The following is a 72,089-nucleotide window of genomic DNA, read 5'->3' on the forward strand; positions in this document are numbered from 1 at the left end:
AGCCTTCTTTCCTGCAAGGATTAACATTTTCTAAACACCAGGCCAGACCAAGGACAAAGATCTTAGTATGCTAAGCGCTCTGACACAGAGGAGAAAACAATGTCACACAGATGAAAAAAAAATATGACATGTCCAAGAGAGTCCCTAAGTAGAGCGGAGTTATAGGACAGCCAGTATCGTTCACTATTAGTGGGTAAATAAAACAAATTGAAATCAAATGCAGGGTTAAATCTACCCTCTGAAAATCAGTGCAAAATAACAGTAATAAAAGTATTTGAGACAGATGACAGTGAAATGCCAAGCTAGATTGATGAAAATAATGATCCATTTTATAGATGATATAAAGGGTTTGTCCTTCAGTTGGTATTAATAAAAGTATCAGTGTGACTTTCATAATGAATAGGTATGGAATAGCAGATTTTATTCAGATGGAGAATTTCTGTACAATAGGTTGCTCCATGCAGAATTTGCCCTTTTCTTCGCTGTATCCACTTTTTAATCCTTATCATGGGAAGGAGAGGACTTGGATCTTTCATCTATTATTTTAAAGCAAATTCTTTTCACTGATTGTGTGTGAATACACACAAAAATATTAAAATATGCAAATATTCAACCTAAGGTAGTTAGTAGTAAAGGAGTCAGTTATGTCGTGGATTATGGTGGTATCCATTACAACATCATAATTAAGGTTACATTCTGGTTTGCATTTAAAGTGGGACTTCAACCTCTTTGCTTTATATGAAAAAAAAATCAGCGTGTCTGGCCAAAATTTTCAGCACATAATCTCTAGATTATGCTTGAATTGTCTGATGAGTTCCAATAACATTGTTCAATTAGTTTTTGTGCACTAATCAGTTAAAAATTTCCCCCAAAAAGTTCACATTCTGAATTTCATGTTTTTTGGGGAGGGCGGGTGGGGGTTCAGACTCAAACTCAAAAATAGCAAATTGTAGACAGGCCAAAAAATGGTATATAGTGGAGGCGGGGGAGCTCTCAAGTTATGTAATATTTTGGGAATTGACAAAAAAAAGAGAAAAAAGAGGTTTCTTCGTCATAACTTTGCATCCTTACTCACCATAGTCAGCTGATGGAGAACCATATTTATGTCAACTTTTATTGTTTTTTGAGGTTGTATGAAGAAGGGTTTTTGAACAGTTTTGTAGATCAGGATCTTCATTGCGGCATGTCATCCTTCAGCTAGGTCCAGGACCTGCATGAAACTGTTCAGGCATTTCACGACTGACTCCTGAAGTTTCAAGGTGTCCAGGAACATTGGCACAATAGCTGTTGCTTTCCACTTCGAGATCAAGTGCCTCTCTTCAAGCATTGCCCATCCCCATTCAGTTTCCTCTGATTGTTTCCACCCCCATTGTATCTTTCATCTAGCCCTTGTACTGCTCAACCTGAACCTGAATGTACTTCCAGAACTGTCCCAACCTATACAGCTGCTGCTAGATCTAGCTTAAAGTTCACATTCTGCTTACTCTTCCCATCAGTCAAGTTCAGGTATTCATAATTATAATATTATTTATTTATACTACAGTAATACCCATAGACCTCAGTCAGGATTGGGGCCCCACTGTATTAGCTGCTGTACAAATGCGTTTGAAGGCCCTGCCCCAGAAAGCTTGCAATCTAAGGAAAGAAGTTATATGACAAAGATTCACAAGTGAGTAAGCAGGTTTACCATTCTTGAAATGATTACGTCTGCTTCTTACTATTTATGACATTTCAATATTTTAATACCAGTTATAATATGTAAATGAGTTGGACAAGTGCACCAAACACTACTTTTTCTAAAATTAACTTCTCATTCTGTGCATTTATTTTAAACTAGTTTCACTGAATTCAGTGCCAGCAGTTGGAAAGAAATGTGCAGCTGCATGATTTTAGTCCTGACATAAACTTGCTTCTCTAATAAGACTCAGGAACCATGAAAACGGCAAAGATTATTTTTTTGCACTATTTGCCAAATTCCAGCAGCTTTCCGTCTGTATGCAGAAAAGCTAGAGTGTTCAACATGTGTCCATGCTTCAATTTTATCCACCAAAAATTCCAGCTACCAATAATAGTTCTGATTCTGATCTCACACCAGGTTTTTCATTTTCCAACTCCACGTGTCTCCTTATTTACATTTGTGTAATTGAGATCACAATCAAATACAATATTTTTAACATTGCCTGCATACATAATGAATAATGCATAGTTAATTCTGATTTTTTTTATTTTAAAAATGTCTAAAGAACATCATTCACATTTTTATTATGCTGATAAATGGGACAATTATAAAATAGTTTTATGCATTTTAATTTTTCCTCTCATCTTGGCACCTCTTATCTGACCTGTAATGTTTTGTTTAATACAGAATAAAATCATGTAAGTCACTGTTTTGCAGTTCATTGAAAATATATCCAAAATTAAGGGTTAACATTTGTGGTCCCTTGTGGTTGATGTGTATTAATGTTGTTGATGTTAGACAGACAGCATTTTGCTAATAACTTGTAGATGACAGATTGTAGATGACATGGGTTGTATAACTTGGATTTTAAAGGACTTTGATAAGCTCTGTAGTTCTTTCATGCAGCTTTCTAAAAAGTAGAATTTTATCTTTAAAAAAAACCCTGTAAATTTAAAAGAGTTTTGCAGAAGGGAGAGGGAACCACGTGGGCATGGTTCAGACACTAAGAAGCACCTAACGAGGGGAAGGGACTAAAATTGACAATTTCATTAGAGGTTCTATAAGTGCATTGTCACATGGATGTGGGGAAGCTCTAACCCTCTTCTTTCCAGAGGAATGGCAAACTTGACATTGGCAGGACTCCTGAAACATACAACTTTTAGACACTGCTGTTACAAAACTGTCCTCTCCCTGCCAAATGACCGGAACAAAACTGATTGGGATACAATTTAGAATAAACACAGCAGTCCTTGGAATGTCTTTCCCATGATGACAAGGACAAGGAGGAACGAGCAGCATGGTGGGGGAACTTGTTTTAGTCACAAAGCAAACTTATTTTGTACTTTATTATCAGTGCAGAATGGTGACAACAAACTTCAGGTTAGTTTATTTTGAGGGCAGCTTGAATATCAAAGGGATTTTTTGACCAGTTGGATTTTAAAAATGTAGTACTCTCTCTCTCTGGAGTACTTTTCAAAAATCTAAAAAAAAATTTTTTCTGGATTAACTTGAATCATAAGCTTCATACTAAAGATATTGAAGCCATCTGTGCTGTTTTGGCTACTTGATTTTTTTTCCAGATATCTTTAAACATATTTTAATTTGACTTCAGTGGGACCGCACCAGCATAACTGAGGATAGAATTTAGCCCTCTCTTTTCTTAGTGTGGTTTGGCCGAGCATTGTGACATTCAGCTAAGACATTAGTGATCATTATTAAACAAAATAGGTTTCAGTTCCAAAACAGAACTCTGAATATGTTTTTGAGAATATCTAATCAAACCTATTTCTTAGGAAACGCTAAAAGAAAACAAAGGGTGACATCAAAAAGGAGCACAGTGCATAAGATTACACATCAAATGAGAAGTAGAAAAATAAAATAAAAAATGTACTTCTGCCATCACTGAAGTTGAAAGTTGAAAGGCTAGTTGAATTGCGCATAAATGTTCATTATACTTTTAAAGTTATTCCGGACACTCTTTTCTACTAAAAAGTAATACGAACTCAGCAACAATAGAACTTAACATAAAGTGAAACCTATTATGGAATGTGCTCCCAGATGCCCACAGATTGTGCCTGATATTTTGCTTTCTTTGCCAATGAAATCAACTAGAATTACAGGTGTGCGAGTAATGTCTTGTCTGGAATTATTCCATATGAAATCTGAAAAAGAAATTAGTCTGTTACATGAACTGTAAGACTGGGAACCAAAAGTTCAGACGCAATGTTTTCCAAATTCTGATAAGCACAGTATGATGCACCAATTGGATATAAAGTCCTATGACTGCTTCTAAGATTACAAGCTTAACCATAGTTTGATGTTCAAACTGATTTTCAATGTAATCTTTCAATGTTACGCTTTTTCAACTCATTGTTATTTCTTCAATCTTTTATGAATGTTGCCTAGACATACAGTAACTCCTCACTTAAAGTCGTCCCGTTAACGTTGTTACGTTGCTGATCAATTAGGGAACGTTTAAAGTTGCGCAATGCTCTCTTATAACGTCGTTTGGCAATCGCCTGCTTTGTCCACGGCTTGCAGGAAGCGCAACCCGTTGCAGTGAGCTGGTGGGGGCTTGGAACCAGAGTGGACCAGCAGCCCCCCTATTAGCTCCCCGCTCCCCTAAGTTCCCAGTGTGGCAGCCGCCCATCAGGCTATCAATTGCCAGCAGTTCAGCTGTCCCTCCCCACACTGCCCTGTGCTGCTCCTGCCCTCTGCCTTGGAGCTGCTCCTTCTTGTGCGGGAGAGCGGGGAAGAGGCAGGCTAATGTCAGGGTGTCTCCCTCCCCCCTACTCCTGCCCCCTGCTTACCCCTTCTCCATATAGAGCAGTGTGGGGACAGGACAGGGCTCAGGATGGAGAGAGCTTGCTGGCTGCAGCTGCTGTCTCAACTTCCTGATCTTTTTAAAGGCAACAGACTTAGAATGGTGTCAGCGTACTTAAAGGAGCAATGTGCATCTCTCTCTCTCTCTCTCTCACACACACACACACACACACAGGGTGTGTGCCATGCTGTCTCCCCTCCCTCCATTCGTGCTGCCTTGTAGAGTGTGAGGCTACATTAACAACGTGTTAATCCTTGAGGGCTCAGCCAAGTGCTAATTCATCATTTAGCAGTAAGGCATTCCCTGGGAAATATCCCACCCTCTGACTTCACCACCTCAACCAAGCTTCACAATCATCATTGCTGTGTGCAGTATTAAATTGTTAGTTTAAAACTTATACTCTGTGTGTGTGTAGACAAAAATATATAGTTTTTTGTCTGGTGAAAAAAATTCCCTGGAACCTAACCCCCCCCACACACACACACACACACACACACACTTTACATTAATTCTTATGGGGAAATTGGATTCGCTTAACATCGTTTCGCTTAAAGTCACATTTTTCAGGAACATAACTATAACGTTAAGCTAGGAGTTACTGTACCTTTTCTGTCTTGTTTCAATGAACCACTTTACAATCCTTGCTTTTAGCTCTCACCTTCTTTGGCATTATAGTAAAACTTTTTAGCTAAATTTGCTACATTTAGCTAATATTTGTTACTAATTTGGTAATTTCAACTATGAACTATTTATTATATTTCTAATTGTAAATATAAACTTGTTTTTTGCTAAGTATAATGGCACCACAAGTATTTCTGGCATTATCCACAGATGAAAACTGTTTCGGAGAGAAATTAAACAACCTAGTTGCTCTCCAAAACAACCAGTTTTCTCAAACAAAAAAGCATTGTTAGTAAGTAGAACTTCCTAGCTTGGTCACTAGCTTGAAATGATAATTTGCAGTGTCATAAGAAATGCACAGGGAAATGAAGGTTATTCACCTGTAACTGGAGTTCTTCAAGATGGACTGGGCACATTCCCACTCTTGAGGTGGATCAGTGGTGCAGCTTGACCACATCCTCATTTACTGGTGAAATGCAAAGTATTTCATCATCAATCAATCATCATCATCATATGACTACCTCAACTAGCTTTTTCCCTAATATAGCAAACAACTATTTTTGAACACGTCTGGCTTTTCTGCAATATTATTGACAATTCTTCCAATTCCACCTCGTAATGGAAAAATGCCATTGTTACAATTCCTAACAAGTTGTGCAAGACTCAATATCGCACAACTGAACTTATATTCTGCCCTTCAGTGTACATCAAATGTATGGCATGTCCCAATTTATTTTATGTAATAGGTGCCATCTTTGATGTATCTTCCCTTATGTATTAAAATGGTATAATTTACATTGATTTAGTTGATAATAGTCACAATACAAGAAAGATGGAGGTAATACTAACTTTGTACTCATGCAGAGCAAACATTACAGATGGCCAGTTTATGGAGTTAAGCGTGATGTAAATGCATACCAGAAAACTATAATGCTGTCACATTTCATTAGGTGTGCACATAAATCCCCACCACCCATACAGGAAGTGAAAGGCAGACACAGAGCAAAAGAAAAAGCTAATAAACTGGGAAGACGATGAAAACAAGGTGAAAAGAGAGGTCTTGTCAGTAAAAAAATGCACAAAAAAGTAGCATGCTGGCTAAAGCCCAGTGGGTTGGATTTTGATACTTTTACTCACCTTGAGTAGTGCTTTACACCTCCTGGAGTGCCTGAGTGGTGCATTACTACTCCAAGACTAAGACACTACTCAGTTTCGGTAAGAGCATCTGAATCTGGTCCCGCGTGGTAACTGGTATACATTTGAAGAGAAACTGTTGTTTTATTGGCTTATGGCTCATTATCACATTTATACAACTTTAAAACTGAAGGTCAGATTCCCATGTTGGTTACCCCTGGATGGAGTAAATCCAGATTTACACCAAAGTCAATGAGTGCTGAAGATTTCCCAGAGCACTTATTGCAAAAGCCCCTCAGAAATGTCAGGAGTGGGTTAAAATCATCTAGCCTTGCTCTGAGATGTGTTAACCACACCTTCGCCTCTAGAAAGTTCAAGTGCTTCTTGAATGTATTTACACACTTTGCTTCAATTTTCTTTTTCATTTCTTATGCTATTACTCTGTAAAATAGCACTGCTGAGTTACCTGTTTACTCCCGGCTTTGTATATTTTGCGTTTGTTGGTTGGCTGAGTTTTGGGCGGGGGGTGGGGGGTAGGGAGTGTTTTGTTTTTTCCCTTTCTGAACCCCATGCCAACTCAGACCATGTATCTTGATCATATTTATCTATTCCATTAAAAACTGTGAACAGGTCACCTTGAGGACTCCTCTTAAGTTAAAAAAAACAAACTGCCTTAACTTTTCTTCACAACTTATATTATTAGACTGGGTATCACCTTTGTTGCCCTGTGCTGAACTCCCGCTGAGGCAATAATCTGCTTCTAGCACTAAGCAAGACAGGACACAGTATTCCCATTTTAACAAGTCCCTTATGTAGCAATTGCACAGCCTCATGTGTTTAGTATTTTGTCTTTCCCCTATGCCCTAATATGTTTGTTTGCCCTGTTACTGCTGTGAATTGAGCTGATCCCTGCAATTATTGTTTGCAAAATAAACCTAAGTGCCTATTCCTGATCAGAATGCTTGTTGAGTCTTTCTTTAAGTAGACATTCCCTACTTTGGCCTCCTTCTCCCAGACTTATTATTTTATATTTGCTAACATGGAACTGCATTTACAATCTACTGGCTAAATCACCAGGGCTTCATATCTCTCAAAACCTGCTTGGCTTGCATCTCATTATTTACTGTGCTTTGAGGCAAGATTGAAGGATGAGGCTAGCTGCCTGCATGTACAAAATGGCTGGCAAAGCAGCAGGGTCATTAAAGCAAAGAAGGACAGGAAATCCTGCCATCTGGCCAAAAGGGAACTCTCCTAGTTTGTCTCTATCAGCCAGTCCCCAGTTTTCTACAGAGAAACCAGCAGTCTGGAAAATCTGGCTGGTCTCTCTGCACTCTCCAAATAATGCATGTGCACAAACCTGAACCGAGGCCCTACTTATTTACACCAGCTTGCACTCTCAGCAGATCACATGTTCTCACCAGGGAAAATGGAGGTCCTAGAGGCCTGCTCCAGTGTGGCTGTCCGAACTGTCTTTCCTTCAAGCTGCGTGTTCATCAGAAATGCAGTATAATGCTTGACTCAGATTTTTCCTTCATTTCTGGTGTTGATAGGCCTCCAAGTATCAGATCATGGGCCCTGCCTCAGCCTGCCCTACTCTAGCCAGAGCACAAAGAAGAAGTTTCCTTTCCCATAGGAAGTGACTGAGGAGCTTTTAATACATTAGTCTCATAGGACTTTCATCCAGTGCTTATTGGGCCAGTGCTTCCCTTTAAGAGCGCTTGCACATTTTGCAGGGCATCTTGGTATATGACTCTGTGACCATTAGGATTGACAGATCAATAACACTACTGTAAACTGGTGACTGGGGCTTGTGGCTGAGGATGTTTTTCCAGTGATATATAACAAACAGGAGTACATGGATCACCATGGAATTGAGCAGTGAGGACTGGGATGATGGGAGGCCAGACAGTTCCTTTGGGGGTCTCTCTCTCTCTTATGAAGTGATCTGCAGAATGAAAAAGATGGAGAAGCGTTGCACTATCACATTGTCCCCGAGCCATGGTTTCACTGAGTAACCATGCTGTGCATTTCTTCTACTGCTCAGGTGTGTGATAAAATGTAGCAGGGTCTGGGGAAGAAATCACCAGCAACTTCATGACTTTCACAGCCTGATGCTGTTGGGAAAGGTTGTATGCCAATATCAGGAAAACACCAGGATTCCCATGATCCCAGACCCTTTGCTCCGTTTTAGAGTTTAAGGGATCGGCTTCCGTGCTGATTACTGTTGTATGCAATCTGCTCATTAACCTGCTTCTCCCTGACCCAGTAAATATTGCTCATTTCATTTATTTAATAGTTTGTTTTTTTCCTCAAGGCCAATCTGGGCTTAGTTTATGTATTCAGTCTTCTGCTCTGGACCGTGTCAAACATCTTTTGGAAATCCAAGCAGACTGCGACCATAGCTTTTTCCCATCTGTTCTTTGCATTAGCTCCTCAAAAATAAGTTTCACAGACAGATCAGGAACAAGGTTTCACCCTTTAAGAAGCTATACTGGCACATTTCTGCCAATTCACATTTTTCCAGACGTTTTGTGATCTCATCTCTCATTAATGTCTCTAAGATCCTAGCCTAGCATCAAGGTCCACCCTTTACAATTGTCTAATACCATTCTTCTCTCCAATCTTACTCCAGGGAGAAAATAAAAAGTGTGCATACAAACCTGTGACATCCTCTGCCAGTTCCATCTGCCTTCTTGAGTGCATATTTTTCTACCTATTCATTTTAGCAGTAATCAGTAATAAAGCATGCAAATTGTTTCGGTGTGAGAGAAGCAGAAATAGCTTAGGACACTGTATTATTAAAGTCTCCCATAGTCTTGGCTTAACTGTGACCATCTTCTTTTTCTGTTCCTCCCTCTCCTCTCAGAGGTGGGGTTTTGTTTGTTTGTTTGTTTTTGTTTTTGTTTTTTAAGACCGTGTCACAAATTTTCCAATGTGGTATGAAGTGAAGTCTCAAATTCCAAACACCTCTTCCAAGCAGCACCACTGTGGGGGAGGAAAAAATAGATTTTTTTTTCTTTTTTTAACAACTGTAAACAAGCTTCATTTCTTGGAATGTGCTCCAGATCACAAAAATGAAGAACTTGCTAGAGTAAATTCAGAACAATACATAGAAAATGATGGGGTCTAAACTAGCTGTTACCAGTCAAAAAAGAGATCTTGGAGTCATTGTGGATAGTTCTCTGAAAACATCCACTTAATGTGCAGCGGCAGCCAAAACAGCAAACGGAATGCTGGGAATAATTAAGAAAGGGATAGATAATAGGACAGAAAATATCACGTTGCCTCTATATAAATCCATGGTACGCCCACATCTTGAATATTGTGTGCAGATGTGGTCACCTGATCTCAAAAATATATATATATTTATTGGAATTGGAAAAGGTTCAGAAAAGGGCAACAAAAATGATTAGGGGTATGGAATGGCTTCCGTATGAGGAGAGATTAATAAGACTGGGACTTTTCAGCTTGGAAAAGAGACTGCTAAGGGGAGATACAATTGAGGTCTATAAAATCATGACTGATGTAGAGAAAGTAGATAAGGAAGTGTTGTTTTACTCCTTATAACACAAGAACTAGGAGTCACCAAATGCAATTAATAGGAAGCAGGTTTAAAACAAATAAAAGGAAGTATTTCTTCACACAACTCACAGTCAACCTGTGGAACTCCTTGCCAGAGGATGTTGTGAAGGCCAAGACCATATCAGGGTTCAAAAAAGAACTAGATAAATTCATGAAGGATAGGTCCATCAATGGCTATTAGCCAGGATGGGTGGGAATGGTGTCCCTAGCCTCTATTTGCCAGAAGCTGGGAATGAACGACAGAGGATGGATCACTTGATGATTACCCGTTCTGTTCATTCCCTCTGGGGCACCTGGCACTGGCCACTGTCGGAAGACAGGATACTGGGCTGGATGGATCTTTGGTCTGACCCAGTAGGGCCATTCTTATGTTCTAGCTACTCAAGACTTATCATGGTGCGAGGATTATAATTCTCTATTTGTATACAAAGTATATAAAAAGTTAATACCACATGTAGACAGTAATCTAAGTTTCCTATTACTTTATTGCAGTGATATAACTTCATGTAATTGTAAATTTCTAATTTTCATAGCGAAGAAAGTGGGCTGTGGATGTTGTTTTAATACACTAATTACTACACTGTCAAAAACCACTAGCTCTTTGAGCACAGTTCAGCTATCTTTTAATACAAGCATTGTTACTTAAATAAAGAACTGCTAGCCAAGGCTCAATATACAATTTCCTAAATCAGTATGTGATATTTTATCATCAGGATGGAAAATCAGGATGCACCATTTCTGGTTTTTTACAATTATTGTTTCAAATTATTTACAATTATTGAAAGAATTTCTAATAAAGAACAAGAGAAGGTTACTCACCTTGTGCAGTAACTAAGGTTCTTAGAGATGGTTGTCCCTGTGGGCGCTCCACTTTAGGTGTTTGTGCACCCCTGCACTTCTTGTCAGAGATTTGCAGTAGCAGTGCCCCGGTTGGCTGCGCAGGTGCGGCAGCCGTCTCGCACCACTCCGAGCGGCTACCCAGCATGCGCAGCCAACCTCCCCCAGTTCCTTCTCTACCCCAGAGGATCAAAGAGAAACTCCAGAGCAGAGTGGAGGAGGCAGGGTAGTGGAGCACCCACAGGAACAACCATCTCAAAAGAACCTCAGTTACTGCACCAGGTGAGTAACCTTCTCTTCTTCGGGGAGTGTCCCTGTGGGTGCTCCACTTTAGGTGACTGTAAAGCAGTGCCCCTCTTTGAAGGGGAGGGGCTTCAGAGTTACTTAATGCACGGTGGATAGCACCGATCGTCCAAAATGAGTATCCGCAGGTGAATGTGGCTCTAAGGTGTAATGTTTGGTAAAGGTATGGACTGATGCTCAGGTAGCTGCTTTACAAATGTCAATGATAGGTACATCTTTGAGAAAATCTGTTGATGTGGATATACGTCTTGTAGAGTGTGTGTGAAGTCCGGAAGGAGGTTCCAGATCTTGTTTTTGATAAGATAATCGGATACAGTTAGAGATCCATTTCAAGAGTCTCTGTTTGGAAATGGTTTGCCCTTGGGAATATTCTGTTGTGGATACGAATAATTGGGATGATTTTCTGAATGTCTTTGTTCTTTCTATATAGAACACAAGCGCCCTACGAACATCCAGCGCATGAAGGGACACTACCCTGCTGTCGACGTGCGGCTTAGGGAAGAATACAGGGAAGTAGATGGGTTGGTTGAGATGAAAGGAGGAGGCAACCTTGGGTATAAATTTAGGATGTGGACGTAGGATTACCTTGTCATTGAGAAATATGGTATAGGGTGGGTTTACCATTAGGGCACCCAGCTCTCCCACCATCCTTGCTGACGTGATCACCACTAGGAAGGCGACTTTCACGGATAAGTGTAACAGTGATCAGGTAGCTAGTGGCTCGAAGGGTTTGCCCATGAGAGTATGGAGAACAAGGTTGAGGTCCTACATCGGGGTTGGGTTTCTCAGTATGGGATAAGTATTCTGTATGCCTTTGAGAAAGCGTTTCGTTAGAGAGTGGGTGAAGACAGTGAGTCTATTTACCTTAGAGTGGTAAGTGGTAATGGCCGATAAGTGCACTTTGAGTGAACTAATGGAAAGGCCTGATTTTTTGAGTATCAGCATGTATTCAAGTATTGTGGGTAGTGGGGCCAATGTGTGGGGTAACTTGTATGTCTCTGCACCATATGGAAAAACGTTTCCACTTGTGCGCATATGTTTTTTGCGTAGTTAGTCATGTGCTGTTCAGTAAAATATCCTGTACTTCCCTGGAACAGAATGCCTCTAGGTTCGTCATCCATGGATTAGCCATGCCTTGAGATGGAGAATCGGAATGTTGGGGTGGCGGAGGCATCCTGAGTCCTGTGTCAGCAGATGAGGCACAAGAGGAAGGGTCTGTGGTGGTCTTGTGGTCATCTGATTCAGGTATGGGAACCAGATTTGTCTGGGCCATGTTGGTGCAATTAGGATTACTCTGGATTTGTCCTTCTTGATCTTGAGGAGTATGCGGCTCAATAGTGGAGTCGGGGGGAAGGCATATACCAAGGGGGCTTCCCATTTCACGAGGAAGGCATCCCCCAGGGAATTTTGTCCAAATCCTGCCCAGGAGCAGTATTGTGGGTATTTGGCATTCTGGAATGTTGCAAAAAGGTCTATTGAGGGGAAAAAACATTGTTGGAATACAGCTTTCAGGATTCCTGGGTCCAGCTCCCATTCGCACATTTGCGAGAAGTTTCTGCTTAGGTCATCTGCTGTGACTTTCTGGCTTCCCAGGATGTAGGCTGCAATGAGATTTATGTTGTTGGAGATGCACCATCCCCAGAGGTGAACTGCTTCTGTGCAGAGCAAGTAAGATTGGGCCCCTCCTTGGTGATTTATGTAAAACATAGTGGCCAAGTTGTCCATGAGGATCTGGACAGTCTTGTTGCGTATCAGAGGCAGAAAGTGGTGGCATGCATTTTGAACCACCCTGAATTCCAATAGATTTATGCGGAGGGTAGATTCCGCAAGGGACCACCAGCCCTGGATGGTATTCTTGCACAAGTGTGCTCCACATCCCACGAGGCAGCGTCCGCGGTGATCGTTACCAATGGGGTGTGTCTTTGGAATGGTACACCTATGCAAACGTTCGTTGATTTTGTCCACGTTTGTTGATTTTGTAACGTTTGTTGATTTTGTAAGTGAGTCTTTTACCCTGTTGGGCATTGTCAGTCGTCTGTGGATGGAGTGCTTGTGAGGAGTATAGACAGTATGAAGCCAGGTTTGTAGACACCTCATACGAATCCTGGCATGCACAACAAACATGGTGGTCAACATGTGCCCTAGGAGTTGTAGGCACATTCTGGCGGACTTTTTTATCATTGTAATGAGGTTCGTTAGGGCAACAAAGCGTTGTTGAGGCAGTCGTGCTGATGCTGTGGTGCAGTTAAGGTGTGCCCCTATAAAGGCCAACTGTTGGCTTGGAATTAGGGTGGGTTTCTGAAAGTTGAATTGTAACCCTAGTTTTGTAAACAGGGTTATAGTGATGTGAAGTGTGTCGCCTGCAGCCTGGCATGTTGAAGCTTTTAGGAGGCAGTAGTCTAGGTAGGGAAATACTATCACACCCTGTCTGCGAAGTTGTGCTGCGATGACAGTGAGGACCTTGGAGAATACCCGTGGGGCTGTGGATAATACGAATGGGAGCACTCTGTACTGGTAGTGGAGGTTCCCGAGTGTAAATCAGAGGAACCTTCTGTGCGCTGGATAAATAGTGACGTGGAAATAGGTGTCTTGTAGGTCAAGAGTCAATCTCCTTTCTCCAATGCCAGAATATGGTTGCTAGGCTTTTCATCTTGAAGCGCTGTGTTCTGACGAACTTGTTTAGCTTGCACAAGTCCAAGATGGGCCTCCATCTGCCTGTTTTCTTCTGGGTGAGAAAGTAGTGTGAATAAAACCCGCTCCCCCTGTGCTTGGCAGGTGGTTTACTTCCTGCTGTAACTGGTGCTCATGAGATGGGTCCCTGAAGAGGGACAGGGAAGGGTAGTGGGTAGACAGGATAGAGGCACAAGGGATAGAATAGCCCTGGCATATAATTTCCAGACCCATTAGTCTGATGTAATGGTTGCCCAGACCAGGTAGAAAGATGGGCTGAAGGTTATGAGTGACTTCAGCAGTGGAGTCTGTGGGCTCTCATGTCCTCGACCAACACTTCAAAATGCTTGTCTGGAAGTGGATGGTTGAGATGTTGCTGACTGCTCTGGGGCTTGCCGGTGTCTTGTCTGACGTTGTTTGCAGCGCTGGTCATAATGTTTTTGAGGTTGGGCTTACAGGGCAGTGCGGAAGCGCTGGGTATAAAATCTGCCCTGTTTCTTTTTGTTCCCAGGGCATTTATTCCTGGGGTTTTCAATGTGGCATGGGAATCCTTGAGAGTGTGTAAGGTTGAAATAAAGAAATAGCAAGGTTTTTGGGGCACTGCTGTTGTTCTGACCAAAGCCAATGACAGTAGAGAAAGAATTGGTGGGCGGTTGGCTGCTCACGCTGGGTAGCCACTTGGAGTGGCATGAGACGGCTGCCGTGCATGCGTGGCCAACCAGGGTACTGCTACTGCAAATCTCCGACTAGAAGCACAGGGATGCACAAACACCTAAAGTGGAGCACCCACGGGGACACTTATTGAAGAAGTATGAAATATCCTGGATAAGTATATGCAATTAGTGCTGATAAAGTTATTCATTGCAAATAATATTCTATTTAGATCATCCTTATTTCTGTTTGCAAATTGGTTGCAAACTGATCCTCATTTCTGGGAGTGTATTTGTTAATTGTTATTAGTTGCCGCATCATTTAGACAAATAATTTTCAGCCTATTGCATGTTCATGAATGGTGCAGTCAGGCTATTGTCATTCCTGGTCATATAGTGTTGGTTCTGCTTCGTGAGCAGCTTCTTGACATATTTATATTTGGGGTGGGGAGTCATTTAAAAATATATATCTGTACTTCTCAAAATTTGAAATTGTTCTACTATAGCCCTTTCAGAGTGTTCCAATATTCACCTAGGTCTTGATGCTGACAGTGAGAGTTCTGCCATAGCCTTCATTCGGAGCAGTATCAAATTCACAGTAAGAATAGAGAATAAAATATTGCACATTACAGCCTTGGAAAAAACCACATATTTATTCTTATTCTACGGCACTGATGGGGAATGATTTTGAAGTTGGAACTGAAATAATACAGACGCCATGGCAGAAGAACGGTCTTGCCTTGCTTCAATGCGTTCTTGAAAGAAAAGATGGATTACTGGAAAGAAGTGTGTATCAGTGATTGACATATTTATATAAAATTTAACTACTCTTTGCACGAAAGGCACATCTGAGAATAGGGCAGAAAATTCTTTCACTCCGCATTAAATGCTAAAACAGTGCTAACCCTGTCTTCTTTCCTTTAACAGCTCTTTCCAGCCGGGATATACTCTCTACACAAAGACCAACAGGGCCAAATAGGTTGGAATGTAACCGGGAATCTGTCAGTGTATCATTATCCTGGATGTTTTCTTCAGAAGATACTCCCTGTTTGAGAAGTGGTGATTATCTGAAATGGTTTCTTTTAGAATTATTGCATTTTTCCTGATGAGGTTTTTACACTTCCCATTGCAATGTCTGCGCTTTGTGCAAATGCAATGAAAAGCTGCCCAGTAGTTGTGCATGTAGCAACAAAAGTTTTGTGAAATGAAAAACTAAAAGTAAGCCAGTAATCATTTCTTGTCACATTCAAGCCTTTCAGACTTTTTATATATATATATATATATATATATATATATATATATATATCAGCATTGAGTGGCCCAGGAGGTCTCATTACAATGATGTGACAAAGCTCTCAGTGACTCATGTACAGTATGCAAAAGAAAAAAAATACATATTTTGGGGATGCTGGTTCTTAATATTGTCCTCATTTTTCTTCCTCAGTGGCTACTGCTCCAAGTGCCATTCCCTTGCCCGTCCCTGATTCTATTGACCTCATAGTGCAAGAGTAGGAGTGATTGCCTGTTAGAAGTATTTGCAGGGAGATACAAGACATGGGGGTCACACTGGGGGGAGATAAATGTCCAGCAGTGAATGAGTTATTTTAATGTGTAATACATCTTAAAAATCACTTTGCTTTTTCTGAGTGATAAGTTTTCAGCAATGAATAAGATTTCAATGTGCTATGCTGTATTTTCAGAGCTTTGACTTAAAGGGTGGTGTTTGTTTTGTTTTTTAGCTTTAACAATGAATCACTACTGCAGTCCCCTCACCCTTTTCAGTGAATACTTTTAGTAGCTGGTGTTAAGGGTTCTGGATGCATACAGGCCAGAAGAAGAGCAGAAGGAGAATCTGCCAAAGTCAGTAATTTTGTCATAAGGCATGATTCTATAGGTGCAAAATGCTCCCAGAAACTGGCGCATTCAGGAATTGGTATTGTTCAAGAATGTTCCCCTTCTCTTTTGGAACCTAAGAAGGCTCTTAATGGTACAGGATACGGAACCATAAACCTGGGAACATTGGTCATTTCATCATATTAATCTAAATCATGACTACCAGCCATAGGTGTATAAAGGCCAAAAGACTGCAAATTGTGCATTTTCACTTCATAGGCCAGAAGGTCAGGGAAAGTTGTAGAGTATGTACAGACTCTCTGAGAGCTTTATCCACACTAATGCAGAGAGGACTTGGGGGTCAAGGAGGAGCGGTTTTAACAAGTAGATCTGAGATTATGCAGATCTACTGGCTGACCCCTCCAGCCCTCCTGGGTGCCAGGGGCACAGAACAGCCGAGTTATGACAGCTCATGAATTGCATTTGTGATGGTAGTCCCCTGCCTGCAGGTCAGTATTCCGCCTCCTCAGCCTCCTCCCTCCCTCCCCACCCCCCCGCCTTTCATTCAGGCACACAGAGGAACTAGACATAGTGCTAAATCAATGTAAGGAGCTACTTTAACTGACTAGTTCTTACAGTATTAGTTGCTTTTCTGCCACACTAGTGTCTCTTGCCCTTCAGCATATGTACCTTACCTCTGTACAACCACCTCTGAATTTAGCTAGGACTTCTGACTGCTTTCGGCCTGCGGTGAGTATGGCACACTGTTCAGCCTCAAAAGAGATCCAGACTTCGAAATCTAAAACCAGGACTATTCATGCAAGGTGTCCCTTCAGTGTTTAAAGCAAAAACATGACTTACCTTAAAAACTGAAATAATCTGAGGAGGAATTTTCTTCTAGGTTGTAAATATCTATTTTAGTAACTAATTTTAACTAAAGACAAACAGAATTGTTGACAATGCAAGTTATGTATTGTTACATTGGCCTTAAAAGATCTGCCATTAAAGACCATTAAAACATACCATATACACAATGGAGGGGATTACAGCAGAGCTGAGGCATTGTAGATTATGGGTTACTATACAATATATGTACACTTATTGTAAGTTATCGCAATAATATTTTTACAATTTATCCTCAAATAGCTCAAGTGTTACTCTAATACAGGCAGTAAGTCATTCCATTTTCCTTCGGGCTTTTATTTTTGTAAAGCCCATTTTGATAGTGAATATTTGTTTTGCAACTATGGTGCTGAAATTAAACAGATACCTGTTTATATTCCTTGTGCCTGCAGGCAATAAATACTTATTTTTAAAAAGAAAAGGAGTACTTGTGGCACCTTAGAGACTAACCAGTTTATTTGAGCATGAGCTTTCGTGAGCTACAGCTCACTTCATCGGATGCTATGCTAAATGCTATGCTAAATGCTATGCATCCAATGAAGTGAGCTGTAGCTCACGAAAGCTCATGCTCAAATAAACTGGTTAGTCTCTAAGGTGCCACAAGTACTCCTTTTCTTTTTACGAATACAGACCTGGGGGGTAAAATTTTCAAAAGCAGCTAAAAGATTCAAGCTCCTAAATCCTGTTTTCAGTTAATCTCAGGAGTCCAAGCCTCAGAGCTAGGAAATGGAAGTTTACTTCATATAAACTGCAATTGCTCTAAAATAAATTACTTTTGGATGAAAATATCAAATGAGAGTATTTTGGAGTGTGGTACTTCAAGATATCCAGCTGTGATATTAGTTTTTATAGCATTCCCTTTTATTTAAAAGTAATTGCAATTTAGAATGTATTTAAATTGTAACTCATTTATCCCAAATAGTGCAGACTTAGGTAGGACTGAGTGATCTATTAAATATGAAAAAGAAAATAAAACAGCTTTTCAATGAAGTGAGAATGTGGTATCTCAGGCATAAGAAATGAAAAAGTAGGAGGAAAACGTAATAGGAATTAAAAATACTCAACTGACAGGAAGATGCAGCAAACAGCAGCCAGTTGCTAAATGACCACCGTAGGGCTCCAGCTGTTTGCCTCTGACAGATTTAAAGGACTAACACTCTTCCCCCTCCGAAAGGTATTCTGGTAATCCAAAAGATTGCAGGAGAGGGGGGAAGACTTAGATGCAACAGACATTTATGGCATTGTTGGGCATGCAATAACCTATGAAACAATGTCTTGTAAACTCATTGAAAGGGGAATATTTTATGCTTAGCAGCTCTCTTCCAGCTTCCTTTCCCCTCCAACACTCTGGGCCTGGCCACTAAGTTGCACAAACTTGCGCTCCAGAGGCAGGTATGCAGCGAAAGGCTGTTATAGCATATTCACCTTTCCCCTCCAAATAACCACCAACACCCATTTCCGCTATTTTTTTTTTGTAACATAGCTTTCCTCCACATGGTACAGCAGCTGTATTATGACTACTGTTAACTACTGCAACCTAGGAAAAAAGTACCCTTCCCATTCATGTAGAAAGCTGGCTAGCGCTAACTATCCATGCTTCAGTAGATACAATATAGTCTCTCATTTGATGCACCTGCATAAGCCTGATCACTGTTAATGGGCTGTCCATATGCATGCTTAACTCCCAACACACACTGTGTTCGGATAACTCAGCTACCATTGAAAATTGTTTACATAAAGGTAGGATTAACTGAATTTTTTTTTAACTGACATATCAATGTATTACTACTGTGTAATTTTGGCATCTGAAGTATACATTAAAATTCTTACTGCAAGTGGGTATTGCAATTTTATCGCATTATTATCCTCTACAGGAGTAGTAGTTAAGGACTCTCTCAAGAATATGAAATGCTGCTGCTAACATTCATGCATACCAGTTCAGAACTTTGCACTGCCAGGATTTAAGATTGGCCAAGTTTCAAATATTCCATTCTTGTGCAGTAACACTGTTCTGTTCCAAACGAAAGGACTGTTCCTCCCAGCCACAGTTGAACAACTGGGAGTCGGAAGATCTATCTTACCAAAGTGAGAAGAGAGCTTTGTTGTTGTTGTTTTGCTGTTGTTGTTGACAGACTGATGGAGTTTAAATAAAATGGGTCTTACTATGTCCTCACACCCTATTCCATCATTGACAAAACAGAACAGTAACAGGAAAAGATTTATTTAAGTCAAAAACCTCACTTAGTGGAGCTTGCAGAGGTTAGGCTATATTTTAGGGTATACAGTCTGCAGAGGTTTAAATACAGGTACTTGAATAAAAATCCCACTTATTCTGCCTGTCTCCTCTGAAGATTAAATTTCCTGAAGTTCCAAGCTCTACCCCTTAGAAGGCCCAATTTTGTGAAGCGATAGCTGGGTGCTTCTGGAAATACGCTGAACCCTATCAACTCCACTGGGAATTGCATTTTGCAAGACTGGGACATCAGAGCCAGATCCAGCCTGCCTTACTTACTTACAGCAGCAGCCCCACTTACTTCTATGGGGCTATTCATGAAATTAATGTGAACAAGGATTCAGCTCTAATTATTAAAAGCACACTGCTACCAAAACTGAAATTTATGACTGTCAAGAACCCAATATGCCTCTCGTGATGAAGGGATATGATTAGAAGCTATAATCAATTATTTTTCAATATTTTAGGTTTTCTATTACCATTGTAAAATATCATTACTCTCAAGATATTGTTTTAATAAATTTAATGAGGCTCTACAATTTACATTCAATAGATATCAATACACAGAATATATGAAAACACATATACATATAAAGTTAAACCTTTTTACAATTCAGCCAGTATGAAAGTACACAAGATATATTTATTCACAACACAATGGAACGCAGATATGCTTCATTCACTTGTCAAGCATCTCAGTGTAACATTATTCTGCAGCCGATGAAGCAAAATTCTCACCCCAAAAGGATGAACAACTTATTTACGTTATTTGACACATTTACAACAGGTTGTGTATGGTAAGGAATCCACATTCAGCACTAAATCATACTTACATTCATTTCAATGCAACCACATGGGGAAGGTGTCAGCACTGATTCTGGACCAACAATTTGGAAGTGGAACAGTTATATGAAGTGAAGTAGGTGAAGTGAACACTATAGTTTTCCATCCAGAAGCAACTCTTTCCTGTTATAAACTCTACCCTACCACCATTTTGGTATTAACACAGTGCAGTCACAAAATCAGAGCTTCTTCTCCCTTATTCATTTCCTTCTAAAAACAAGAGAAGAGTAAGCATGATCAGTTATGTTACAATGATAAGACTAATAAGTGCTTTTTTGTCTTTGATGGATTATGTGCATTGGTTAGTAATCTTCTCTGTGTCCAAGCCAGTCACATGTCTTTTGCTGAAAAATGTGAGAAAGGATACACCTTTCAATCACCTGGCAGAGTTCATTATTTTTGCACTACACTCAACCACTTCTTACAATGTGTTTCATCCAACTTAGGATAACACTGGGGACTGCAGTTGTAGATTCTCCTCCTTTGGATCATATTCAGTAGATACTGCATAACAATGCTATCATTCGTATCAATCTCTTGCTCTTCAAGAAAGCTTGCCTATTACATAATAATGTCACAGATTGACCGCACAATCCTGTGTGAATTCCAACAGTTTCCACTGGCCTGATCCTATTCTCACTGAAGTCAAGGGAAGTTCTGTCACTGACTTCAATGGGGGGAGCACAATACCCCTAAGAGTATAAAATGAATGTCTGTAACTAGTGTTAGTACAATGACTTCCAAAATACTCAACTGATACTCGGCACGTAATAATTTGCAACTAGTAGCATTACTTAAATGACATAGGAATGTAGATTACTGTACTTTTTATTTTCATAATATTGAACAAATGACATTCAGACAGTTGGAACTGAAAGTTACACTGTACTTTGATATCAAAGGAGTGAACAACAATAAGCATACAGGTTATATATAAAAATGGGATGGTAAAATTTATTGTGAAGGGCCCCTTTGCAAGGTACTGGGAGAGCCTCCACATAGGTACCGAGGTACTCAACTTCCACTGTAGGCATTCAGCACTTCAGCCTTGGATTCTAAGTTTGCAAAGGAAGGCACAGATATACCTGCAAAAATTGAGAGTACTCCTTGCTCCCACAAACCACACCCTTCATTTGCTCACATAGGTGCCCATTTTGTTCATGCAAATTCTTGTTTGCATGCACCAACATGGGCCTCTGCAGACAAAACAGGTGTGCTATATATGTATTTTTGCAGATGCATCTGTGACACCTTTCAAGAAATGTGTTACAGTTTTTTGATCAACTTTATTCTTTACGTAGGCTCACATGGGTTTAGGTCTAAATTTGTTTGCTACGGACCTCAATGGGAGTACTCATACGAGTAAGTGTTACAGGATTGGGCCCAAAATTTTCATCTGTCCTCAGAAACTACATGCCGAGTTTGAATGTGGTATAAACAGACTAGTTATAAACCTACATGCTACATGAGTTTAAAACTGCCTGACAGATCTGAAAATGTAATTGTAAATAGGAAACAATCATTGAGGGAGTGTGTTTCTAGTGGGATCTTTCCAGGATCCATTCTTGACCCTCTGCTAGTTAAACATTTTTATCAGTGACCTGGAAGAAGACAAAATCATTACTGATCAAATTTGCAGACGACACAAAGATTGGGAGCATGGTAAATAACGAAGAGGACAGGTCACGGATACAGAGTGATCTGAATCACTTGATAAACCAGTAAAAGCAAACAGGCATTTTAACATGGCAAAGCGTAAAGTCATACAGTACATCTCAGAACAAAGGCCATAGAGCATACTTACAGGATGGGGGACTATCTGGGGAAGCAGTGAATTGGAAAAGGACTGAGGGATCATCGCAGATAATCAGCTGAACACAAACTCCCAGGGCAACACTGTGGCCACAAGTGCTAATGAGATCCTCAAAAGTATAAGCAGAGGAACATGAAGTACAGAGGTTATATTACCTCTGTATTTGGCACTGGTGCAACTGCTACTGAAATACTGTATCCAGTTTGGTGTACACATTTTAAGACAGCTGTTGAAATATTGGAGAGGGTTCAAAGAAAAGCCACAAGGGTGATTAAAGGATTGGAAAACATGCCTTATAGTAAATGACTCAAGGAGAAGGGACGGGGTGACTTGATCACAGTCTATAAGTACCTACATGAGCAGCAGAAATTTGATACAGAGGGCTCTTCAATCTGTCAGACAAAAGTATAAGATCCAATGTCTGAAAGTTAAAACTAGAACAAATTTAGACTAGAAATTACATCTGAATGGTAATTAGCCATCAGAATAACTTACCAAGAGTTGTGGTGGATTCTCTATTACGGCACATTTTTAAATCAAGAGTGGATTTTTTTTTAAAAAAAGATATATTCTCGTTTAACCATAGCTATTGGATTTGAAGTAGAAATTAATTTAGAGGAGTCCTATGTTATGGACGAGGTCAGACTAGATGATCAAAGTTATCGCTTCTGACCTTAAAAAGCTATGAAGACACTTAACTACTGAGGTGCCACTATAACACTAAAGATTACCGTCTCTATTACTAACCAACACGTTCTTCCCTCCACCCTCTCCTCACGTGCTCCTTGAGCCTAATGCTAGTGACCATCTGTCCTCACGAAACCCAGCTTAACAGTTTCCGCCATTGTGCTCTGTAGTCGGGATGATTGTGTTTTTGCTGCTGCTGGAACTAACTCCGCTCTGAAATCTGTCTTGTCTGATTACACCTCATTTCTGAAAGACACTTTCACCCAAAAGTGTTTTTAGAGTGATCACAGTTACTCAAGTGCACATCTTGGAACAGCAATATCAAACTGGTAAACAATAAGACCAAACCACTCACAATCTGAAACAAGTACCAAACCACTTACCCTCATATTACAACAAAGACTAACAAATTTGAAGGTGTTCTCAGTGTGTGATCATTACACCCCCACTATTTCTTCATACCCCGTGTTTGATTTTATTGCCCTGTTGAGCTGAGTGGCTGTTGATTTATTTGTTTGGAACTAACTGGTGACTCTGAAATTGCTGCAACCTTTAAAGAATTCTTGATGGAGCTGAGTTCCCACATATGCAAGTTCATGATGTGCATTCCACAGCATCTCCTAGCAATCTTGTAGAGGGTTTTCAGCACAGCTTTCCTTAGAAGAATGTATACCCAGGGATCTAATATTTGATTCCACGTTGCCATTCGGAGAACGACAAGTATTGTTTCACAGGTTTCCATTGAACGATCTTCATTTATTCCGATATTGGCCATTGTCACCTGGAATATGGAATATTTTTAATTAAATATCAGAAAGCCATTTTAAGACAGCATGCAAATGACTGAAGTGATCAAAAAAGAGGGATACTCTCTCAAAGCATTTATCTGATAATCCTCCCACAGATTAATGCTCAATCAACAAAATAATTCTTTGTATGAATAGCACATTTCAATTCTGAAAAATCCCAAAATGATTTTATAAACAATATATATGTTTAATGGAGGTAATCAGAAAATTTCCAGCAGAGCACTGTTTCAATAAAATTTGCTAATTCAGCAAAATCAGATTTTGCAAAGAGAGCCCAATTTTGCTGAAGTTCCAACAGAACCCAGGAAGGGTTCAGTACCCTGGCTAGCTTTCTGCCAGCGCGGCCACCTGGCTTCTTGGCAACCCCCACTCCCTCCCCACCACGAGAACTGCCCTGGAACTCCATTCCCTTTTGCAAAGAATTTCAGAATTTTTGGTTTCATTCCCAATTGGAATGGAACTAGATCTCAAACTACCGAAATCCTCTATGAAACAGAATTACCTTTCTCTGCACAGTTCTAATGGTTAGCTACTAAAATACAACCACCCCTGCAATGGGGGCTGGCTGGCAGCCAGCTGCAAGATAGGGAGGAGTAGATACAGTGGCCAATGATACCGAGATAAATCTTTGGTCTTACAAAATATGCCATGGGTTCTCTAGATGTAGATTTCTATTTATACGGATATTGGCCATTTTCACTTGGGAAATTTTTTACATACAGACCTAGCCTCTCACATTTTGAAAATATAAATCCGTCTAGAGCACAGGACCTTCGTTTTCTAAGGTTTCAATGCAATGCAACTTAACAACCTCAAAGACAAAGGGTTGAGCGGTCTCTGGATCCACTGGTTTGAATCTTGGCAAAGGGTCTATATATTGCAAACCTGATGCTTGGGCCAATAATCCATCCCCTCTTGCTAACGAACACCCAGAGGATTTCATTCATCCTCGGAAGCACTGGGAGTAAATTACACCTGTATTCCATTACTGCTACTCCCTGCCCTTGTAGTTCCCTCACAGGAAGGCAGCTTTCATTTCCAGATGCAATTCAACGGGACCATTTCTGACCGGGGAAGCCTGGGAGAGAGACAGATTCAATGCATATCAAAGGCACCGTGACCAGGCCCTCTTCATGGCTGATCTCACCCACTTTCGGGGCTGCTGTGGGTAGCTTTGACATGCCACTCAATAAGCAAAGACTGACAGTGTCTTGTGCCACTGAGACACCTCTTCTCCATGTAGGCTTTCTGCCACCAGGGACTTGCAACATGGGTTCCTCTGGCTGATTGAGTCTGCTGGGGAATGTTAAATTGTTTCTTTTTATTAACAACATTAAAAGCCTCAGACATTTTTAGTAGGAGTAAAAGGTCCAAATCAGTCTCAAAAAGGATGCAGCACTCTTGGGTACCAGTTCCAATGCCCATAAAGTGAGCTAGACAAAGTAATTAGAAAACAAGATACTTTATAACTGACACTGTGACTACATTGATCTATTAGGTGTTGTAAGGATGGGTCAGTCTGTTCAAGTGCTAGTCTGGCATTTTCACAAACAGGGAATGTAAAAAAAGAAAAAGGAAAAAAGAAGAGTGAGTAAGGAAAGAAAAACAAGTTGAATTCTTCAACAGTAGTTATTTGACATTTTTAAAATAATCTTTTGTATTCCTGGCTCCTGAACCTGGTTTGTTGCAAAAAGGTAGAGCACTGCATCTGACTATAAGTTGAAGGGTGCAACAGAGAAAGAACATGAACAGTGACTGAATCTATTTGTATGAATGTTTCTATATGAGTATGTGAAAGAGAAAACTGGGAGGACCCATAGAGACTGTCTGAAAAAAGCTGGTAAGCTTGGCAGAAAGATGGCTGGGAACTGGTGTAAAAGTGAGGGATGTCTGAGTGCCATGCCAGTATAAACAGCTTTAAGGCAGCTTCTCTGAACCTGTTTTTCACTCTACAATCATTGGGCGCATTCCTCTCCGACATCAACAGTCCACCGAAACTTGGAGGACTCTTATGGTTTCTGCATGGGATCTGTTCTCATGAATGCTTTTCATTTTAGTTATTAGAAGCACAATTCTGCAAACCTCACACGCACACAGCACTTACTCATTCCATAAAACTAGTCTACAGCAAAAGGAAGCATAAGAAAAAGTAGCAAAATTAGACCTAAAACAAAAAGGTAGAAATTGAAAAAGCAGATATCATAAGTGTGTCTATTTTATTCACTATATGATTTTTAAATACAGATTTATAGTTTTCAAACATACCCCGAAGTCTCTTATTTACATGTACTTTCTAAAAATACAGCCGTTATTGTTCAAATTTGGATTCTGCAATTTTAAGCAATACAAATTGGAATTCTGTACATTTTGGGGAAAGGGATTGCATAGCTTTCCAAGAAACAGAATTTCTCTGTTTTGATTTTTATTAAAGCTGTGTATTATTGTTTTCTTCCACACACACAGTGAATTTTAGAATATAAATCTATAAAACTTCTATGATTCTTTTCCATTCCAGTGTGAATCACTTTTAAAAGGATCAGTTTACCATTATTTATAGTGCTGAAATAGGGAAATTATATTTACTTTAATAGTGGATTTATTCCTTTGTATCATTTTAAGATCAGAAAACGATATCTGAATTAGATATATGATTTTTATGGTTTACATTATTTGGTAAGGTGTAACTACTAGGACAGTTAATCTACATTTAGCAAGTTTGGTCTGTGCAAAAAATGGACATATGCAAACACCCCAAATAAAAATTTTTATTTATATACTCCAGAAAGTGCTGAAATAACTCAGCTTTGGAATCCTTACATAGAACATGTCGAGATAAAGAGATGTTATCTAAAAACTTTCATAACTTTGCTTTCCTATAAAACTTTGCTTCACAACCATGTTATTTAAAATACTTTCTACGTAGAGTTCCAGCTTATGTTCAGTAGAATGAAAGATAAAATAACATTTTCTGATTATTAGTCATATGTTTGGACTCTGATCCCACTTAAAAGGAGTATAAGAGAACAACACTGACAAAACCAGTGAGATCAGAATCTAACCATGCAAACACGCAAATTGCTTATGCCAAATGCAAGACTACCAAAGATTCTGGAAATCAGGTTCACAGAAACCAGCAATGGAAAATGCCTGGCAAGGGAATAGACTTAATTACCTGCTAACACCAGATTGTTCTGCAATCTGTTTGGGGAGGAAGAACTGGGTGCCTGGACACTATTATGATAAGTGCATGATAAATTAGATAGGCTTTTGGTGCTTTGTCCAGTCTAGTTTTAAAATGTGCCCAATAACAGAGCTCCCATTACTTTCCTTGGAAGATTTCAATTTCATAGATCTCACCAAAAGGAAATGTTTTTTTATACTTAACCAGAGTGTATGTCTACAGTATAAAATTTTGAAATTATTCTATTTGAATTTTTGGAAGCAATTTTATACATTCGGTCTTGCGTGTTCCCACTAAAGCGCGTGAATTCGGCAGAGTGCGTCCACAGTACCAAGGCTAGCATTGAATGTTGGAGCGGTGCTCTGTGGGTAGCTATCCCACAGTTCCAATGGGTGGTGGGGACTGCAGGAATTCTGGGTTAAGCTCCCAATGCATGATGGGGCAAAAACATTCTTGCGGGTGTTTCTGGGTGTGTGTCGTCAGTCGCTCCTCCCTCCGTGAAAGCTAAGGCAGACAATCGTTTCACGCCTTTTTGGCATGCAGACGCCAAACTTCTTTCAGCAGATGGTGCAGTACGGTGCACCGCTTCTCTCCTGGTACTATGAATCCACCTTGCATTTCCTCTCGTCTTTCTATGTAATCTCTATATGTATCTACTCTCTCTCTTCCTCATCTGCTGCTTTCGCTGCCAACTCTGCTTGGCCATTGTAAACCGAGCAGCACAGCTTCCGCCGCCAACTCTGCTCTCCCGCTCTTGCCGTGCTACCAAGCTTCTCCATGTTGTCTGTCCTGGGCTCCCGCCTCTGTGAAAGCTACAGAAGACAGCCATTTCCTGCCTTTTTTCAGCTATCGTGACCCGAACAGCACCTCTTCCGCTGCCACTCTGCTCTCCTACGTTTCGCGCCCTTTTTCCAGGATTACCCGTGCAGGCGCCACAGCGCGGCAAGCATGGAGCCCGCTCAGATCTCCGCTGCAGTTTTGACCATTGTAAGTACCTCGCGCATTATCCAGCAGTATGTGCAGTACCTGCAAAACCGGGCGAGGAAGCGACGACAGCGCAATTACTATACTGATGAGGACATGGACACAGACGTTCCTAGAAGCACAGCATGTGGCGATCGGGAGATCATGGTGGCGTTGGGCCAGGTTCATGCCATGGAATACCGATTCTGGGCCCGCAGCAGTGTTGCAGGTATGGGATGATTCCCAGTGGCTGCGAAACTTTCGTATGCGTAGGGCCACTTTCATGGAACTTTGTGACTTGCTGTCCCCTACCCTGAAGCGCAAAGACACCAACATGAGAGCAGCCCTCACAGTTGAGAAGCGAGTGGCCATAGCCCTGTGGAAGCTTGCAACGCCTGACAGCTACCAGTCAGTCGGGAATCAGTTTGGAGTGGGCTGCTGTGTTGCAAGTAACCAATGCAACCATTGACCAGCTGCTATCAAGGGGAGGGACTTTAGAAAATGTGCAGACCATTGTGGATGGCTTTAATGCGCTGGGGTTCCTTAACTGCTGCAGGGTGATAGAGCTCGCAGAACATGTCATCCCGAGTTCATTTTTTCCGCCTTCTAATCTGGACCAGCCTCTGGGACAGAATAGATAGGAGCCACGTTGAAACATTTGCACCTGCGGGAGGAGAAAAAGGGAGGATAATATTTTAAAAGACACATTTTAGAGAACAAAAGGGACACTCTTTCTCAGTGAAACAGACAATTCACAGTACACAGCACATGTTCTTTCTGTACAACGTCGCATTTTGCTTCTTATACTGAAGTGCCTGCCACTTTGGTGTGAGTACGCCATCACACATGGCCAGGCAACAGAATTCAGCTTGCAGGCAGCCATGGTAAGCCGTAGGGGCACGCAGGGTTCTGCTACTTCTGCATTCATTTCAATGCTTTCAAACTGCCAGGCCCCCTTTCCCATAGCAAGCAATGCCTGGTGGGTTTGCCTGCAGGCTCTCTGGGATGATCGCTTCATACAACACCCACCCCTCATCACACACCCACCACGTGGCTCCTATGAGGCTCTGAGCAGGGATGAGCCCTTTAAATGCGAACAGCCCAGCACAGCTGGGTTTCCCCCCACCCCTCGGCTCTGATCAGGCTCTCACTCACCAGAAGTGCTTTCTCCAAGGTCATGGTCCGAGAGCCTGCCTTGGGAGTGGGGGGAGGCTGCTGGCTCCAACGTTCAGACTAGTTCCTGGCTAGGGGGGAAAAACAGATCCCCACTTGCCGCCTGTGCACTGTCATCCTCCTCCTCCTCTTCGTCCTCCAATAACTCATCCTCCTCGCTCCATGCAACTCCCCACCGGCAGGTGTCCGTGGACACTGGTGGGGTAGTGGTGGCGTCACCCCCCATAATTGCATGCAGCTCACAGTAGAAGCAGCATGTATGGGGCTGTGACTCACAGTGCCTGTTCGCCTCCCTGGCTTTTTGGTACGCTTGCCTGAGTTCCTTGATTTTTGTACGACACTGCTCTGTGTCCCTGGAGTAGCCTCTTTCCGTCATGGCCCTGGAGACTTTAGCGTACGTATTTGCTTTTCTTTTTTTGGAACGTAGTTCTGCCATAACAGATTCATCTCCCCAACATGCAATGAGATCCAGTACCTCCCGTTCGGATCATGCTGGCGCTCGTCTGCAAATTCAGGACTGCGTGGTCTCTTGTGATGGTGGACTGTGCTGATGGTGACCAAACAGGAAATGAAATTCAAAAGTTCCTGGGGCTTTTATTGCCTACTTGGCTAGTACATCGGAGTTGAGACTGTTGTCCAGAGCGGTCACAAGGGAGCATTCTGGGATAGCTCCCGGAGGCCAATAACGTTGAATTGCGTCCATAGTACCTGTAACCCGGAACGCTGGTGGCGTGGCGCGCTGAAGCTGTGTGGGAGGGGGAACAGTGGCAGAGGGACTGGGTGCTAGCCTGCCCGGCCAGGAGCTCAAGGGCCGGGCAGGACAGTCCCACGGGCTGGAAGTGGCCCACGGGCCATAGTTTGCCCACCTCTGCTCCAAACCCATCTCTCTCCCACTGCTCCCTCCTGTGCTGCAAGAAACTGCATAAAAGCAGGCAACCAAGAGGATGGGTCTGGAAAGCAGAGCTGGCGCTAGGCATAAGCAGACTAAGCAATTACTTAGGGCCCCAAACAGGTCAAGGAAGCCCCCCTATTAATTATTAGTATGCACTGGGGGGGGCACACAAATATTCCTGCTTAGGGCCCCCAATGGGCTAGCACCAGCAATGGCTTAGGATCCCACTTTCTATATTGAAATATAATAATCTATGGGTTGGAGCAACCTTTCCTCCTCCCATAAGTTTCACCACAGACCAGTATAAGATCCTATCTGAGGAGGTGCACGGTCTGACAAGCTTTAATATAGATAAGATGGTTTTTGAATGTTGGTCTGATAGTTGTGGCCAAATTACACATTATAATTAAATCGCACACATGCAGCACTACACAGTCACTGATATCTCCCCAAAAGCTTGTGGAAAAATAATCTGTCCGCATTTTATTCCTGCAAAAAGTTACTTAAATATTTTGCACTTCCAGAAGTCTCAACAACTGGCATTTATAAGAGACCATGTACTATACGTAAAGCTGCAACAGTCGGTACAAGCTGCCTAGAAGATTCAATTTTGTAGTATTTTATCAACAATGGATTTTTAAGAAGTCGTATACACCTTTTATCTACAATTTTATATTCCCTGAAACCTTGGGGTTATCAAAGAAGTGCTGACACCAACTTACCTACAGCATTGCTATAAAAGTGTCACAGCTTGTAAATGGAGAATGTAAGTTACTGCTGAGCCAAAGCAGAGTCCATGCAATAATTACATTTTGATTTGGTTTCTTATTTTATATTTGTCAATTAAAAAGCAAGGAGTTCACAGAACAACATCACATGGTGCATGTACTTCTGCTGCCACTCAAATACACACACACACACACACACACACACACCCCTAGTTTTACACTGCAGTATTTATGACAATGTTTGGTCTACAGCTTCTATTTTTCCCTAATGATCTCTCCCTCCCTATTTTAAAAACTAAGGGCCATATCCTCATCTGGTGTAGATGTGATGTGCCTTCTACACTAACTGTGGTTGTGGCCCTTGTAGTTAAATTAAACCCAAGTGTGCGGCTTTTATATAGAACTGTGGCTAAGAAAGCTAACAGGAGAAAAGGAAAGGTGGCACCTGTTTTATTGTTTTTGTTTGTTTTTAAAAAAGTGAAAGTGAAGTCAGTAGAACTGTTTGTATGAGTAAAGATTACTGACATGAGTAACGGCTGCAAGAACAAAACTTAACAAGTGAAAAATAAATGGCCTGATTCTCCTTTCTTTTCCATGGCTGTAAATCAGGAATAATGCCATAAAATTAACCGTATGACACTTGTACTAGAACAGTGGTTCCCAAACTGGGGTTCATGAACCCTGGAGGTTCGCACAAGGTTATAGGGGGTTCGCCAGAAAAATTTCCCTAATGGCGGCTAGAGGACCCTGGGCATAGGAGGCAGCAGGTGGGACCCGGTTCCAGGGCACATAGCCTGAGACCCATGGAGCACTGAGCAGGCAGCCCAAGCCCCATGGAGAGCAGGGCCGGGAAGTTGGGGCTAGCAGCCCGAGCCCTGCCCCCGTCAGCGGGGGGCCGCCAGCCCGAGCCCCAGCAGTCAGCATGGGGTCGGCAGCCCAAGCCCCATGGAGCGTGGGGCTGGGCAGTTGGGGCCGGCAGCCCAAACCCCAGCAGTCAGCGGGGACCGGCAGCCCAAGCTCAGTGGAGTGCTGAGCGGGCAGCCCAGACTCTGGCGTGGGACCAGCAGCCTGAGCCCCCTACTGGGCAGGGCGGCAGCTGGGACCCCAGGTCTGCAGGTGGCAGCTTGGACACCAGTCCTTGGCAGACAGGGGAAGTTAGGCAGCATGAAGGGCAGAGTGAGCGGGGGGGGGGGGAGGGCTGGTCAAGGCTGTACGTGGAGGGTGGTCAAGGCTAATTTGTCCCTTGCAGGGCACCCTCTTAGGGATGGCCCTAGTGGTGGAAGAAAAGGTGTTTGCACGCCAAACCAGCCGGAACCACGTTGTAGCCAGTGGAGCAACATAAAGGTGGCTCAGTAATTCGATATTTAGTCATTCTCTCTGGAGTGCTGTTTTGCTTCAGTGAGATGTGAGTGAATCTTCTTATTTTCTGGTTTGTTGGTTGTTAGCATTCTCTCTGTGTTATTTTTATTAGAACTTTTGTACACAAGTTCAATGGATAAGTGGTGAAAAAGGAAAGTGTAAAGATACAAGAATTAACTAGTGTTTCCTCAAGTCCACACTGTGGAAAATCTAAGTATAATGATCATGATGATCCTGGAAAGTCACTTACAAAGAAAATAAAATATGACGATTATATAAAATATGGCTTTACATGCATTGGTGATCAAGAACATCCAGAACACTGTGTGTAATTTGTGGTGATGTTCTAGCAAACAGCAGCCTCAAACCTTCTCTACTTCAGCACCATTTAGAAACTAGGCATCCCGCACAACTCGACAAGACTGTTGATTTTTTCAAGCGAAAAATCAGCTGAGAGGAAAAGTGACATTACCAGTTTTATATCCAAAGCAAGTTCTGATAATGAAAACGCACTTGAAGCATAATACACGTGAGCTACCAAGTAGCAAAAGCACCAGAAGCCCATACCATAGCAGAGAGCTTGATTGGTCCATGTATAAAAGACTTAATTCATTGCATGCTTGGAGAAAAGGCTGCAAAAAGGATTGACATGGTACCTTGGTCCAATAATACGTTGTCACGAAGAATTAATGACGTCAAATAATATAGAGACTACACAGAGTGAAAAAGTCCATATTATGCTATACAGTTGGATGAATCAACTGATGTAGCTAATCTAGCTATTTTTCTACTGTTTGTACGTTATGTGAATGAAGGTATGGTTGAAGACGACTTGTTGTTTTGCCGACCATTGAAAGAACGTACAACTAGAGAAAATATCTTCAATCTGACTAATGCATATTTTCAAGAAAAGGAAATAGATTGGACCCGTTGCCTAGACATTTGGACTGATGGGGCCACATCAATGACAGGGAAGTATACTGGATTTGTAACTCAAACAAAAAAAAGGTCGCATCAAAAGGCTCTTGGACTCATTGCAGTATCCATAGATAAGCCCTTGCAGCAAAACGCATGCCTGAGGGACTGAAGGAAGTGCTGGACAATGCAGTGAAAATGGTGAATTTCATAAAATCACGGCGAACAAATTCCAGAATATTTCATGTACTTTGTGAAGAAATGGGTAGTATACACAATTGTCCGTTGACCCATACGGAAGTTAGATGGCTCTCACAGGGCAAAATCCTTCTGCGCTTGTTTGAGCTTAGAACAGAAATCCTAGTTTCTTTCAACAGCCACCCTTTCCACCTTGCCAGCTGTATGGAAAATAATGTCTGGCTCCAGAGCCTAGCCTATTTAGCAGATATTTTCTCAAGAATTAATGACCTAAATTTCTCTCTTCAAGGCCTCAATATAACAGTTTTCAATGTGCAAGAGCAAGTTGAATCCATGATAAAGAAGTTGCAGTTCTGGGAAAGTTGTTTGGAAAACAATCAAACTGAGTGTTTCAGTACTCTTCATGACTTCCCGGCAGAACAAACTTCAGTTGGATCCGTGCACTAAAACCAATATAACTGCATACCTAAAAGGACTTTGCACTACTTTCAGAGAATACTTTTCCAGCTATGTCAGGTGATAATGACTGCATTCACAACCCCTTTGATGATACCACTTTCTCAGCACAGATATTGAACACTGAGGAAATAGAGAAATTGATTGAGATCTCCTGTGATTACGAACTGAAAAGAAGTTTCAGAAATCTGTCATTGATCAACTTTTCGCTGAGTTTAAGAAACGATTACCCCCTTCTGGCAGAAAATGCTGCTACAGTTTTGTTACCATTTTCAACAACATACTTATGCGAGAAAGCGTTTTCCTCGTATGCACATCTGAAAACCAAACAGAGAAACAGACTTGATGCCAAACCAGACGTGAGACTTTCCCCCTACAGTGGTTCCAGAGTTCCAAGAGCTATGCAGAGCAAAGGAAATGCATCCATTACACTGAGGAAATTTAAACTTAAATCCCTGGAAATATTAATTCTTAGGACGGGGTTCACGAGATTTCCCAATTTAGTGAAAGGGGTCTGCACGTTGTTAAAGTTTGGGAACTACTATACTAGAGGGAAATGAGACACAAGGGGACAGATTCTCAGCTGGTATAAACTAGCATAGATCCACTGAAATCTGACAGTATATCAAATCTACACAGGTAGGAGTCTGGCCCAGCATGTGTACATTCAAGTCCATGTCTGTTTGCTGCTAATATGTACTCACCTACATACATCAATTCACTGCTTATCCTTCTGAACACAGTTCCCTTGAGAAAGAGCAGTCATTCACTAGGTAGGTGTGAAGGACACTATCCTGGGAAAAGTACGGTGAAGGGAAGTGCAGAGTCCTAGATAGCTGGTGCTACCAATTAAGAAAACCAAAAATCCAAAGTTCAGAAAAGATTCTGATGGCCAGGTTTGGCTGAGGATACCCAGACTATGGAGGTCTTATGGTTAAGGCAACTTGGCTGGAGATCTGGGTTCCATTCCTGGCCCTGCCATGGCCTTCCTGTGTTCAGAGTTCAACATAACTCACAGGAGTATTGTGAAGCTAAAATCATTAATGTTTGTGAGGTGCTCAGATACAGCACTGTGGTGAGAAATGCCAGAGGAAAAGCCTATAGCTATATTAATATAATTCCAATCAAATAATAAAAGGTCACTTTTATTAGCAGTGAGTCAGTTGACACATTCAAAAGTCTTAGGGCAGAGAATACTGCTATATCCACATTTGTTCAAGTAGCACATTTGTATACAGTCTCTTAACTCCGATCAGAGAATTAGACGTAGTCTCACTGATCATCCTGTAAAGTTCATGGGACAGATTCTGATCTCACACAAATGTTATACTGTTGTAATGTCAAAAAAATTATTCTAGCTTTACATCAGCATAACTTTGATTAAAATAAGTCTCTGTGGTAATTTGCTGTCTGGCAATCCAGCTACTTCTGACCTAGAGGTGTAAGCAGTTCTTGGTGTAGTTGCTGAGCTGGTATAAGATCCTGCTCTTCATGACTTCCCAAATGAAAGAGTCTGCAGTGCCATTACGGTATATTTTGTTATGCTCTATTAAAAGTTTCTGGGATATTTTCACCATCTGCAATTTTACAGCTTTTATGCAGCAAACTTAGAGACAAGAATACATTATCTGAACAATTACTCATAAATAATATAATTTACCATGAGCTTTTTATGGAAGTAGCCATCAGACATAAGTGTAAAAGCGACAGACTCCAAAAGAATATATCAAAACTACCAGATAAACGTTCCAAACATCCTGACCAGTATAGTTAGTGTCTCTTTTGTTACTCTTTTGTTACAATTTATGGACATTATGATGCTGTATATGGAGATATGAATACAATATTAAAGTAAACTTTATCAAGAGGAATGTATTTTGTGTACACAAGATTAAACATTTTAACTACAAAAAAGTTAATAGAGCTCTGACTCTCTCCTCTATGTCATGTCCCAAGAAGGTCAGGTTAACTAAAATAAATCAACTGCCTACTAGAGCCCTGTGGACAGAAGTTAGTTGTACAGCAGTTTTGAAAATTGGGGAAAGATAAAATTAAGCACAAAGATCTAAACTTTGTCTAGGGCATAGGCACCAAACTGTGCCCAGCAAGAGACCACAAGAAGGAAGTTGTCCACAGCAACCTTCCTGGAGCATTCCATAATGGGGCACAAAGACCTTTTCTGCATGTTATCCCCATGTACACCCCTGAAATGGCAGCAACCTCTGTGTACAAACACCTACACAGATTATTCATGCTTTTATTACGTATCATTTGTATTAGCAGAAATAATTTGTCTGGATCCTGTGTGCAGAGCTGCCTTGGGGCACCTGTTTGGGAAACAGGTCCATGCTGAGACAGAATACAGTCTTAAAAAAAAAAAAAAAATTATCACATATCCTCAGTGTAAACTTGTCTACATGAATACTTAATTTGCAGTGCATAAATAAGTCAGTGCATAAATCTACCCCGGACTGGCCTACCATGCACAAAGTGTGTTTGTGGACCCTGCTGCCCATGCACTGAAAGTTCTCTAAATGCCCTTTGATCTCCCCTCTTTGAAACAAAAATAGATTAAAGCACACTAGAGAACTTCTAGCGTGTGGCAGGAAGGTCCACATGGACTCTTACGCTATGTCTATGCTTGGAACTACTGGTATGAGTCCCAGCTCGCACAGATATCCTCACACTAGTTCTCATCGAGCTAGCACACTAGTGTAGCACAGGGCAGTGGCTAGCCACTCTGAGTACAAACCTACCTTGACCCCTTGGGTACGTTCTCAGGGCAGCTGGCCTGTGCCACCACTTGCTGCTGCCTGTGCGTCCATGGCTACAGGACTCAATGAGAACTAGCAAGAGTAGGTTCATGCAAGCTGGGACTCACACCCCTAGCTACGAATGTAGATGTAGCCTTAGTGCATGGCAAGCTAGTGCAGGGCAGATTTACACCATGCCTTGCCACAAACTACACGTTTGTGTAGACAAGCCCTAAAATCAGCTACAGTCTCAATATTCTTGGGTTATTTGAGTGGAAAGATAAGAAATTTTGGAGCTGAAAATAGTAGATGACTCCACATATAATGCAAAGGCACATAGTGCCTAAAAAGATGCCAGCTAAAGAAACCACCCTTGTAAGGCTGTTTATAAAGTGTGAAGAATGAGGTTATGTGTAGTATTTTTTATAAATATCATATGCTCCTTAGGTTTCAAGTCTATTATTTGTGTCTACATTATGTAAGAATTCAATATAGGGCTGAATTCCATAAGCGTTCCTTGCTCCCACTGACTTAAAGGATGCCACAAAACCAGACCCATGCTCAGAAGGAGCATTCAAACAAGGGGAAACAGATCGTAAGTACATATTGAAGGCCTTTTTCCTTCCCTGGCCTTTAGAGTGCAAAAACACTGTATACATTGACATGGGGCCCAATCTTGCAAGCCTTTGATGCACAGGTCTCCCAAGGACTTCAAGCAGTCTACTGATTTGTGAGCCAGTGAAACCCACTGTTCAGTGTGTCGTACATCTCCACCTAATGACTAGTCCAGAGAGGTAATGTGTTGGCTGTCTGATAGAAGAATTATTCCCTTAGCTCAAAAGGCAGAGGCTGCTGCTTTTAGCTCTGGCAATCATGGGTTTGATCTCTGGTTGTAACCCACAGTGGTGGTCATTAGAAAGACACAAATGGACATTTATTCATAGTTATTTGTTTATAGTACATGTGTCTTGTAGGGTTGAGAAAACAAAGATATACTGTAAACAATAGGGGCCAAATACTCATGTATATTCATTTAAGCCAGTGGAGCTATGGCGATGTATAACATCTACAGATCTGGGCCTAAGCAAAAGTGAATGTGGCTTTTTTTAGCGTTGTAAAAAAATTCTCAAAACCTCTATAAAAAAAAACTGGCTCGCTTTTATACAAATAGCTTTACATAAGTGTTTGATAAAGGCTGTGCACTGAAAGAGCAGGCAGAGTGAATCGCTATTACATTTACTTAGTTGGAATAAATAAATTACAACTAAAGAGGTTTTATTTTTTAACTTGACAAAGTAATCACATTATAAATCCTACTAAGGATGGTCATGAAACTGTTTTATCTTTTATTATTAAAGAGAGAAGAGGAAAAAAGATCTAGTCTTCATTTAAGGATGATTTATTTTTCTCTCTTCACCCCACCCCCCAGACTTCAGAGCTTGAGCTCCAGCCCAAGTCACAACTTCAAAGCGCTATCTGCACAGCTCTTTTTAGAGCACAAGCGGGAGCCCCACTAGTGTGAGTCTGTTGACCAATGCTGGAAGGCTCACTTCCCCAGGCTGTGTAGACATAGCCAGAGAGCAAAGACAGTCCCTGCCCCAGAAAGCTTACAAGGTAAGTAACAGGCTGCACTTCAACAGTGAGTGAATACTGCAATGTAAATATAAGATGTCGTTATTAAAGCAGTTTAAAAGAGTGTTAAAAGCTGGTGAAGAATCTACAATAAGTAAGTTTCATAGCTAGCACTTGAGCTCCTATCACGATGATATTTAGCAAGCAGAAACAGAGGTGGATGAGAGAAGTTAGCCAGAGCAAAGTGAGAAACCAAGAAGAAGATTTAAATAATGATCTCTTTCAAATATGAGCTGATCCTGCAGTACTGTTTGACATAGCTTTAACGGCTGTGTAAAGAAGGAAATAGCTAACCTATCATCATCGGGGGGGGGGGGGGGGAGGAAAATCAGGATTTCATATTAATACCAAAATTAAATATCCATAAGGATACTTTGGACAGCTTGGAGTATTGATATAACAGAAATAGTATAAGACATGAATTTATCAGATTAAAACTGGCCAATATGGAAGAATTGCTGGAAATGTTCCATGTGAACTTATTTCAGCAAAGAAGGTTTGGATCACATATTTACCATTTAAAGAATTTATCAGCCCACAGGACAAAGATCCAATCTCAGTCTAGGCAGCTATCCAAAACTGATTATTCAGTATATGATTTTTCAAGCAAAAAAGACCCGGCGTACATAACTATCTTAGCCAAAGAACATGATCAGATCTACGGTAACTGAACCCAAACTGAAATGCTTCCTATTTTGGATCAAGTAGCAAATCAAAAGTCTTTAATGAAATGAGCAGGTCTTGAAAAGTTTACTAACTGCAGGCATGCAAGTCAGAGATAGATATTAGATCTGGGTGGAGACCAGAAACACTCTGTTGTGGAGGATTTAGAAACTTTGTAGTTTGCTTTCATTCCGATTCAGAACAAAACCCAAACTCTCCAGGAAAGAATTTCAGAAAAAAAAAGGTTTTGAAACATTTTGTTTAGACAAAATTGAAAAACACTTCAATTTCAGCTAATTTTTCTTTTATAATACCACCAAATTTTAAAAATCAAACCAAAATGTCATTTTGAAAGGAAAAAATATCAACCCATTTTGTTCCCAAAAAAAGGCAAAAATGGGCTGTTTTAACATTGTAGGAATTCTTTCCTTTTTCCGACCCTGCCTTGCCCAAAATAAAATTTTGGTAAAATCATGTTTATTTATCAAAGCATTTCCATTTTGATAGAACTGCATTTGCCAAATGAAAACTGTTCCACTGAAGTTTTTTCAACTAGCTCTAGTAAATATGAACAACGAGGGTGAGAACCAGAAGTAATGCTCTGGCAAAACCTATTCCCATGCCAGCTGCTGGTAAGTGAGGGTGATGTCACTATTTCAGGGCTCTGTCTTAAATATCAGTCTCAGTCTGGTAAGTATCTGATAAAGCCAAAGCTCCTCTCCCCTTCTGGAGCCACTTGGCTGCTGCAAGAGAAGAGATTCTCGACTATTCTACTTTTCTACCAGAGCCTTTTTACTACTGCGATGACTGACTTCATCTGGCTTTCTTCTCCTCCCAACCTCCTGAGTACTGTACTGCCAAATCCAGAGAAGAACAATTCCTAAATAGTCTGTGAGTAAACTATACCACGACTACTTTTAGAAAGCATTCAGAGATACCTCGTTTGAAAACTGACATGAACTCTACATAAACTCACATAAATAAGTTAAAAATATTTCTCCTCCTCTGTATACCTTGGCTAGTCTAATCTCTGCAACCCAGCTCAGTCCCATACAGCAAATTATTTTTCTGAAAGGCTGAGGCCAACTGGAATTTTACCAAACTTGAGAAAAAAGAAAAAAAAAAGATCACCTACGAAGACAGACAACAACATTTGTGAAAATCCAGCATTACCCCAAGTATATATAATAGAGCATAAGCCCATGATTTAATTCTTCACAGTGCAAAATATATTTTATATATATATTACACACACACACACACAGCGCTATTTATAGTCAATTCTATGTAATGTGATGCTATAACTGAGAAAGATATGGCATAGTTATGGTTCCACCACAGATATTTTATTTAAAGAAACTGTATTTCTGAGGTAGGGTGGGAAATCATTAAATTAGAGGCTGTATCCGTTCCGAAAGTGGTATAAACTAGTAGTGGTATAAACTCCAGTAAAATCAATGGAGCTATGCAGATTTACATGAGCTTAGGATCTGCCCAATGGTTCACATAGCTACCTCCCTCTAAATAAAGAATTGTAAATTCTGTTTATACATGTGTGAAAGCATCAGGAAATTCAAAGCTCTGATTCCCACAGCAACCGTAAGTATTTAAGTATGGTACCATATGAGGTTTGTGTGTATGTATATACAATACCATGGTTTAATTGCTGCAGAAATCAGAGCTTTGAATTTCCTGATGTTCATTTGTAAATTGAAACAAACTTGATATAAATTTAATAGAGAGTCCTCCAAACAAACCCAAATCAGAAATTCTTTCTATACAATTCCTTTGTACTGACAATAAGCAGCTGAAATTTCAGCCAAAACAGCCAATTTTCTCCCCAGAAATTTATAAACACCTAAAAACATGAGCTCATAAAAAGGTTCATAGCAATGTTCCAATAATAAAACCATTTAGTACATTAGCAGTTCAGTCAGAGGAAATCAATCAATCAGGAATGATAACTGAATTCTCCCTACGCTAAAGGACATACTGTAACAGCTGTCTGACCATCCAGAGCCCACCAGATCAGGAAGAATGAGTCCGTTTCTGCCAATGAAGCTTGCAAGCCTGATTAACGTACAACAGAAGATTTATTTTTCCGTAAGGACTCAGAAAAGACTGTTGTCAGTCTCACAGATCCTCTACTTGGGCTAAGTAGTAGGTCTGAAGAAGAAAATCTCTAGAGGATAGTAATCTTTAGAATATTGATTCTACTGAGTAAAGATAATGAGCCAGATCCTGCAGATCTTTTCCAGGCAAAAGCCGCTCTTTTTTTCTTTCCCCTATAAAATTAGTTCACTTCTTCTAGATGAGGTGAAAGTAAGCAAGCTCTTGAAATGGGCTTGAATTGGGACCATGTGCTGGATCGGGAGAGTAATGGCTATTTCTTTTTAAGCTTGTGTACCAGGTCAGCATTTTCCCTGGATGGGTCAGCCTGCTGCAGAGCCAGGTTGTAGTGTTAGCAAGGTCTGGCACTAAATTTATAATTTTTCCTATCGAGACATTTTTTCTTTATCTTTCCCTTTGCAGCAGAAAAAAGAACCATGTATATCAACCTACTAGTTTTCAAATATCTCTAACAAAAGTAAGGAAGACTCTAGGATTTAAAAAAATGGAATAGTTTCTACTGGTTCTATTTTCAACTTTCGAGTTTGCCGAACGGAAATACTCAGAGCACCATTTATGGCACTGGTTTTTTCTGTAGTAGCAACTTTTAAAGAGCTGTGTGGCCAGATGAGTGAAGAGATTTAACATCACCACCAGCAATCTTCAGAAACACATTTGTACTACTTCAAAGGCTAATTTATCCTTGCTCAAATAGCCGTGTTTTTCATTGGAATACAGCATCCTCCAGAAAGTTAGCCTGAAGCTCATGAAATAAACCCTGATATCTCTTCTTTACGAAATTTTCCATTCAGAAATACCTTCCCTTTCAAATGCATGATTCAGTTACCAAAAATCACCTGCCAGAGACCATAAGAGAGAATCTACTATATTTTAAAGCCATTTTATTTTGTGAGGAAATAAAAGGAGATTCAGCATTTTTTGGAGATAAACTGCAGAAAGAAAGCAATGAAGAGACAGAAATGTGAGGAGATTTCGTACACATCAACATAAGGTAATATGAGAGATTTAATCAGCCAAGACACAAAAGTGTGATATAGAAAGCAGTAATGCAGAGACAGACTTCAGGATTAGCATGAGAAATACATTGGATATAAATTTGCAAGGTAATACCACTGTATTAAAACATGTATGTACACACAGACGAAGTGACAGGTATAGAAGAAGTTCTTGTAAAACAAAGGCGGTAAGAATGCTTTCTACTATACTAGTAATAATTAAGGGCCAGATCCTCAGCTGATGTTAATCAGTGCAGCACCACTGACCTCCAAGATCCTTTGCCAATTTACATCAGCTGAGAATCTGGCCCCAGTGATGGAATTCTACACGCAGCAGAACGGAGGCAGCAAACTGTACTCCAACCATAGAGCCGCCTTCACTAACATGCCCCTCCCTTCTCACCTCATAACAAGAGGCACAAAGGTATGCAGAAGAGCCAGTTTGCCAGCTGTACTCTACCCAAGAAAATTTCCCACGTGTGCTATTCCCAAGGTGGCCAGTTCCAGGCAGCTTACAGTCCCTTTAAACTAGCTAAACTGGGGGGCGGAGGGGGAGGAGGAGCTAACTGGAATCAGGACCAGGAGCCTTGAAACCCAGCTCCCTGTTGTACCACTACTGCACCACTCTTGCATTTCAAAAAAGATAATAAAAGGACGACGAAGTTCAGAGAACTGCAATTAAAATAAATGCCGGAGATTCTCCATAGCCGGAATGTGATCCTGTACAAAAATTTACTCTCAGACCCATCCCATGTGTAATTACAGGAAGTGCATTTTACTTCTCCAAATAGCAAAATATTGAGAAAAATGCAATTACCCCTTCGGCCACAGAGAATTTATGTGATAAAAGTCAGAATCTGTTCAGATGAACGTAGCTCCAAAAAACAAGCAGTTTCAAGAAATAGGCTAGGCATCATGCTACCGTCAAAAGAGCAGCTCTGTGTAACAGCATAGATTGTCATTAACATGCCTGCCACAAAATGCTACAATCCCTTCTGCTTTATTCGGGAATCCAACCTCTTGGGGCCATATCTTGCTGACCTTACTCAAAAAAATTCCCTATTTGCTTTGATGAGTAAGGATGAGCAGGAATTGACCTTTGGCAACACAAAACATGACTTGACACAACCTGGTTCTGCACAGAAGTTGTGTGTTAACATTTTTGGAAAATACTATCATGAAACAGTGTTTCAGATTATCAACTGTGTCTCTGGTAATCCACAACAAGCAGAGTCATTGGGACCATTCATCCCACACGTGGGTCATGCCCATACAGGGAACAGTAAAATATGAGTTTCTTCTTGTGGAGTTTCCTATGAATTCTCCCATCATGATGAAAGAGGAATGGAATAAGCAGGACATTCAGTTCCCCCAAACTAGCAGATCCCCCAAGAGCTGCATTAATCTAAGGGAGACCATGAAGGCGGTGCTCTACACTGTGTCTGCACTCTCTCCTGCTCCCTTGCAGCAAGGCTCCCGCATGAGGGCAGAAAACCCATCCTCACAGCCCTGCTAATCAGTGACCAGCTCATTTCTGGCTGGGAAGCATAACAAAGTCACTGTCTCAATGTACGTTAGGTAAGAGTCATGGGTATTTTTATTATTATGCATGTATTTGTATTGCACAAGCCCCTAGAGGCTCCACTGTCCTAGATGTTGAACTTACACATAGAAACAGACAGTCCCTGCCCAAAGAGCTTGCCATCTAAACAACAGGATACTTTGGCACAGAATAAAGACTTAATACTTTTACATACATGATTTAAATACTAACTACAAAGAAAAAAAGTTATATTGCATTAAAATATTTAACAGTGAGTATAAATCAATGGATAGATGTGCAAAATTTGGGAACATTGATTTTATAATGAAAACGGAGTATCTTCATTTAGAAAGTAGGTGCCATTCAGTATTACAGGTATTACTGAACCAGAGGAGAAAGTTACACATAGCAGTGTGCACACAGCAGTTAACAATGACAAACTCAATTAGAAACTAAAAACAAGATGTGCAGTTCTACTGAAGTAACCCATGCCCTTGTATTTGTGATCCTTATCCCCCACCACCTTTACCTCCACCATTTGTCCTTCCCAGACTTTGTCACACCCCTACTTAGGCCTAACTCATGTCAGCACAACTCCTACTCACATCAAGCTCTCTAGTGTACTAGTTCTTCAAGATAGAGAGTAGAACCCCGGTCTCACTGAAGTCAATGGAAAGACCCCCATTACCTTTCCTTTAATATGGCACCTAGCATACTTTTGGCTACTCAGTGAACGAACAGCAAATAATAATTAATGATAAATGGATGGAAAGCTAGGACTATGTTTACTTTAGACACTTGCTCATTTAAAAAGGTATTTATCACCTTTTCTTTAATACGGCCCCTAGCATACTTTTGGCTACTCAGTTACCAAACAGCAAATAATAATGATAAATGGATGGAAAACTAGGACTATACTTTAGACACTTGCTCATTTAAAAGGTATTTTTACTTTAAATATTAGTAAGAATCCCCTATACCAGTGGGTAAGTGAGAAACAAATATTAATTTAATATTTTGCTAAAATAAGGCGTCAAATCAGACACCTTATCTTATTCATTCAGGTGCATATTATATTATATAATCTAAAACAAATCTATTTGACAACCCCAAAAGATTTTGGATAAATGGAGTTTGTAGATGGGGAAAATCTGTCTGATCTATTTATAAACCGCACTTGTCAAAAGTATTTAAGAGAAGGTCAAAAATATTTGACTATTTGGCTTTCAAATACAGGGCAAGGAACTGAGAAAGTGATGTGCACCAGGCAACACAAATTTAGAAGGGATAGAGTCTGGATAAATGGATTTTATTATCTACAGTATATACATATATGCATGATGCTTCTGTTCTGATTTATGAAAGCAAAAATCCACCTATGGACTAATGAAATGGTATTTGCTCCATCACAGCTATTCAATTCCATTCAAAGAATAGGTGGGTAGCAGAACAGCCCAGACTAGCCAAACACGTATGCATGCACATAACTGAAGCCAAAATTTGAATTTAGATGAAAAACACAGAATTAAGAACCCAATCCTACCAAGTGCTGAGTGCCCTCAACTCCTGCTGAAGTTGTTAACTAAAATTATGCCTGTTTTGACCAGAAAAAAAGTAACTACCCTATATATTCAGTTTGAAATTAGTGTATCTGTTTATGCTTGAATAAGGCTAAGAGGACATTCACTCTATTATATTATTCAGTTCATTGCTGAAAATGTCTTTCGTATTCATATTCTCATTTACCCCGGATGATTTCTTTGCCTGACTGAATATTCTTTGGAATCATCCCTAAAATGCCCCTTCAGCTCAATACTACTATGAGAAATAATACTTACTACTGTATTCTGGATATGCTCCAGTTTCATATTGCAGATGTCTCCAGTTTATAACAACACGTTCTTGACGAAATTTTATTTTCAATACCTATGTATGATCCACTACCCTCTAATAAAACCCAGTAGTACTGTAGTTACCTTTTAATGATATGTTTATCTTCTCTGAAAAGCTTTTAAAATAAAACAAAAATGCGTAAGTGCTGACAGTTCAGGAAATTAACTTTTATACCCTCAGTAGAATCAAAATAGTTAAAGACAGTAAATCCTCAATCCTGCAAAGACTTACAGATGTGCTTAACTTTACGAACAGCCACACCGAAGTCACTATAGGGTCAGGGCCTAGACCATCAAATCCGTTCCTCTGCAAGAACATGCCTTAGTCCCACAATAGAAGCATATCAGGTTGTTAAAAAAAATGTTTAAGCTGAAGTTTAGCCAAAAATGGCAATTTAATACACCCTTAAGTACTCATTTTACTAGCAATCTGGGAATCGCAACAATCTGTGGGTTAAAGAACTAGTCTTTCACCTCAACACTTGGGTTTCTAAATCAAATGTGAAAGTGAGTTTGTGATTTTATTCTCATCTCCAAAGGACAGCTGTTTACCCTGCAAAAGCCAGCACAATATTGGATGACAATCTGGCAAGCCTGGACTTGAGACATCCAAAGCTAGAATTTCAGGAGTGCTGAACATGCACAATGTGGTACACTGGCACAGCAGTAAGGAAGATTTCAATAGTACCTGCCAGTACTACCCAACTCTAACCAGAGCTGTCACTTCACTGAGGAACATATTTATATAAATTTTCAATTACAAAAATTAAGCATTAAGTCATTTGTCAGTATAAATCACAAACAGAAGAGTCTCTAAACAGCAGGATTCAGAGTAAACCTTGTCAAGATAACAATAATTCATATTTAACTACAATCTATATGATGCAAAATATTTTATCAAGAGTGCAATGATTTCAAAATATTTAGGGGAGCACTCATCCATCTACAAGCTTTAGAAAAAATATGTATATGTACTTAGGAGATTGAAAGTTCTGATTTTTTCCACTAGAAAGAAGGAGGCAGAAAGGGCACAGTAAGGAAAAGAATGAGTGATAATGAAAAACAATTAGAGTAGAGTAGTTGTAATTCTGTTTATGCAATACATGATGAAACACTGAACATATATTTTGAATGAAAACGCAAATTAATAGTTCTTTTGACATTCAAAGTCCTTCTGGAATTAAATCAACTGCAATCTTTAAGGACAGATATTTTTCTGAAAATAAATATTGGGACTGGGTAATATATTTGGGTTTTTTGACAAGTAAACTGATCACTTCAATTACTTTTCTGGATAGTCAATCTGTGCTTGCTTCAAATTTATTTCAGGAGGTCACTGGAAGTAATCATTCACTAAAAAAGCCTACATTATTATCCTGAAGACTTTGTCCACAAAGTATGTATGAGAGACATGAAACTGACAATAATGTTACATAAAGCTAAGATTAGTTAAAATGGTATTGTAGTGCAAGTCTAGAGAAATCAATAGAAAAGCAGAGGTGAAATTATTTTGACCCTTTTGAAGTCAATGGCAGAACTCCCTTTGATTTCAGTAGGGCCAAGATTTATAGCAGATACACTGGTGGAAAATGGGTGTGTGATCAGAACAAGAGTAAGAGGAGCAGAGGGCCCTCTTTCTAAAAGAAGAATTAAGATTCAGTGTTTCTCATGTCTTAACCTCCCTCACACCAGTACAAAGTTAAACTGTTCTGAAAGAGTTTACGCAGTTATGTTAAACCATTTTCGTAAGTGTGTGAACATGCACACTACGCTCTGGGACCCAGTTCAGATGTGCTTTATAATGCCATCATAGGACAGAGTAAGAAACTTTAGAATTCTTTACTATATGATAATCAAATGTGTGCCAACTCTGATTTCTGACACAGTTTACACTAGTGGTGGGCAACCTGTGGCCCGCATGCGGCCCATCAGGGTACTCTGACTGCAGGCCGAGAGACATTTTGCCGATGTTGACCATCCGCAAGCATGGCCCCCATGCAGCTCCCAGTGGCCTGCAACCCACTGCTTCCCGCAGCTCCCAGTGGCCAGGAACGGTGAACCACAGCTACGGGGAAACCGTGGAGGGTCGTGCCTGCGGATGGTCAACGTCAGCAAAATGTCTCATGGGCCACAATCAGATTACCCTGATGGGCCGCAGGTTGCCCACCACTGGTTTATACTGGCCTGACCTGCATTAAGCAGTTTGGAAGAACCACTGCAGCCAGTAACATGCAGGCACTAGGTTCTGTGCTGTGTTTTGAGGGATTGCGTGGGAGCACCAACTCCTAATGCTGATCTGCAACAAACCTTGCTAAAGCTCTGTTCAGACTACAACTAAACCAGGTTACTTATATCTAAGCCGTACTTCAAATTAAGCCACTACCAAAACATCAGTACAGCTCGAACGCTGTTCTTTAATTTTGAAATGGATTTTAAAACCTATGAGTTGCATCAACATATTAGGCAGTGTGGCCAAATGGGCAAAGCATTGACTTTGACCCAGCTCTGCCGCTGATCTCCTGGGATACGTTGGACAAATCACTTTACCTCTGTGCCTGTTTCCCCATCTGTGAAATGGGGATAACAAAACTTCCCTTTGTAAAATGCTTTGAGAACTAACGAGGAAAGTTGCTCTATAAAAGTGAGATGACATTAACAACTAATTCTAAACTTTACCTTCCTTAATATGGTTCACAACTTGTGGTATAAAGTGGGCTTTACAGGCTCCATCTGTGACCATGGAGCCCACAACTAACAACTGGCAGAGCCCCCCGCCCCCCACATATCATAACTCACATCAAGCCTGACACGCTCATTGTTGTCATAAGATATAACTCAAAGGTGTCATGTAAGATATCTTAGGTAAACTGGTGACACGCTGGTCATGAGTATCACTGTGCATACATGCAGATGGGGTGTAAAGAATTGTGCCTGTGTGTTGGAAACGTGTTCCTAAAATATATTTTGGGGGCAAACTTGATAAACAAGTTTGGCTTGGACAAAGGACTATGCATTCACCTGTGCGTCCTCTGGCTTACAAAGCTTGACCCAATGAAAGCATATTTACATAGAAGGTAAAGGTTTCAGAGTAACAGCCGTGTTAGTCTGTATTTGCAAAAAGAAAAGGAGTACTTGTGGCACCTTAGAGACTAACCAATTTATTTGAGCATAAGCTTTCGTGAGCTACAGCTCACTTCATCGGATGGTAAATAAAGCCATCAAGCTAAATGAGCAGGGGAGAAGACACAATCACATTGGGGGAGGGGAGAGAGAATCTACATCCCTAAAAAAAACCTTCTGGCTCTTGAAACAGAGACAACAGATCTTGGATAATACAAGAGGGGAGGGGGCTGGAGACATTTTAATTATCCTTCATTTAGGGGATGATAGCATACAGCTGCCGTTGAGCCTAGGAAAGCTGGATTCTCTTGAACTGAAAGGCAAGAGTTGCTGGAGACTTAATGTAAGTGAGAAACCTGCTTAGACAAAGATTGCAACTTGATGAAATGGAGTTTTAATCACTAGGGCTATGTCTACACTGGCAATTGAATGACAAAACTTTTGTCTTTGAGAGGTGTTAATCCCCCCACTCCCCGAAAGACAAGCGTTTTGCCAATGACAAGTGTCAGTGTGAACAGCGCTTTGTCGGAAGGAGCACCCTCCTGCTGACAACGCAAATGCTGCTCATTGGGGGTAGAAGTTTTTTGTCAGCAGGAGAGCTGACAAACAGCTACACGGTGTGAATTTTAGTGGCATGGCTGTAGCAACATAGCTGTGTCCTTAAAAGCTATGTAGTGTAGACATAGCCTTAGAAGCATGTTTTATTTTGTTTGTAACCAGACCTGTTTTTTGTTCTTGCTAAGTATCACTAAAATCTCTGTTATTTGTTAATAAACTTTTTCTTGTTTTATTATAAAACCATCTCAGTGCTATGTATTAAAGTAGAGAGTGAATTCTCAGCTAGCGAAACAGGCTGGTGTGTGCTCTGTCTCTGACAGCAGTGAACTTAACTTCTGTGAGTGTCCAGTGGAAGGGACTGAACACTGCAGAGAGATGTCTCTGGAGAACTAAGGTTCATCGATTGTTACCTGCAACAAACTGGCAGTGTCCTCAAGAGTTTGCTGGCAAGGCGGACAAGCTGCTGTGTCAGGGAGCTGACACACATCTTAGCAACAGCAAACTCTCACTTGCTGAAGCGGAGATGGGTAATACAGGGGCTCACAGTTCTGGGTATCCCATGCAAGACTCACTATAAACATAACTACACATAAACAGAGTTGTGAAATAATAGTTTGGGGCCTAACAGTATTTTCAGACAGATCTACATGGACAATTTTTGGGAATATCCTACTGTTTCACTAACACCCATGTTAACCTTCGTTCAGACTGGAAAACAGTGTTTTAGCACTGCATGATACTGTAAACAGGTTTTTCTGATCATCATATTCTGCTTACTGCTAAATCTATTTCAGTTCTAGTCAGAAACGAAAACAAATACCATCTTTGTTACAGATGCACAGTTCAGAATGCCACATGCAATATGAAACTGAAATAATAAGATGCTTGTAAGTGTAACACATGATGTTACAAGTGTGATCTGTGGTGTTCACCATGGCTAGCCACTATCAAAAACCTGCAGATAAAAAAGACAAGCTTCAGACACAGATGTGCATTAAAAATTGTCAAACATATTAGGCTCTTACCAGAAATGGACTCCAGCAAATGCAAGAGACACACATTATAGCCAATAGCTGAATGATCATTTCAAAATGATGAGATCGGCCTTGTCTTTGTTGACTTTTAAATTTGACTCTTAAGAGAGTAATTCCTGTGACAGCATTGCACAAGAACGAAACAGCAAGGGCCAGTAACCCAAGACAAGAAAAAAGTAATAGATAAAATCGGTCTTCCCAGTCCTCAATATGTTCTGTTTTATAGAAGCACCAGGTCCTCGATGCTTGAATTTGATATGCTCTAAAGCTAAGAATAGGCAGCAAAGCTATAAAAACAGCAAAGAGACATACCGTAGTCAAAATCATTTTTACATGTTTAGAAGTCATTTTTGTAGAATGAAATATTGGTTTAGTAACTCCAATGCAACGTTCAACAGCCATCACACTGCCCAGAAAGAGAGGGCACAGCCCAAAGAATACCATACATATGCCAAAAACACTGCAGAGAATGTTTGATTGATTAAATCGAATCCAGTCTTTGTCAGAGGCATACACAAACACGGCAATAGTTCCATTGATGAGATGGCCAAAAAGATCGGTGATAACCAAACCACTAGCAAAAAGCAAAAAGGATGCTTTTGATTTCTGTCTAAATCTCTGATATGCCTTCATCAGAATTGCTATTGCAAGACTGTTGGATAAAATTCCCACCGTCATGAATATTATTGAAAATAATACTGAAATCTTTTTGTGTGCGTTGCAGGTCGTGTTTCCTAATCCATCCAGCACTGGTGATTTTGACCTGTTCATTGTTGGAAAAGTAGCTGGAGCACTCAATACATTTCAGCAGTCATACAATCAAAAGGCATCTGTAATATTTAAAAGAAAAACATTATAAAAGGCACATCTCTCATTTGATATTTGAAACAGACGCTCCAGGTAGTTTGTGGTAGAAATCTAATTTCCCTGACCTAACAGGTGCATGATGTGGCATGACATCTTTGAGCAGTTACATCGGGTATAGTGATGTAGTGCTAAGTTTAATAGTGCTGGAGCCCTGCAGAAATGATCTCAAATTAGTAATTCTGTCACACCTGAAACAGTCTCCAAAATCTACCTTGTGTGCGAGTCTACCATAAGATCAGGCACCCATATTCAAAACCTAACATTGTACCAGTCAACTTTATCTCACAACCACCACCAGCAGCATTCTCTATTGCCCATTCTTTGCCACCCACAGTGGGCAGAGAGTCCACGATGTCAGCACCCAAGGGAGGAGTCGAGAGAGTCTCTCACTTCAACTGGGGCAGCAGATAACTCACACCTCTAGGGGAAACCCCTCTGCGCCCCAGCACAGACAGACCCGTGCAAGCCGCAGCACAGTAACCACCCTGCGAGAAGGCGGGACTGGGTACAGCAAATCCCCCTGCAAATTCGCACCACTTTCCCTGCTTGCAGCATCCCCCTACAAGAGGCAGAAAGCCTCCTCCAAGCACCGTCCGCGATCGGCCTCGCCACTCTCAATCAACTGCACCTCAACAGCAGCAGCCACGCTCCGATTGCGATTAAACCCAGTACAAAGCACGAGAACACGCTCTAGCAGCCGCAGGACTTCAGTGCGCCTCTCAGTGCAAACTGGGGGACCTACGTGCGTCCACCTTTCCTTTGCAAAAGTGAATCTCGCAAAGCCATTTAAATACAGATAAAGATCAAACAAACCGAGGTAGACGGGACAGCAGTGTACATTTGCCTAGACGCTGCCTTTTGTTAAGCGGGGAGGGGGAATTTTTCTTGCATTACAGAAACAGACCCTAATATTAAACTCCTACCTGCGCTGAGTGCCCGGGATCGTGCACCGATAGAGCGGCTGGGCGCCTTCCTCTGCCTCTCACGCGAGCAGCAGCTCGGGCTGTGCGCACACCGACAAGTTTGCAAAAGGTGAAAAGTTTCTACGCGCTCCTCCAGACCCTCCCTCCTTCTCCTCCCTCCCTGCAGCCGGCTCCGCAGAGATCGACCAACATCCCACTGCTCTTCTCCACCCTCCCTCCAGCTGGATCAACTCCGGGGCTTCCCACTCTGCCTTCGGTGTCAGGTACCCATGAAGAGGGGAGCCAGCCGCCGCTGTGCCCTTCCCCAGGGGAGAGGGCGAGCAGAGCCCACTGCGTATCCTCCTCTTCCCCCTCCCGCCGATCAGTTCAGGTGGAGAGTCACGCACAACCCACCCCGCAAGTCCTCACGCCTGCCTCTTTGCAGGACTTCCGAAGTGCGGGAGCGTCCCTCTGCCCTGGATCCCAGGGCTCTCCGCAGCTTCACCGCCTCTCGGCATTATTTGCTAGGCAGGGCCAGCCCTGCAAACCCTTGTGCGCTGACTTGACCTCCCACACTGAAGACAGAGCCCTGTTGAAGTCAGGTGAGCAGGGACGACTCACGCAAGGCAGGCTCAGGCCAGCAATTAGACATAATACAACGAACCTGTGTAGTCTCCCTATACTACAACGCTAGATAAAGATGGGCTAGATTAGGCAGTAGAAACCAACTGGAGGAGGAGAAGGAGGAATCTGCTGCCCTGTGTCCAGGAAGCGCTATGTGCGGCAGAAACCATGTCTGAATCCCAGTGAGTGAATCCGAATGTTGGAAAACATCAAGGGGAAAGTGAATGCAAAGTATCATCATTTTTAAATAGTGCAACCCGAGTAACCAGCTCAGCCTTTTGCTCCCTCAAGTTTGTTAGCGTTGGTCCTATTCAGAAGTGTGCACGAGTTACTGCCCCGCATCCAGCGCCTGAAAAACAGACTTGTCAGCGGCAGCCTGCATCGCGGGTTGGGTACACGCCGCAACTTCCAGCTATCGCTTCATTTTACCTATATTTAAACTGATGTTTATGGTTCTGCGGGATATGCTGGAGTGAGTCACACCGTAGGGTTGCCAACTTTAGTTGGACGAATTCCTGGAGATTTAAGACATAATCTTTAATTAAAAATTAATCTTTAATTGCCGGAGCCTCCAGGAAAATCCTGGAGGGCTGGCAAGCCTAGTTCCAGGGATCCCCATGACACATAACTCCCAGGCTGGGAGTTCAACCTTTGCCTTACCAGCCAAGGGGAGAGCGATCATCCCAGAGTGAAAAATCACTTCGGGCAACAACAAGACCAGTCACCTCTTACTCACGTCTCAGCCCCAGGTGCTCGACGCTTTCCCCCGCTACTTTCCCCGCACGTCTTGCGACACACAGCTCTGACCGCCAACTTTCTGAACTTTAAGCGAGCATTGCTCAAGCAGCAAGCCGGCCGGCGGAGATGGGTTTCTCCGGAGAGCCAGCGAGCCTGGCAGAAGCTGCATTCAGCAGCCAGAGAAGTTGCAACAACCGCTCGTTTAAAAGGCACATTCGGGGCTTTCGGGACGGCCCCCGTGGACACGTGCGTCTCCGGCTGCCAGCGGGGAGCTGAGCCTCGTTGTGCAGAGCCCTGGCAGCAGCTGGTTTCCCTTCCTGCCCCTCCAACCCCAGCGCTGTTCTGCTGGGGGATTCCTGGCAGCCCCGCAGCGCCTGGGCTGGAACAGAAGGAGAAGTCGCCAACCTGTCAGCGGCGGGCCAGGCTTCCCAGCGATCCTCCCATCGGAGCCCCTCGCTCCCCGGGCTGAGCAGCGGCGGGAAGCTTCAGCGCCAGCCGGGGAAAGTTGGCCACGCGGAGCCGCGGCCCTGTGGGGAAAGCGAAGCGGCGCCGCGTCTCCAGTGCAAGCAGGGCCGGTCACCCAGCTCCAGTCTCCCCCCGCGTGGCGCTGGGGGCTGCGGCAGCCAGTCGCTCCGCGGCGCGCACAGCCCGCCCCGCTGGCCGCATGCTGCCCTCTCGCATCGCGCGGGGTGTGGAGGCTCCTGTCCTGCCGCGTCCCTTCAACCCCGAGCCTCGCACGCCGTCCCTCCCCCTGGGCCGGCGCTAACGTCACGCTGCCTGCGCCCCCCCCAAACAGCCCGCCACGCCGGGGGAGGGGGGTTGGGGTAGCGCGGGCGAAGCCAGCCGCGCACCTGGGGAGGGGTCCTTTGCACCAGTGAAGTGTGAAATAAAAGCCCCCGCCCGCCTCTTCCCGCTGAATTGGGGGGGGGGGGGTCTCATGGATACATCTGGTCCGTCTCCATGGAGCTTGGCACTAATAATGAGCAAGATGTTGCTTGTTTATTTCTGCTGGCAGCTGATTTAATGAGATCACGGACAAATATGTAGCACTTGACATCTTCAAAGCCCTGGATAGACAGGGCAGGACTGCAGCAGCCAGGGGCACCCACCCCTCTCAGCTGCCCAGCCCCATGGGCTGAGTCTGCCAGGAGCCAGCTTCAGGCAGGGGGATGCTCTGGCCCACCGCTGGCACTGCTCATTGGAGAACTGGGGCCTCTCTTTCCCAGCCTGGTGCTCCTTGGCTGGGGGGGGGGGGGGGGGAAGGGGGTAGAGTTCATGCAGGATCAGGGAGGCCTCGGCCTTCCCTGTCTAAACAGAGGAGTCTGAGGGGCAAAGGCCGCCCTCCTGCCACCTCATAAGAGGGTCCTGTCAATGGATGCACCTCTTAAAACTGCAGCATAGGCCCTAAGGTGGGTGGGGTGGCAACACAGAGCCCTCCACTGGGCAGGATGGTGTTGGCAGGTGCCCCTCTACACATCCAGAGGCCCAGGCAGAACAGTCCCCGTCATACGTGCAGCTTGGTCCAGGCAAGATGAGGGGCGGTCCAGTGAAATGTGGCAGCAGCAGATGGAGGTCCCCAACCCTCTCCTTCCTCAGCCACCTAGAAGAGGTAGCGGCGGTGTACTGGAGTCCCCTCTCCTCCCACAACTGCCCAGAGGAATGAGCAGCTTCCAGTGATGTTGTCATGTGTTATTGGAGCTAACCTGCATGTCGAACTAGACGCAGGCCTATTAGCTAAAGTGACCTAAACTGCAACCACAACAGAAATAATTTCATTTTGATTCTGAGCTGATTAGGACCAATAAATTCCGGGAAATTCTTTTTAAAAATATAATAAAATATCCAATTTTATCCATTAACTTTAGAAAAAAGTGTCAATTCAACATTTTCCAAAGTCATAAACTGAGATGAAGACTTGAAATTACAAACTGTTAGCTGTATCATGCCATTAGTTTTTAAGCAAAACTTGCCCCTTGAAATGAGTGGAAAGTTCTCTTTAAAAGAAAAAAAGTTGATGACACTGCATAGCCCCATTCTTTGTGAAAGAGAAATTTAAAAAAATCATTCTCATGTAGTTCAGGCCCAAATTTTGCCAGCACTTTTAACATCTAAAGCCTTGTTCCCCATAAAAACAAAGACACCAGTAATAAGAACTTGTTTAAGAAGGAAATGACAATTCAAAAGAAAGGTAGCTGCAGGTAGTAAGGCTGCTATTGCAAAAGGCAGGCTTTATATATTGCTGATTTGCCTCTGTCAAGGATACATGGTTTTTATTCACAGCCAACTGCAGAATATAATATACTTCTAAACTGTATAAACCCTAAAGAATCTTAATTTAGGTGCTGAGCACTGAGAGTTTCCAGTGAAGTCAACGTTTTTCAGGATCTGGCTCCTATTATGGAGGATAAACGCCTTGAGGGTATGTCTACACTTCGAGTTCGGGATGTGATTCCCAGCTAGCACACTAAGAATAGAACGTAGCTGTGGCAGCGCCAGACGCTAGCCAACTGGAGTGCATGCCAGTCCAAGACCCTAGGAACATAGTTGGGGCAGCTAGCTCCTCCCGCTGCTTGCACTGCTGCCTCTACACTCTACTTTTAGCATGCCAGCTCCATGAGAGCTGACACCAGTATGTCTCCTCTAGGGGGGAATTACATGCACCCCCAGGTTGAAGTGCAGACATACCCTCATAGTCCTCAAGAGAGGAGAAGAAAAACCCTAAGATAGAGACATTTTCTGCTTGCAGAAATACAGTCAAGGGTGGAAAGAAGTATAGGCTTATAGAGCTCATCCAGAAAAGGGCAATGTTCAGTCAAAGGCTGAAAGAGTGAAATTTCAATTCTTACAGAAATAGGAACAGTGAAGACAAGAAGCAGTGCAAGCAAAAGAACGTCAACTAGAAGCAGTCCCCTAGAGACAGCAGCAGCAGAAAGCGCTGTACCTCTGAGGGCTTGAGCCACAGAAACCACAACATTGCAGCTTTGCATGATTCAGAATTGCTGATAGGCAGGTTTTGTAAAGAGACATACAGGTGAATGGGGAAGGCATATTTACAGCCCAGCGCTCCTCTGTAGGCTATTGCAAGTGATGTATCATGCTAGATTAGGGGAAAACTGAAGTGATAGAGTCCAAGGATTAAAGTGGTATTGTCTGGGGTGAGGGGGGAGCATATAAACGGATGTAGTTGGCCAGATCCTCAGCTGGTGTTAATTGGCATTGAGGTCAACAAAACTATTGATTTACTATTAAAACTATTGATTTAATTGGGAGGGAGAAGCTGGCATTTTATGTTTACAACCAGAAATCAAAACAAGGAGAAACAGTACATGTTCACACTCTCAGTTTAACTGTAAACCTATAGCCCTGCCTTCCAAGAGGCAATCTTCCAAGCAATCATCTAATGAGGCTCCCATGGTCACCTGTGTAAGAAGAGAGGCAAAATGAGGCGAGATTAACCTCTTATTCACCAAGGACCAGATGATGGCTCTCCACTCTATCAGCAAGCAGTCTGACAAACAGCCATCATATACCTGTATTTGAAAGAGAGTCACAGATAGGACTGAAAGAAAAGCCTTTGGTGCAAGAGCTGTGTGGAGAGGCTTAATGGGGACCCAGTATTGCTCTGGTTTGCATAAAAGCCAGAAAAAGAAACCCTACATTCTGCCCTTGGATGCATTCACAGAACTCCTATTGACTTCAGCATTTCTGTGTGAACTGGAGAGTAAAATTTGGGCCAAAAGGTTTTGTTTGTTTGTTTCTTAGTTGTTTGTTTTGTATTGTTTATTTTAGATCCTTGAGCTCCTGAAGCTGTGAGCCAGTGCAAGAATGATGAAGGTGCACAGCAGTTGTCTGGTTTCTCGTCCAGGCTGGAAACTTTGGCTAAATGTTCCCTGCTCCGTGCATGATGTAACGTGTTTGAATACTTGGAGGCAAGACAAAAATAGAGATGTGTTGGTAAAAGAAATATGTGATAATAAAATGACAGCTTGCATTTCCACTTACTCAGATAATTTCAGTCAACTAACCAAATACCAAGCAAAGCATCCAAAATCCAGATAGTGAAAGGACAGGACAAGGAATCATTTCTGGACTGAGATGTATGTTTTCTTGTATATACATTACCTTCAATGCTTCTGTTAAATTTCTGGTGTGGTCTGTTAGTTTATTATTATATTTTTGTTGTCTTCCATGTTTAACCTTACTCTCTACAAGATTCCAAGCATCTCTTTTGCTCTTTGCATGGGATGATACTAGAATATATCAGGAGGAGCCTGGACCACCAGGAAAAAAAAAAAAAAAAAAACCAAAACTGAGTGGTGCTGCATCCTTGTACGCCCAGTCACAAATCCATATAAGATTTGGCCGAGCTGCCCCTACATCATATCAGAGGGTTGGCCAGGCCAAACCTGAGTAGCACTGCAACCCCACTTATGGTTGCAACACCGTTCACTCAAACTTGGCCCAGCTGCCACCTCCTCCCATCATGATGGAGAGGTTAGTTGGTCCAAACCTGAGTAAGTGGCACTGGGACCTGGCATTTGGCAAGCCCCGCCAACTTTTACGATAACCACTAAGCCATCAGAAGACTTGCTGTGCCCCCCTCCAGACAGCATGCCACTCCATCCGCCCCCCGCCCCCGGCTCCATTGAGAACCTCTGTTCTAGGGGATAGAAAGAGGGCAGCACATTGAAGTTTGCCTAAGGCGGAAATTGTCTTGTATATCACATGCTCTGTCTAGTTTAAGGAAGGTGGGGGCGGCAATGTCCATAATGCACAGGACCCCATACTTCTTTAATCAGAGACTGCTCATTATTTCTAACTGACTGATGTAACATAGTCAAGATAAATGTGGTGGTGTTAACATCATGTGGTCAGATAGTGTAGTCCTTAATCAAACCGAACTCTCATTGAAATTCCTTTGATTGAGAACCACATAATTTGGCCTGTAAACATTTGAGACAGAAAAGACTCGAGGTCTCCTAGACTGTGAATGAATCCCACTGTATCTGTTTTCATGAAGGGTCACCAAACTTTTCTATAGAATCATAGACTTTAAGGTCAGAAGGGACCACTAAGATCATCTAGTTTGACCTCTTGCACAATGCAGGCCATGGGATAGTAGTGCTTTCTCCAGGCTCTCCCATCCCCTAAGAACTAGTGTTACCCAGGTAGAGTCATTTATATAAAGGATCATCTTTTACAGCATGAATCATAAACTCAAGTGAAAAAGCAAGATATTTAGGTGAGAAAATAAAGGAAGTTGAAACAAAATGGGAGTAAGGCACCTAGCCTTGTGGTGGTGGTTGTGTGTACTGTAATCATCATAGCAGACTATTCCCAGTTATCACTTTGAGGGTTAATAGGTTCTTGTCCAAGATCAAGCCCAGTATTATTAAAATTATTATATAGTTGGGAACCCCAATGTGCATAGGTGCAATACACACACTATATTTTACAAATCAAATTTACAAATTTACAAATTTACAAACAAATTTACAAATAGAAAATTTTATTCATACATTTAGCAAAGTCACACACACTCTAATTCAGTAAGGTAGATAGAGATAATACAGAAAGTACATCTGAACATCCATACTCACACCATCCCTTGCAGAACAACCTGAAATGTTAGCCATTATCTTCCTCATTACCGTCACCTTCCTCATCTTCACCAGTGGCCATCATTCTGGCCCCTTCCAAGTGCTACATCTCTCTCTCCTACTGCCCTGGGATGCCACTTTCATAATATGTTATGCTGGTATTACCATATCTAATGCATATTCAATAGGGGTTTCTCCCCTCTTTCTTATTTGTATTTCCTCCCCTTATGAATGTTTAGTAAATTTTAGTAAGTATCTATATGTTAGTGTATTTATGATTTCATCCCATTATCATATACATCAATTCGTTGCCATGGCACTCTTGCGGTTGGATGTTCCGTCCAAAACCTTCCAGCAGCCAGTGTCAGTTCTTGTTCTGTGGTTGGCTGATGTCATTATGGACAAAATTCCTCCCTACACTCTACTTTCAGTTCTCCAAAACTTATAGGTTACCTAAGTTTATCTATGCCAAAGTTCATAGGCCTCAAGCTAACTGCTGAAGCCAATGTCTTACAGGATACAAGCCTGTATGTTCCTTGCATTACTGCTGAATATAATAAAGCAGAATACAATGCAAAGCAGTGACTATAATAGAGGTAAGCTGGCATACTGGGCTACACTATGCAGTTCAAGAATGACTCTGGCAACTGGCACAGGGTCCTTGCTGCAAGGTGTCCAATCCAAAAAGTTTCACTTTCCTTACAATATTACATTCAAAAGCATAAGCGACAATTTGGGCGAGGTAATATCTTTTACTGGACCAACCGAAGTTTGTCCAATAAAAGATATTACCTCACCCACCTTGTATCTCTAATATCCTGGGACTGACACAGCTAAAACTACACTACTTTCAAAAGCATAGACCGGTATTAAGGTCTGCTCCCAACACATCTTGCAGAGTGACTATACCTTGGTCTCACCTCTATAGATTTTCATTCCTGCAGTGCGCTCTGTCTGCAATCTCATGACCGTGGATGTTATTGTCTAAGATACTTTGAGATCAAATCAGTAGATCTTTCATCTTTGAACCATTTATTTCAGCTAATGTTTCCCTTCATAGGGCATCAATATCCTCAACCATTCTCATTCTAACCTGAATTTCCAATCTTCTAGTTTTAGCCAGGTCATCAGCTATTCACTACTATATATACCATTGTGTGATGTAATCCATTGAAAAATTAATGTATTGCTTCACTTTCCAATCCTCCAGGCCTCCTTATGAGTGGCATTGTTGATAGCGTTCTGGTTTCTTCTAAAGGAACTGACAAGTACAAAAAATCACAACATCTGCCTCCATTTCTGCTCTGTTTATTTATTATTCAGTGAGACTAGCTTTCAGTTGGGCATATAGTTCCACTTTAGGAAGAAGGTTGAAGCCAGGTAGTTTGGCATCTGTGAAATATCGGGGTGCAATCCAGACCAGTGAGGAACTGGGTCACCCTTGCCCTGCAATCTTGGGTGCCTTACTTGCTGGTAGTAGCTCCCACTTGGGCTGCTCACAAATCAGCCTTCCACCATGGAAGTCACACTCTGAGTATCTGTGTGTAACTGCAGTCTGCTAGCCACACTTGGGTTATACTCAGGCTCTCACTAACACTGGTGCAGGGTGACCCGAAAACACTCCCAGTCCTGGCTTTCCCCCCAGAAATATATATTGTATATTGTCCAGCCCTTTCCTGGACAGTCCAAATATATTAAATCTGTTTTTCCTTAAAGGAATAATATACACCATCTTACCACCTTAAATGGAGTTACCTAGACACTTTAATTTAAACACACTAGATTAGATAAAACAATAAAACAAGTTTATTAATTACAAAAACAGATTTTAAGTGAGTGCAAGCAATACAGCATAAAAGTCAGAAATAGTTAAAATAAAGATTAAAAACATTTTCTAGTGCCTTGCTTAACAAACTATATTAGATTTAAGGCAAAGTTTCTCACCACATGCTTCCAACAGCATTACTGAATAAACTTTCAGGTCAGGACCCCTCCCTCTGTGTCCAGTAGCTGTTTCCTTTGTCTTCTCAGGTGTGAAGAATGAGATGACCAGGGAGAGGAAGAGAGGTTCCTTGGGGTGTTTGCTCCTCCTTTTCATAGTTTCAGTCCCTCTTTGAAAAGCATTTCCTGCTGAGAACCAAGAGACAGGGTGTCTGGTGAAGGAAGGAGACCTCAGCTATTTCTTTGCTAAGAGGCAGATCTGTTTGTCCCTGCCCCCCTTTCTTGCCAAAGAATGGCCGATTTATAGGTGATGACCCATCAGCTTTGTTGACAGCTTGCCCTTTGTTGGAGAAACTGAGCCATTCCCCAGACTTATCTGGGAAACACACTTCAGACATGATTTAAGCCTATGTTCATAACTTTACATATAATGTTGCTACATGCATTTTACCATGATATTACTGATCAGCAAATTATGAGTTTTCAAATGATACATCTCAAGGCATGCCTTGAACAAAGTGTGTAGGGTGTGAATACAGGGGTGCCTTCCATCACAAATCATAAACGAATCATGGTTAAAAGGGAAGATACCTAAATGGCGGAAGTTAGCAGTTATTGTCCCTCTTCTTAAGACTGGCAAGGATGCCACTTCTCTGGGAAGCTATCACCCTGTATCTTCAAGTCACCCTTGAAAGACAATGGAAAGAATGGTTCAAACAAGTCTTCTATGGTGATTTTTAAAAGAAAGGAAAATAGAACCTACCCAAAGGCATACAGGCTCTTGTACTCAGCTATGGACTTACTGTTGGCCTTCTGTCAGACTAGTATTGATGGATTCCAACAAAAGCCACTAGTCATCAATAAGAGCCTTTCTGGATCTCAGTGCGGCATTTGATAGGTTTGACATGATAAGCTCTTAGTGAAACTCAGTGAGAAGGGAATCTGTGGTAAAAATGTACCTTTAGATAAGAGATTTCCTATCATATAGGAAAATAAAAATAAGATTAAATGGTAGTTTTTCGGAGACGAGGCCACTCAGGGTGGGAGTTCCTCAGGACTCAGTTTGAAGTTCTCTTCTTTTCCTACTGTACTCCTCTGGACTGCCAGGTGGCTTGAAATAAACTGTGTACATGTATGCAGTTGTTATTGTGCTTCATCCTGGGTTGTGAAATAGAGGTATTGGAAAATGATTGAATGAGGACTTGGAAATTGTAATTAGATGGGCAAAGGAACATAAATTCCAGCTGAATCCAGCAAAAATAAATTCCTCCTACTTTACCACTAATCAGAGGACATTCAACCACAGTCTGAAACTGACGTTGGGTGGAGAAGGTATTGCCATATGATTGAGAGGAACTGATAGATCCTGGGGTGACCTTGAACACAGGTTTGGACTGCGTAGTGTTCTATGGCCATCCCTCCCAATCAGGCTCAGAGGGAGGCCACTCTGCCTCACTCCATCAAACAGTCAAATTACAGGGGATTAGCAGTCTTTGGCCTAGATTCCTGGCTAGGCAGACAACAATTAACAATCTACTCCCTGGCCCTTTGGGCAGGGCAGAGTAACAAAACATCTTTAGTCTAGCCTCTTTGCTAGGGCAGAAAGGGACTACAGTCTGGACCTCTGCCCCTTGGGGTGGGGCAGAGCAGGGAGCAGTCTATAGCCCAAGCCTCCTGGCCATTACAGACAGCAAACAAGAGAGTCTGGGGCTCACAGACTTCTGGCTGTGGCAAGCCACAGATAACGCACAGGCCTTCTGGCCTAGGGTAAGTAGGACACCACCCAAGCGATGGGGTTCTCAGCAGGAGATAGGGGGGCCCAGGGCCACCCTACTCCATTGGGTCCGGCCCAGGGCCCCAACAGTGGCAGGTAGTCCCGCCACTGGGTCACCAGGGATCCTACAGAAACACGCTGACTCGTCTCTCAGCACTATAACCAGACTAATGCCTGGTTCTCCATGGCTACTTCCTACCACCCTTCCTTGGCATGGCTCCGAAATCTATGGGTCCTCTATCTCCTCAAGGTAAACAGTGGACGGCAGTCCCAGCAACTCCTCACCACAGTTGGTTTGAGTGATGCACAGCTTGGTGCCTGGTCCAGAGTTCCGCAACAAGAGAGAGACGTCGACTGTTAAAAAGAAAAACAAAAAATACAATTAATCCATTTAGAATTATTAATAGTATGCAAAAAATAAGATGTGCTTTACAATACATGGATGTCTGATTTTATCTGGGCTTTGCATCCTGATTTTAAAAAGAGACATTTATTTTACATAATTTGCCAGTGAAGGATAATTCACTACATCATTTCCTGAAACAACCAAGCCCTGGTCTACACTACAAAATTACTTCAGTATAACTATGTTGCTCAGGGGTATGAATAATCCATACCCCTGAGCAACATAATTATGCCGACCTAAGGGCCAATGTAGACACTGCTATGTCAGCGGGAGAGCTTCTCCCACCAACATAGCTGCTGTTGCTCATGGAGGTGGATTAACTACGCAGATGGGAGAGCTCTCTCCTGTCAGAGTAGAACATCTTCATTAAAGTGCTACAGCGGTGCAGCTACACTGATGCAGCTGCACCAATGCAGCATTTTAAGTGCAGACCTGCCCTAAGGCTGGACTGACTTTGCATCAAAAATTAATTTTACCTCATGTCTGGAATATGTTGTCAGGAAATGAGGCCAGTGATATGGCAGGTGGCAAAGTACATAATAATATTGCTCTAAAGGTATTTAGCTTGTTACTACAATATGTCACCAATCCATAAGTCTTCAAAAGTACAAAATACTGTAACAAAAACAAAAACCAAAATTCTTTAAAGAATTACCCATTCATGATAGCCCTTTTTAAGATCAACTACCATTTGTAAATTCTGTCCTGGTTTGAGAGTTATAAGTTCCTACCTGAGTTAGAAAATAAAGGCTGTAGGGCTGTGTAAATAGAGCAAAGTTACTTCTTGTGTGCACTCATTTCAGAAATACAGCATTAAATACTTAGTACATAGAGTGAGCTGGAATTTCTCTTTCAGTGGTCTGTACAGCTGATCCCATGGTAATAGGGTTGCCTGGTTTTAGAGGCAATAGGGTAAAATAAATACTCTCAATAACAATTTCTAAAGTTCTCTCTAACATTTTTAAATGCTTTTTCTGTAAAATATATGGCATAGCAGAATACTCTCATTTAGGATTACCTGAATAATTCATTCTTGGCTTTGCCACTCAGGTAATGTGACCAGCCTTTATCTAGGCCACTCAAACTTTTATGCCACACCATCAGGGTATTCTGTATATACCATGTAGATAGTGGTCCTGGTGGGTTCTGAGATACAGCTCACTAATCCTGGACTGAATATTTCCTGTGTTCTTGGCGGAGGAAATTCCTCGGTAATTAAATATAAATAATTGGCAGTTTGTAACAACAAGCCCTAAATTAATTCAGGAAGTAAAAACACACCAGTGTTCGTTTCCTACCAATGTGGAATAAAAAACAAAATGTCATCAGAAATAGTCTGAATAAACATACATCTTTCTGATGCAATCTCTATCTGCTGAAAAGGAACAAGGTATGTTTGCTTGTACTGGAAGTACAACTGTGGGACTTTTGTGGGGTTTGTTAGGTTTTTGTCATCCCTCTCCTTCCCTCCACTACCAAGTCTCGCAGCTAAGAAGTTTAGTCTTACCATCCTGGTGGTGACACATGTCTTCTGACAAACAAAAGAATCGCTGCCCTTTATAGAACTAAGGAAAAAAGTGTGTATAATCCACTTGGTGAGTTTTAGAGTCATCACAAAAAGCACGGAGTTGTTCTCTTTGCCGGAGGGTGGGGCATCCATGCTAGAATTCTTTTTATTGTTATTACAAACAGGAAACTATATTAAATTAAGGGTCTTAATGTAAGTCTTGACCTTGTCAGAGTAGAGGCACCAACCCAGAAGTCTCTTCAGGGGGCCTGCAAGCCAAGACCCCGTTTTCATTCCTTTAGGCTGGGATTTTCATTGCTGTTTAAGGGAGCTGGGCACCTAGACATCCAATTCCTAGACATCAAATTCCAATGGGAGTTGAGCACCTTTGAAAATCCCAGCTTTAGTTATTTTGCTCCCAACTTGTACAAACCATGCTGAATGGATGAGATGTGGGAAACAGCCCTTCCAAGACATTTGAGAATTGTGAAAAAGATGGCCCACAGGTTTTTCCTTCAAACCAGCACCATTTGTAGAATATGAGGAGCTGGACATCATCTGAACTGTCAGAACAGAGACCAGAAAAAGCCAGGAACGTGTAAGCAGTTGGGATAGATACTGCTCTCAGATACCATAATGGTGGGTGTAGTATACAATTTTGAGGATCAGAGAGATGTGTCAGTAACACTATGCACTGGCACCATTTAAGAAAAAATCTGCAACAGACAACTAGAAACACTAGCAATGAGGCATGCAGTGATGAACCCTTTCAAACAAATTTGGTTACTCTGCGCCAAGACAATAAACTATTGTGTCTGTGATTTATAGAAAATATGTCTCTTTTAAGAGAGAGCCTGAGAGGCTCCAAGTTATTATTATATTATAATTATATTATGGCTTAGCAAAGGGTAGTTAAAGCCTCTTACCTCATCTGAGATGAAACTTTACCAAGTGATAGAGAGACAAGATGGGTGAGGTAATATCTTGACTTTTATTCAACCAATTTCTGCTGATGAATGAGAGAAGCTTTCAAATTACACAGAGCTCTTCTTCAAGTCTTGGAATGGTAATCAGAGTGTGTCAGCTAAATACAAGGAGTAAATCCCAGACCTAAAGAAGAGCTCTGTGTAGCTCAAAAGCTTGTCTGTTTCACCAACAGAAGTTGGTCTAATAAAAGATATTATCTCACCCACCTTTTCTCTCTCTCTCTCTCATATCCTGGGCCCAACATGGCTACAACAACACTGCAAACAAAAATGACTTGCTAACAGAGTGCTGCAGCCAATAGTAAATCTTGGAGGTGGCCACTGAAGTCTTTCATTATATCAGTTTATTTAATGACATTTCTTTCTACTAAAAGGGACATGGTCAATTTAATAATGATACTTTTCCTCTAAATTGTTTGACCTATTAGAGTTACAAGGGACTCCTAAAATTACTATAACTGAAAAGTGTTGAAAGGAAAAAAAATCTTGTTTTTCTTCTGGGGTTTGCTTAGTTTGTACATTTGATAACACTGTGGAAGTTGAAACTGATTCTTTTTTTCATTACACCATTGCAAAACTTGTGAGAGAGGATACCCAATCCCTTGTATATAATGAATTTCACTTTTTCCTTGTGCTGTCAGTGAGTGTTCCTTGCTGTTTGTGTGGGTCTTTCACACTGAAGAAGGGGGGAAAGGAATATTTGAAAAAAATAAGAAAATGTGATCGTAAAATCACAAAAAATAGGCAGGGGAACAAGGCAGCAGGTATAGTCCCAGATACCTCTTTTAATATTTTTTTTAATTAGCTCTATTTGAAGTTGATTGAATGGAGTCTTCATTACCTTTGGATTTATGCACTTCCTATGGACATTTCTAGAGATTTTCATGCTATAATTTGATACCTGTCTCCCCAAGCATCTAATTGGCCATAATCAATAGAAAATCCTAATTGACTTTAAAAGTATTTGTTGTTTATTTACATGTGGATTTAGAAGCCTGACTTCCAGCTCCTACTTTTTAAAAATCTTGGTCCTTGAGCCCAGCTGTACAGGACTCACAGGGAGCCATAAACATCTCCAGAAATGATGGAAAATGGCTTCAAAGATATGATTTTAAAGTCCAATATGATGGCATCTCAATGGATAGAAGCAAACAATCTCCCCTTCCAATGACAAAGTTCCTATTTTTAGCACTGCGGGGCCATGAGAAATTAGACTTCAGAGCTGAATGATTTTCATGTATAGACAAGATGTCACTGCATGCTGCAGGTCTGAATCTTACCCATTCTGATCATTGGGAAAGCCCTCCACATCAGGGTGGAAGTACTAGCCTATCCATAACTATGGTGTCACTATAACATAGTTGAGATAATTTAAAATGTTCAGTACAAAATATACTATCTTATGCATCACCTCTTTAATATTCTGATGCATAAGGACAAAAAATCTGCAATGGGATATTAAATGCTGTGTCATATTAATTCTTTTCCAGAATGGAGACATAGCAAGAGATAGGCTGTCTTGGAAGTCTAAACCAGAAGGATCCGTTATTCTCTTCAATAATTCTGCTCAGATGAAATTAAATAAAGAAATCATTTCCTTCAAACTGTCTTAACATATTATGTTTATGACATGTGACATAACTGCTAAAATAAGTCCATTATGTGAATAAATCTCATTAGTGTATGTCTGCTGTACGCCCTCATCAAGTTATGTGGTATTATTTATTTGGCTACTGCAACATTTTCAAAGATTTAATATCTGGTTCAAACACTAAAAAATGGTATTTTAAAATAAATGCATAGGGCCCTATTGTTCTGTCACTTTCAACGAGAATTCCCCAGTCATTTCAGTGAAGAGTTCTCCTTAAAAATTGATGGCCCATACATTATAGATCTAATTAAAATCCTGTATTATGACACAATTTAATTTCTAGCTTTATCCAGAAGATAGGAGACTATTCTATAGGATTTGGTCACTTAAGTAATTTTACAACAAATTAAGATTCTCTCAGCACTTCAATAAACCATATTATAATTATACTCTTTCATTATATGCCTGAGGATAAAACACTGACATATAAATACATTTAACTATGATCAGTTGTTTCTGTGAGCTCTTTCTTGTTTTTAATTGTGTGATACCACATAGCTTTGGAGGATGCGCCGTATGTTATACTTAATTATGTCCCCCTGCAGCTTTAAATCAAGGAGGGGAATTCAAAACAACAGGGGCGTCTGTTAAATATAATTGCTTTCCTTTGCGGGTCCGTTGGTAAAGGGACAGCTACTAAATGAGGGTGGTTACTAATGCAGGGGGCTTTTCTAGTAATTAAGAAAGGAGACAATATTTAAAACAATACTGTGATTTTATAGGAAGAAGTTAATTCTAGACAATCGCATTGCCCAATAATTTTTTTTGGAGTGACATGCTGGAATAGGTCCCAGAAGCCTCCTGCTAGTTCCCACAAGCCCCTTGTTAAAATTCTGCCACCAAACTAAAAGGTTGGGTTCATTTCTCTGCCTCTCCAGGAGATCATTCCTCCCTGGATTCTGGATCATCCCTGACAGAGATGACTTATTCCTGAGGCGCATAATAATAATTCATCTCAAAAACAAGTCTTCTGCTTTTGAAAAGAACAAGATTTAACCACATGGATGGCATTTTCAAAACATTTCCTAGATCCCCATTTCCCAAAGAAGGTCTTCAGGTTAAGTGGATTCTAGTAATTCCAGCTCATGTAGCATCCCACACAAAGTTCATTATTGAGGGAAGGGCGGGAGGAGAGGGAAGAAGATGCACATGATGGTCTTATTATTTATATTACAGCAATGCATAGGAGCCCCAAAGATCAGTTCCCTTTGTATAGACACATAGTAAGAAAAGGCCCTCCCCAAAGAGTTTACAATCTAAATAGAAAAGTAGTGGGAAAGAGCGGTAAAGTGAGTTGCACAAGGACAGGAAGAGAAATCAGGTCTCTTGACTCCCGGTCCAGGGCCCCATGCACTAAACCTCACTGCCCCTCAAACTCTTATCTCTAAAAAAATTAAGAAGTATGATGCTGACAACTTCTTTCGTTTCCTACATACCAGTCATTATATTCAGGAACATGTATTGTGATTTAGGGCTTGGCTACACTTGCGAGTTAGAGCGCATTAAAGGAGCCCCGGGTGCAGTAGCTCACTACCCGTCCACACTGGCAAGGAACGTACAGCGCTCTGACTGGGTGGCTAGAGCACTCCTGGTACTCCACCTCGGCGAGTGGAATAACGTTTTGTGCGCCCCCACTGGAGTGCCACGGCACCAGTGTGGATGCCCTGGTCTGTTAGTGCACTCTGATTGGCCTCCAGAACTATCCCACAATGCCTGTTCTAGCCACTCAGGTCATCACTTTGAAGTCTACTGCCCTGCCCTCAGATGACCAACCATCAGACTTGCCCTTTAAATTCTCTGGGAATTTTGAAAATCCCCTTCCTGTTTGCTCAGCCAGGCGTGGAATGCTCTCAGCAAATCTTTCCAGATGACCATGCCTCCACACACCAGGCGATCCCCAGTATGGAGCAATGGCAAGATGCTGGACCTCATCAGTGTTTGGGGGGAGGAAGCTGTCAAGTCCCAGCTGCACTCCAGCCGTAGAAATTACGATACCTTTGGGCAGATATCAAGGGACATAATGGAAAGGAGCCATGACCGGGATGCACTGCAGTGCAGGGTTAAAGTGAAGGAGCTGCGGAATGCCTACCACAAAGCCCGGGAGGCAAACAGCCACTCTAGTGCTGCCCCCGCGACTTGCCATTTCTACAAAGAGCTGTACGCGATACTTGGGGGCGACCCCACCTCCACTCCGAGTACCACCATGGACACTTCAGAGCCCAGTTCAACAATGCAGGACGAGGAGGAGGAGGAGGAGCAGCAAAGCGGGAGTGAGGGTGCTGAGGCAGAGGAAGACACCCCGGAATCCCTAGATGCATGCAGCCAGGAGCTGTTCTAGAGCCAGGAGGAAGGTAGCCAGTCACAGCGGACAGTGCTTGGGGAAGGACAAACACCAGAGGAGGTTCCTATTCCTTTTGGGAAGGAAGTTATTCAGTGTGGGCTCTTGGGGTGAGGAGGGTTAGGGCTGCATGCATGCCTAGATGCGGAATAGGGCGTTGATGTGCTCTCTCACATCACAGTAATTGGCCTCAGTGATCTCTTCAAAGGTGTCATCCAGAACTTGGGCAATGCATTTGCGCAGGTTTCTCGGCAGAGCCACTGCGGTCCTTGTCCCAGTAAGGCTAACGTGTCCACGCCACTGTGCCGTGTGGGGCAGGGGGACCATTGCTGCACACAGGCAAGCTGCATATGGGCCAGGCGGAAGCCACATTGCAGTGGAAGACCCTCCCTTGCTTCTCAGGTCACCCTCAGCAGCGAGATATCTTCCAGGATGAACTCCTATGGAAAACATGGGGACAGTGTTCAATATAGGGGCCCCCTACCGCTGTTGGCTCTCCCCAAGGCACAGAAACCCAGAGGACAGTACAGCTGTGAAACAATCAGTCACGCTTGACCCTCTGCTTACTCACCATTTTGGGGCTCCTGTGGGTTATGTGTGCTTGCTTTGGGATGGGCAAATTATGCTATTGTATAGACTGTGATTGCCCTTAAGTACAGGGGAATCATTGCTCTGTCTGGTGTGAATAATCCTGCCTCTGTTAAGTGTTGCATTTTGCCTTTACAGATGCAACCTTGAGATCTCAGCTGTCCGTGTTATCACTGGCCAAAAGACTCCAAAGAATCAGAAAGAGGCCACGTAGAAGCAAGGAAGACATGGTGCATGAAGTAATGCAGCATTCAAGTAATGAAAATCAAAAAGTGCAGGAGTGGCGGGACAGTGAAAGGAGGATCCCCCAGCAGAATAAGGAGCGCCGGCACAAAACTGCAGTGCTCCGGCAGCAAAGCACAGATCAGCTGATAAGCATAATGGAGCGCCAAGCGGACTCGATCCAGGCGCTTGTAGCCATGTAGGTGGAGCACTACCGCACCTGCCCCTCCCTGCAGCCCTTGTCCCAAAATTCTTTCCCTTGTGTCCCCATGTCACCTTCAAACCACTTTCCCCAACATCCAGGTTCATACTGCCACCAGCTGCCTCCAACACCTGTAGCTTCACCACCCAGCCCTGAAAACTATGACCCTTACCCACTGCACTCAACCCCCATCACCATGCAGTATAACCTTCCTGAAGTGCACCACTCATTGCACAGCACTGCAAACAGGAAGGTTGAGTATGATAACAGGACATACACAAATCTGTGATTGTACCATTCTCCACCCCACCCCCTTGCCCTTTCTGTTTCCCAAGCAATTGTGTTTCTTTTCAATAAATTAATTTTCTTTTCAATAAATGGATTTTTTTGGCTTTGAAAACATTCTTTATTATTGCATAAAATAAAAGATACCTTAGCCCAGGAAAGAAACAGGCACTGCAAGTCAGCGTAGCAAACATAGATTCCTACTAGCATTGGAACCACTGCATTTCACTCCGTGCAGGGCACCAGACCTTACTGGTGGCTTTCAGCCTCAAATTGCTCCCTCAAGGCATCCCTAATCCTTGCAGCCCCACGCTGGGCCTCTCTAATAGCCCTGCTCTCTGGCTTTTCAAATTCAGCCTCCAGGTGTTGAACCTCTGAGTTCCATGCCTGAGTGAATCTTTCACCCTTCCCTTCACAAATGTTATGGAGGGTACAGCATGCGGATATAACCGTGGGATGCTGTTATTGGCCAGGTCCAGCTTCCCATACAGAGAGCACCAGCGGCCCTTTAGACGGCCAAAAGCAAACTCCACAGTAATTCTACACTGGCTCAGCCTGTTGTTGAACCACTCCTTGCTGCTGTCAAGGCTCCCTGTGTAGGGTTTCATGAGCCACGGCATTAAAGGGTAAGCAGGGTCTCCAAGGATCACAATGGGCATTTTGACTTCCTCTACGGTGATCTTCTGGTCTGGGAAAAAAGTCCCAGCTTGCAGCTTCCTGAACAGGCCAGTGTTCCGAAAGATGCGTGCGTCATGCACCTTTCCGGGCCAGCCTGCGTTAATGTCAATGAAATGCCCACGGTGATCCACAAGCACCTGGAGAACCATAGAGAAATACCCCTTCCGATTAACGTACACGGAGGCTAGGTGGGCTGGTACCAGAATTGGAATATGTGTGCCATCTATTGCCCCTCCACAGTTAGGGAAACCCATTTGTGCAAAGCCATCCACAATTTCATGCACGTTACCCAGAGTCACGGTTCTTCTGAGCAGGATGCGATTAATGGCCCTGCAAACTTGCATCAACACAATTCCAACACTCGACTTTCCCACTCCAAACTGGTTAGCGACTGAACAGTAGCTGTCTGGAGTTGCCAGCTTCCAGATTGCAATAGCCACCCGCTTCTCCACCATCAGGGCAGCTCTCAATCTCATGTCCTTGCACCACAGGGTGGGGGCGAGCTCCTCACACAATCCCATGAAATTGGCTTTTCTCATTCGAAAGTTCTGCAACCACTGCTCGTCATCCCAGACTTGCATGACAATGTGATCCCACCACTCAGTGCTTGTTTCCCAAGCCCCAGAGCTGCGTTCCACGGTGGTGAGCATGTCCATGAATGCCACAAGCAAATTCATGTCATATGTGTTACTCGAGTCGATTTCGTCATCGGAACCCTCACTGTCACTTTGGATCATAAGGAATAACTCGACTGCCAAACATGACGTGCTGGCGAGACTCGTCAGCATACTCCTCAGCAGTTTGGGCTCCATTCCCGCAGACCGAAAGGGAAGACAGAACGCGCAGTAGAAAAAACGTTGAAAGATGGCGCCAAATGTGGACAGAGGCACAGGGATTGCTGGGATGTGAACCAATGCATCACAGGGCATTGGGACAGGACCCAGAATGCCCCGCACCCCCCGTCCCCTTGCCACAAGCCACAGCACCAGAATGGGAGGAGGTGCTCTGTGGGATAGCTGCCCATAATGCACCGCTCCCAATGCCGCTGCAAGTGCCGCAAATGTGGCCACGCCAGTGCGCTTGCAGCTGTCAGTGTGGACAGACTGCAGCGCTTTCCCTACTGCGCTCTACGAAGGTGGGTTTAACTCAAAGCGCTCTACATCTGCAAGTGTAGC

The 72,089-nt window shown here is 42.1% G+C and overlaps 1 protein-coding gene across 4 annotated transcripts; it reads right to left on the reverse strand.

The window, feature by feature from the left end:
• Positions 1-19,774: 19,774 nt before the first annotated feature.
• On the reverse strand, positions 19,775-53,503 carry PTGFR (prostaglandin F receptor). Of its 4 annotated transcripts, none has more exons than XM_007065714.4 (3): positions 52,735-53,503; positions 49,597-50,435; positions 19,775-23,392 (listed from the first exon to the last, which is right to left on the reverse strand). In XM_007065714.4, exons 2-3 carry the CDS (start codon positions 50,374-50,376, stop codon positions 23,087-23,089), a joined length of 1,086 nt encoding a protein of 361 aa, XP_007065776.1. In that variant the 5' UTR covers positions 50,377-50,435; positions 52,735-53,503; the 3' UTR covers positions 19,775-23,086. The 4 variants fall into 4 exon arrangements, with proteins under 4 accessions (XP_007065776.1, XP_027683828.1, XP_037763416.1 ...); XM_027828027.3 differs by having other exon boundaries at positions 53,142-53,481; XM_037907488.2 differs by having other exon boundaries at positions 51,396-53,466.
• Positions 53,504-72,089: the final 18,586 nt, after the last annotated feature.

The sequence above is a fragment of the Chelonia mydas genome, chromosome 8 (assembly GCF_015237465.2).
Source record: "Chelonia mydas isolate rCheMyd1 chromosome 8, rCheMyd1.pri.v2, whole genome shotgun sequence".
NCBI lineage: Eukaryota > Metazoa > Chordata > Testudines > Cheloniidae > Chelonia > Chelonia mydas.

What these genes read in the sequence shown, in the direction of transcription:
- PTGFR (XM_007065714.4), bottom strand. Translation starts at nt 50,376, where the DNA reads ATGAACAGGTCAAAATCACCAGTGCTGGATGGATTAGGAAACACGACC. An exon ending in TTTGCTGGAGTCCATTTCTG is followed by an intron (nt 23,393 to 49,596) that starts GTAAGAGCCTAA and finishes TCCATATTCCAG; the next exon opens with GTGACAATGGCCAATATCGG.